At 50.0% G+C, this 63,022-nt stretch overlaps 2 protein-coding genes and 1 long non-coding RNA gene across 6 annotated transcripts; 1 reads left to right on the forward strand and 2 right to left on the reverse strand.

The window, feature by feature from the left end:
* Window positions 1-1,336: 1,336 nt before the first annotated feature.
* On the reverse strand, window positions 1,337-24,516 carry GLTP (glycolipid transfer protein). The gene is made up of 5 exons (XM_082640284.1): window positions 24,288-24,516; window positions 8,296-8,354; window positions 7,169-7,302; window positions 4,241-4,391; window positions 1,337-2,501 (listed from the first exon to the last, which is right to left on the reverse strand). The coding sequence occupies exons 1-5, from the start codon at window positions 24,388-24,390 to the stop codon at window positions 2,319-2,321; spliced, it is 630 nt and encodes a 209-aa protein (XP_082496410.1). The 5' UTR covers window positions 24,391-24,516; the 3' UTR covers window positions 1,337-2,318.
* Window positions 24,517-34,236: 9,720 nt separating this feature from the next.
* On the reverse strand, window positions 34,237-37,991 carry LOC309814813. The gene is made up of 4 exons (XR_014295745.1): window positions 37,864-37,991; window positions 36,980-37,037; window positions 35,350-35,437; window positions 34,237-34,549 (listed from the first exon to the last, which is right to left on the reverse strand). It is a non-coding gene; the product is annotated as an uncharacterized lncRNA (long non-coding RNA).
* A 76-nt stretch (window positions 37,992-38,067) lies between these two features.
* Window positions 38,068-52,011, forward strand: TCHP (trichoplein keratin filament binding). 4 transcript variants are annotated; one of them, XM_082640954.1, is made up of 14 exons: window positions 38,078-38,204; window positions 38,413-38,743; window positions 39,525-39,718; window positions 40,504-40,714; window positions 41,312-41,368; window positions 42,737-42,805; window positions 43,491-43,664; window positions 44,507-44,619; window positions 44,804-44,870; window positions 45,993-46,165; window positions 47,017-47,098; window positions 48,463-48,648; window positions 49,233-49,376; window positions 50,422-52,011. In XM_082640954.1, the coding sequence occupies exons 3-14, from the start codon at window positions 39,525-39,527 to the stop codon at window positions 50,452-50,454; spliced, it is 1,503 nt and encodes a 500-aa protein (XP_082497080.1). In that variant the 5' UTR covers window positions 38,078-38,204; window positions 38,413-38,743; the 3' UTR covers window positions 50,455-52,011. The 4 variants fall into 4 exon arrangements, with proteins under 4 accessions (XP_082497079.1, XP_082497080.1, XP_082497081.1 ...); XM_082640955.1 differs by having other exon boundaries at window positions 38,413-38,734; XM_082640953.1 differs by lacking the exon at window positions 38,413-38,743 and having other exon boundaries at window positions 38,068-38,204.
* The last annotated feature ends 11,011 nt before the right edge of the window (window positions 52,012-63,022 follow it).

A 63,022-nucleotide genomic window follows, 5' to 3' on the forward strand; every position in this document is an offset into this window, starting at 1 on the left:
GATCACCCTAGCCGAGTCCTCTTGAACCCCTGGGGGGTTCAGTTTCTTCATCTGATAAATGGTGCTCCTGATGCCCACATGTCAGGGCGCTTGTGAAATGATGCATATGAAGCAGTTGTGCAGGGCCTGGTATACAGCTGGTGCTCAATGTGTTCCTTCCTCACTGCCCCAGGCAGAACTCAGTCCCACTTTGACAAGGATGAAATGAGAAGGCATAGATGCACTGCTGGCTTTGTCTCTGGGGTCAAAAACCCAAAGGGCTCCTGGGGCCAGGCAGGTACCAGGATTGAAGGAGGCTCTCCTGGGAATATTCTGACCTTCCACAAAGAAACTGCCTTCCCAGTCTCACTGCGGTATGTTGAAAACACGAAGAAAAGCTCTTTTTTTAAAAGGAATACACAGAATTTTACAATTTTGTTGGCAGAATTTTATATCCAAAGGGAAAAATCCTAAAAAGCAGTTAGAGTTTAGAAAGATCAGTGGTATTCCTACTATCAGCAACCTTAGAAAATATAATAAAATCAGAGACAGCAAAAAACTTAGTTCAGGCATCCAACCCTTGGCCACATCAGAGGGAGCCCTCCAAACTGGATATCCAACTGACTGTGCACAAGACCCTTGAAGGCGTTCCATAATTTTCAGGGTCAAATTCAAATCCCTCAGTGGCATGATGTCTCATATACACACAGCCTGCTCTGGGCCAAGCCACCAGGACATTGCCGATGATTTGCAGTGTCCCCTCCTTCTCCTCCTCTACCGGGATCCTCCCAACCCCAACCCTTCCATCGAGGTTCAGTGTCATCCCAGGATGTGCCCCCCCAACCTGTAGCCCCAGGCTCCCTCTGGGCACTGACCACTCTATATCATCACTGGTGATTTACTGGTCCATCTTGCCCACTAGACTATCAGTTCTGTAGGAGCAGGAATGAAGTAAAATATTTCCTTCTACATTTAACCCTAGTAACAGAAAAAGCATCAGCCCACGATAAAGCTCAAATAACCAATGGTCACAGGGTTGGCGAGGCAACAGGGATTGGTGGGGACTGAGGCAAAGTGGAAAATATATCCACCCACTCTCCCCATCTAGCCAAGGGGGCAGTCATCTCTCAGCTCCTGACAGGCAGTCTGATTTTTCAAAAGAAGCTAGAAATCAAGATTTTTCTGTGACATGTCCCCAGTTTCTCAATGTGGCAACCAGTTCTATTTTTTTAAACCAGAAATAGGACCTGGAGGCCAGAAAACAGGTCCTTGGCTTATCCCTAGTTGTAACCTCTGATCCAGAAAGAACGGAAAAAAAAAAAAAAAAAGAATCAAGAACCAAAACAGCACACCAATGTGATTCCAAAATAGAGATTTATTTATTAAGGATTATTTAGTTTCCACATAAAAATCACCAATTGTTCCTCACTGGGTTTTTAACACATATCAGTTCTTTGGGGATTGCTCTGTTCGCCCCAACACTTTCAAAAATACAGCTCTTTTTAGCGCCAGGAAGGACAGTTAAGGCAGCAAGGCGTGTTCTTGGGTTCATCCTCTCCCCCTTGAAAGAATACACATGGTAGGTAGTTTCTTAGGTTGGAAAAGCTGTCCCTGAAGAAGATAATTATGGAGAAGAATGCAAATACAGTCATCTATGGTCAATTATTTGTGCCTGATAGCTTTAAAATAACCCTCCCCTTGGTCATCAAAGGCTTGCTGGTTGGTTTCAGCTATAAAAACACTGTCTAGCAAAAGACAGTAAGAAAGAGCAGGCTCTAATGACAGTGCTGTGAAGTTGGGCTGTGCAAACCACTGAGAACACACACCAGTTTGCTTTAAAAAAAATCCCACAACAGGGGCCCTGTATAATTTCAGATCAAACCCCCTCATGGTCCTTAAAATACCCCAAACATCATTCAGCCAGATCCTCAGAAGGACACATGCCTATTTTTAAAGTGAGGAGTCTGACACCAGTTCCCCCAGAGTCATGCTCCACATGGGGTGGTGGTGGGAAACCAAAAAAACCCTAGGACTTGATTTATTAGAAACATTAATCAATTTTTATCACACTGAAATGAAGGCATAAAGTCAGTCTGTGCTGTCATGAGATTCGGAAGCGACATCGTTATTTATTGCTCCACGAGGATAGACCCCAGAAGTGACTTTTAAAAGAGGAGGGCCGGCCCCCTGCAGACCCTGGTCCGTCTCTGGGCTGCTCTGGGGCGCGCCTCAGGCTGGGGGTGGCCGGCAGGCTGGATTCACAGTGATTCAGGTTTGCCTGTTCCTGCGGCGGGCTGTGGTCGGGGCATGCGGCCCGGGGTGCCCGCTGAGGGTCTGGCCTACACCTTGTAGTTGAGCTCGGCGTTCATCTTGGTGTACATCTCGTAGATGACATCGATGGTGGCCGTGTAGTTGACCAGGAAGAGGCGGATCTTCTCCAGGCATTCCTCTTCCGTTACGTTCTGGCCCTTGGAGAGTGCTTTGAGGAGGTCGGACTTATAGGGGGCCGCGTACAGTGCTGCCTTGAGACGGGTGAGAGGGGGGTGCGCAGTGTTAGCGGAGGGGGAGACCCTGAGTCACCGGGCCAGGCCCGTCGGGGTTCTGGGAGGGGACTCCCCAGAGGTCCGTGCTGGGCAGGGGTCTGTGCTATTCGTGCTGCTGGACGGGAAAGGCCAAGGGGGATGTGTGTCCCCTTCTACCCCGGTGAGAGACAGCAGGAAGCTTTGGGGACAGACAGACCTGGGTTCAAATTCCAGCTTGTGCCGCTGACTAGCGGTGAGCCTCGAGCAAGTTACTTAGCCTCTCTGAGCCTCAGTTTCCTTATCTGTAAAATGTAATGACACCCACCCAATCAGGCTGCTTCCCCCGGGGCTCCCTGCCCTGGAGAAAGTGAACAGCTTCCTCCTGAGACCCCACCTTTCTGAGCCGGGCAGAGGACGGCTGATCTGTGCTGTTCCTCTTTTGTCCTTCAGGGGGTGATACTTCCCTAAATGTCAGGGCTTCCCTGACAACTTGAAAAATCCAGAGAACCGGACATACACAGCATTTCAGAGCCAGAAGGAAAAGGATGCAACCGGATAAAAAGCTTAGGCTACAAGCCTTTTGAGAAGGTGAGGAAATTACAAATAATAACGTTATCATCAGGAATCAAAATAGAAATAGCTTCAATTTGCTGAGTGAAAACCACATGCCAAGCATTTTATACAGAGTAACACGGTGACTCTTCACAATGAGACTGTGAGGCAGGGACTATGTTATACCCATCTGCAAGATGAGGCTACTGAGGCTCAGGAGGTAGAATCCCACCTGCCCATTTTTCTTACTGTGTGACCTCTAGCAAGATCCTAAACGTCTCTGGGCGTCAGTTTCCTCATCTGTGAAATGGAGGCAAGGACAGTACCTCTCGGTGCATTTGTGACGATCACCCTCCACCGGCGGCCCGCCAGGCCAGGCATCCAGGACACATAGTTATTACTGAGGTGGTGGTCGTGAGGTCTTCACGGGGGAGGGGGAGGGGGGGCAACGGTCTGCTGGGGATGGTGGGGGACGGGGCTCTTGCAGCGCCCACCCAGGACGAGCACTGTCCCCAGCCCTGCCAGGGCAGATGGCCCAGATGTGGCCCTATTTCCTGCCTGGATCCAGCAGACTCCCGACCCAGCCTACCCTCGACCTGTGCCACATGGGACAGAGACCAGCCCTCAGATGCCAGTTCTCACAGGAGTGAGGAAGAGCGGGTGGTGGGAGCTTCAGGAGGAAGGTCAGCCACGACAGTGTACAGGGCACCCCGAGGGCTCGCCACACGTCCCCAGTGGCGCTCTCCCAAAGCTGGGCTGCTGCTGAAGGCCAGTGGTCATCGTCACCCCAACACAAGTCACCAAGAGCCTCGTGGGCCAGTGTTCTTTCAGCAGACGCCTCCGTGGGCACAGGGGCCCTTCCTCCCCTCCCCACCCCAGTGCGAGGGTCCCAGCTGAATCCGAGGGGCCAGGGAGGCCAGCCCACCATCAACCTGACGGCCTCAGTCTCTGCCCTGCTTCCTCCCACGGCCTCCCAACCAGGCCCCTCATCAGAACCACCATGGAGCATCTAGGAAAATGCCCGCCACGCGGCAGGGGTCCCTCGGAGCACCAGCCTCACCCCAGATGGACAGGGGAGCCCTTCCTGAGCCGGGGTGGGAGGGGGGCGGGGCCCGCAGCCACAGGGCGTGGGGCAGAGGGCGGGCCCCGCGAGCCAGTGGTCCTTCCGGGCCTGCGGGGCGGCTCACCTGGAAGATCTTCTGCACGATCCAGCCGTGGTACTTCTTGAGGGCCATCTCGTAGGCCTTGGTGGCGTTGACGCGGACGAGGCTGGGGTGGTTCTCATCGCGCTCGCCGTCGCAGATGCTCTGGAGGAACACCTGGATGAAGCGCAGGCCTCTGCAGCCGGAAGGGAGACTGCGCTTCAGGGCCCTGCATGCCCTCCTCGGCACCACCCACCAGCGCCGCACGCGGAGACTCAGATGCGCTCTGTATTAACCTCCTACAGTGAGCTGGGGGCATGGACACCCCAAAGGGGGTGATGATTCCTCTGCTGTCATGTGTCTACAACAGCTTCCGTGTAACGTGACTCCCCGGCTCACGTCACATGTCCCAAGTACCTTGTCTATACCAGGCCTGGGGCCAGTCCCTGTTGGGCTGTAAGGTCTATGAGGGCAGGGTCTGGGCCTGTCTTGCCTATTTGCCACATGGCCATCAGTGCTTGAGGAATGAAGCCAGTCAGTGCAGGGCTGAAGCTACAGCTCTGGTCCTCAAAGGGCTCAGGGACCATAGACCAGGGACATACTGAGAACACAGGCGAGTTTGACCCTGTGGGTTCCCCACCTCCATCACTGCCTGATCCACGGTCTGCATCCTCCAGTGGCCACTTGAGCCCTTCCTCTGGGGTAGGATGATGCTTCAAGAGCCAGAAGAAGGGTGTGGGTCACGGCAGGGTGACCAAGCTGAAAATCAGATCAGTACTAGCCCTTTAATCCACATCATTTCATCTGCTCCCCTCAGCCCTGTGAGACTAAGTTCAGCATGATCTGTCCCCTTCACAGAAGGGAACACAGAGGTACCCCAAAAGCTCAATCAAAGGCCGGGATGTGAACCCAGCCTGTCTCACTCCCCAGCTGGGGTTCTCTGCTCCCTCCCTGCAGGGCGGTAGGATTCAGGTTGGGGGGTTCTTAGGGGCAAGAGTTCTGGGCCCGAGGACTAAAGGAATAAAAGTTAAGCTTTATCACCTATGAGGTGAAGGGAAATCCTCCATGCTTGGATCACAACCCTCAACCACTGGGGATCAGCCTGGGGTGTGGAAGCGAGCTCAGGGTCCAGTCCCAGCCCTGCCCTGGCTGACCACCTCTCCTGAGCCCCTGCCTCTCCCAGCCCAAATGATCCCCCTCTAACCAGCAGCTGGGACGATTCCTTCTCAAGCCCCATCTTACCCTGTTGCCAATGGGCTTCATGCCCCTCAGTGGCTCCCTAGCACCTCTGAGGCGGCTGGAACTCATCCTTGTCCGATCCCATCTCATCTTTCCCTGCTCCTGCCTTGCATCCCGGGCCCTGGCTAGACCAGATCTTCCTGGAGGGGCAGATATGCTGTGCCTCTCCTGCCCTCCCAAGGCCTCTGCAAGGCCTCTTCCTCTTGGAACCCTCCTGTTCAGTCTTGGAGACCCTGCTTAGCGATCCTCCTCCGGGAAGCCCTCTCTGATTTCTCTCTGCTCCAGGGTCTGATATCCAGCTGTCAGAATCTTCCCACCAGCCTGACCCCTTGCCCAGGCTGTGATACCCTAAGAAGGACCACGCCTCTCCAAGCATCATCCCATGCACCCGGCACCATGCACAGCACACAGCAGGTGCTTATTATGTGCTCGATTTGTTGACATCCACCGGCATGTGCTCTCCCAGTCACCTGGCTCTGCCCACGTCTGATCTGGACACAAACAATCTAACTGATCTGAATGTCACTCTCTGGCTTGCTCTTCCTGAGAAACCTACGGAACCTGCCAATGGATAGACCCAGGGGCATTCCTTATTCCAGGTCTGTGAGTCTCTTGTTGACAGACAAGAGTAGGTAGCTCAGTGGGGACGAGTCACAAAATAGGCCATAAGGTTGTTAATTATAGCCCACTTACCCCCTGATGCCCACACAGGCCACACCCTCCAGGGAGCAGATTCTTCCTGCTCTGTTTCACCAAAGAAGTGCATGGGGGTGAGGGTGGGGTAGCTTCAGGGAATGGAGAGAGAGACAGGGGAAGAGCCCCTTTCCTGGCTTCTGACTCCAGGCCCCAGAGAAAGGGCAACATTGGGAGCATCCGTGGGGCAGAGAATGGGTCCCTGGCTTCACAGCTGTTGCCAGGGACTGTGGAGTTTGCACAGCTAAAGGAGAATTCTGGAGCTGGTAGAGAGCAGCGTGATCTCAGCAAGCAAGCTGCCTCGGCTCTCTGAGCCTCAATGGCTTCATCTGTAAGATGGAACAATTGTATGCGGCTCCAAATATGTGCTATGAGGACAATATGTATCATGGTTACAAGCACCGTCAACCCTGGGGTAAGACTGTCTGAGTTCATATCCCATATCGGGGTACCCTGCCCCCAGGCCACAGGACGAATTTGTGCAAATTAGAGTTCTTTGTCCTCAAGATGCTGTATTTCTGTCAAGAAGCTCTCATAATATACAAATCTACCATGTGTGTGATGTGACCAGCCCTAGACAGAACATCTTTGTGCAGTGTACAACCTGAACAACTGTGCTCAGCCACTCAGTCCCAGCACTGCCCCTGTGCCCTGGGCATGTGATTTGGCCTCCAGAAACCCCAGCGGCCTCCTCTGGGAGATGGGGATAACCACACCTAACTCACAGCACATGAAATGCGATTGGGTGTCTAAACAGCTTAGCACAACGGCCAGAGTACTCGCCGGCTTGCTATGCCTCTGGTGGGGCTGGAACAAGCAAGGACGAGTCACCATCAGGCTGGCCTTGGCCCCCCAGCGTGCTTTTTCTCTGTCACTAACTAGCTTTGCACAAGAAGAGCGCCTATGTGAAAGATAGGAAGTGCCCGTCCTGCCCCATCAGAGCAGACACCGTGGGGCAGTGGCGGGGTTGGCCGTCCCTCCTCTGCAGAGCAGGCCTCCGGGCCCACCAGCCACACACACCCAGCCACCCGAGCCCATCACCTCTTCAGCCACATCAGCGCCAGCGTGGCCCCCACTTTGGGCCACTCCGCTCCATACATTTCCTTCTCCACCTCCAGGATGTTCTGCAGGGTCCGGAATTTGGCCGGGTTGGTGTCATACACAGCTTTGATTTTCTGAAATGGAGCACACAGGGTTTCCCCCTTAGGAAGGCTGCCTCCATAGACGGCTGCCCGCGTGCTGGGTAGAGGAGCACCCCGCCAGAGCCTCGCTCTCCTGCCCCCCAGCGCCAGGACCTGCAGTGGGGCTTGTCAGCGGGGCTTGTCGTAACAATAACCATGACCGTTCGCATTTACAGGACTTGCGAAGAACTTTCTGGGCACAGCCTCATTTGATCCTCACGGCAACCCTGATGCTGCTGTCAGAATTCCAATTTGCAGATGAGGAAACTGAGGCTCAGAGAGGGGAAATGACGTGCTCAAGGTCACACAGCTGGTGCAGGTGCGAGCGGGTTCCAGCACTGGCCAGGCCCCAGAGTCCACATTCTCCAACCACTACTGACAGCGCCTCAAACCCCAAGCATGTGAAGTTTCGCTTTGGTGGACAAATGGAAATAGGTTCTTAGGATTCTGAGATGTCCAGGAAGAAGGCTCCTGAGTTGGAGCCAGGCAGTTTGGATGTGAATTCCACCTCTGCCACTTCCGTGCTATGAGCCCCTCGACAGCTCTGAGCCTCAGCTTCCTCGTCTGTAAAATGGGGATAATGACACAGAACCAGCCTCAGAGTGGATCCTCATGGGGGGAGGGTCAGTGGCTAGGGGATGCCATCTGGAACTCTCAGGACTGGGGAAGGGAAGGGCAGGGTCAGTGCACCTGTGGACCTTGGAGTTTATTTTTTGTTTGGTAGAGTGACTACAAGAACCAGTAGGTTCCTTCTCAGGTCAACCCTCCAGACTGTGGTCCTAGCTTGGCTATGACTGGATGGCATGACCGCAAAGAGAACCAAGAACCTGGAGCTCCAAGTCAGAGAAGCTGGGGCCCAGGCCCATTTCCGTATCTCCTTCCTGTTCCTCGGCCTGGGGAACTTGCGGCAGGGAGCAGGGCACTGGTGACGGGACGGGATTATAGACTCCTGATCTGGGTACCAGGGCTGCAGGGCCAAGTACGTACTGTGATGTTGCCACTTATGTCCACCTTGATGGGAGTAAACACTGCGGAGCCGAGGCAATCTGGGGACAAAACAAGAAGAGAGATTTAGATTCCCAACGAGGGTGATATTCAGGACCTCCATGGGCCATGGGGACCGGAGGGGAGGTCACTTGGTGTGTTTAAGGAAAGGCAGAGCTGTTTGTTAAGTGTTAAAATGGTTCATGGGCAATTTGGAGTTCTGGACTCTGAGTGAGAGCAGTTTCTTACTGCAGGACTTGTCAGAGCCTTTAAAATACACCTGGACTAGGACTTCCCTGGTGGTCCAGTGGTTAAGACTCCACAGTCCCAATGCAGGGGGCCCGGGTTTGATCCCTGGTCGGGGAACTAGATCCCGTATGCTGCAACTAAGAACCCACATGCCGCAACTAAAAGAGGCCGCATGCCGCAACTAAGACCTGGTGCAGCCAAATAAATAAATAAATACTAAAAAAAAAAATACAACTGGACTATCTAGGGGGCAAACCGTTTTGTCCACAGCACCCTCTCTTCCTAAGACAAAATGTTCTATATTTGCACCGTCTAACGTAGGCCACATGTGGCTATTGAGCACTTGAAATGTGGTGAGTGTGATCGAGGAACTGAATTTGTAATTTGATTTAACTTTCATTCATTTAAATTTAAATAGCCACATGTGGCCAGTGGCTACCAAATTGGACAGCACAGTGTAGAGTATCTTGCAGAACTAATACTCTAAGAAACCATCTTGGCTGACAAGGCGGAGGCCACTAATGAACCAGCTGGCCAGGAGGCAGCTTGAGGAATCTTACAAGCTGGAAGAAGAGCTTGTTCACCAGCTTCTTTTTTTTTTTTATTTTTTTATTTTTATTGGAGTATAGCTGCTTTACAATGTTGTGTTAGTTTCTACTGTACACCAAAGTGAATCAGTTATATGTATACACATATCCCCTCTTTTTTGGATTTCCTTCCCATTTAGGTCACCACAGAGCACTGAGTAGAGTTCCCTGTGCTATACAGTAGGTTCTCATTAGTTATCTATTTTATACATAGTACCCACAGTGTATATATGTCAATTCCAATCTCCCAATTCATCCTACCCGCCTCATTCACCAGCTTCTAAGGAGGAAGTGAGCTGGCGACCCAGAGGCCCCACCGTTCTGAGATTCTGCGTAAGAGCCCAGGAGAACCCACCAGGAGTGGGACTCTGGTCACTTAACAGAGCTCGATGAACTGGGGCTCCATACCTGCTCTGCACACACTGGCAGTGTGGGCTTAGTCATGTCCCTTCTGCTCTCTGAGCCTCAGCTTTCCCATCTAGCAAATGGGCCAACAGAACCGATCAGAGCTGCTGTGAGAATGATGTGAAGCAACCCACTTCCAAGACACATATTTTGTTCACCTCTGGAATCGGAATGTTCTTAATCGGAGGCGTTTTTCCTGTCTTGGTGGTTCATAAAACAACAGAGCATTTTAAAATAGGTGGCACCTTTGAGTTGATGAAATGTGGACCTAGAAACTGGCAGTGCCTGGAACTCAGGACTCCATGGGAAATGTGAGCTGACTGTGGACTGTCTCTCCTCCTTTCCCTCCTCTGTGATCCCCCAGCAGGCTGGCACAGGGACCAGAGACAGCCCAGAGGTCAGAGCTCCCTGCTAAGGGCTGGGCACGGAGGAAACACATGGGGAAGGGCCGGTTCTCTCCTGAGCAGACTCAACAAGGACTTCACCTCAGAGCCTGAAGACAGCCGTGCTTCCCCAACACCTCTCACCATCCTCGATACAGAGCCCAGGGGGCAAAGATGCCCAAGCAGGCCACAAGTGGGTACCAAACCCACGGCGGGGAAACACTGGCGCCAGCTTCCCCTTGTCCGCTGGCCAGGCTGGGGCCTCGGTGCGCGTGCCAACTGACCGCATAGGGGCGGAGGACTGGGGGAGGGACACCTGTGGGCTGAATTCCACCCAAGGTGACCCAGCACACCTGGCCGGCCATCTGGAACATTCTAATCGCAGCTGTTACAAAAAAGGTGCATTGGGGAAACAGCATTGGACGTTATAAATGAAATACCCCAAAACCCAATGGAAAGAAGGTCAGGTAGATATCCAGACACCCTGGGTTTGAATCCAGTTGAGCAAGTCTCCTGTGCCTCAGTTTCCTCACATGTCAAATGGGGCAGCAGTGGTACTTGTTTCATAGGGTTGACGTGGGGATTAAAATGCACGCACTGAACGCATTTAGCAGAGTGGCCAGCACAGGAACCCTCAGTACATGAACTGTGACCATCTTTATGACTTTGTAGCATGACCAGGGCCAGGCTCCACGGTCCAGCAAATGTCACCCAGGCTCGGAAGGCACCAGGTCCTTCAGGACCTCCGCTGAGTGGGAACACTAGGCCTGTGCCCCCTGCCACCTCTACTCTCCTATGTCCCGACTGAGGCCCTCATGGGGCCCGGGGTGGCTGCCTTGCCCTGCTGCAGGCTCCCGGGCACAGAATCCTCGGGCCGAGATGTGAGCCCACTGCTCTTAGTTACCGGCCTCTCTCTCACGCCTGTGGGAGCACATCTCCCACCACAGGGCTAGGCTGGACCTCCCCCGTGGTGGCCACAGGAGCTGCTCCGAGGTGCTGGGTGGGGGGATGCAGGCTGCCTGTCCCACCTGATCCTGGGCGCTCTGGACTCCCAGGTGGACCAGCCAAGGGCATTAATAAGGTAATGATTCCACCCACCCTTTCATCTTCCCTGATGTATCGCTGACCTCATCCTGCAAGGCCAATCTGGGAGGCTGTGCAATTTGCTAGCCCTGCAACGTGTTCTCTCCTGGGACATTTACCACCAACTCCCCCAAAGGACAAGGCATTCCAGACTTAAAGTAAGAGTGCAGGGAATTCCTGGCGGTCCAGTGGTTAGGGCTCAGCGCTTTCCCTGCTCAGGGTAAGGGTTCAATCCCTGGTCGGGGAACAAAGATCCCGCAAGCCAAGCAGCGTGGCCAAAAAACAAATAAATAAAAAGAAACCTCCTTTAAAAAAAAAAATAATGCAAGACAGCCAGGACTCTCCACCACTGGAGACTCTTCCCCTCCTGACTGTGCAACCAAGGGTCACCAATTCCGAGCCTCACAGGAGCTGGGCAGGTGCCACGGATGGGCAGCATAGGGACTGGAGAAACTCTTCCAAAGGGGGACTTCCCTGATGGTGCAGTGGTTAAGAATCCACCTGCCAATGCAGGGGACACGGGTTCGAACCCTGGCCTGGGAAGATCCCAGATGCTGCAGAGCAGCTAAGTCCGTGCACCACAACTACTGAGGCTGCACTCTAGAGCCCACACGCCACAACTACTAAAGCCCACGCGCCTAGAGCCCGTGCTGTGCAACAAGAGAAGCCACCACAATGAGAAGCCCACGCACCGCAATGAAGAGTAGCCCCCGCTCGCCGCAACTAGAGAAAGCCTGCGGGCAGCAACGAAGACCTAGCGCAGTCAAAAAAAAACACAAACAAACACAATTCCAAAGGGATGGCCAATGGCTTCACCTCCACATCTTTCAAAATGTATGTTGTCCAAAGACATGAGGTGGATTGATGGATGGATGGAGAGGTGGATAGACAAGTATGGTCAGGTATTAATGGTAGGCTCTAGGTGGCAGATTCACGAATATTCACCATAAAATTCTTTCAATTTTGCTGTACATTTTATTATTTATTTATTTATTTATTTTATGGGTATACTATTTTATTAACATTTACATTTCACCAAGAGTTCGCTAGCCATTTGTTCAGAGTTTTAAAGACAAAACGGGCAAACAGCTTTAAGGCTGTGATGTATTTAACACTGCACCATATATTCACCAACTAGACAATCGAAGGGGTATGACTATACCCTTAGGAGCACCAAGTATAGGAACAAGCCCTGGAACTGGAAGACAAACCTGCCAAGCCATTCAGGACTGAACAGAGGTCTTTGGTTGCTGAAAGAATCTCCCCTTGACTTCAGACTTGAGACAAACCGAGGGAGTCTGTCAGTATACACAAACCACTGCCTTCAGTAACAGGGTGGACTGGCCAGAACCAATTCAGATCGTGGGGGCCAGTCTGAAGTGAGCAGGGTTGGCTGGAGGCGGGAAATGTCGCAGCTGAAGGCCAGCACCGGCAGATGACAGCAGCCATCTTCTAAAAAGCGCTGATTTCTACACAAAGCTCCTAAGATGCTTTTCCCAAACAGGGTTGCTGTATGTTTTAAATTTTTCATATATAAAGTTGGAAAAGAATGTCAGACTTGGGACTTCCCTGGTGGTCCAGCAGTTAAGACTCTGCGCTTCCACTGCAGGGGCACGGGTTCAATCCCTGGTGGGGGAACTAAAATCCCACATGCCGTGCAGCACAGCCAAAAAAAAAAAAAAAAAAGAACAAGAATGTCAGACACTTTTTTCTGCTCATAAAAGTCATACTTCTTCCTTCCACTTTTTCTCCAAGTCCACTGCACTGCTACCGTTGATTGTGGTTCCACGTGTAACTCTGTTTTCCACCCATCCCTGCCATGGACTTGAGCTCAGAGAGGGCAGAGACCAGGGGGCCTCAGTCCGCCTCTGTGCCCCCAGCCCCTGGCACGGAGCTGGACCCCAGCATGAACGAGGGGGCAGATAATAGGAAACGTGAATCTAGAGGCACATTTCCTGCCAGGTTCTTTTTCTAGCCACTTTCTTATAGTGAAGATTGACCCAATGCACCGGGTCTAAGGACCCACGCGACTAACATGGCAGAGGCTATGGGAAGGGGCTTTGGCCTCAGTTTCCCCGCCTGGAAAGGGACCACCCCTGTAGAGTTGCTGTGATGGGGCAGGCGCCATATGTGCCAAGTGAGGGCCCTGAGCCTGGCCGTGATTTGATTCCCACCACCGGCTGATGTTCGAGTAAAGCCATCCCATGTTGGAGATGCGGAAGCAGGGCTTGGTGACAGATCATCATCAACCACGCGTGGGTGGCTTCCTAGCTTTTCCCAGTGACTCAGGTCACTGGGCATGCATTTTAGACATGCACAGAATGTTATTCAGCTGCCCTGGCTCTAGAAACGGCTCTTGTGTGGTTCTGAGTGCCCGCCCCACCCCGCGATGGCGGGGAGAAAGGCTTTTTGTTTCGCCTTCTCCCGACAGCATGTCACTCGGGTCATGAGGCTGCCGTGGTCGGCAGGAGCCGGGCCCCAAGGCAGCTGTTCTTGTGCGTCGTGGCTACCACGCAGGGACAGAGCTTCTGCTCTACTGTAGGGTAGGATGTGGGGTCTGGATGGACTCCTGGAGCCAATTGTAGAGCAGAAGCAAGAGAGGGGAGAGTCGAGGGCTGGGAGATGGACCCCAGCAGAGGGAGGTGGTGAGGCCAACCGACCTCAGAATCCACTTCCCCGCTGCATGGGGCCGGGGCGAGGGGGCGATTGCCGGCAGGAAAGGCATCACTGTGTACACGTAGATGGGCACACAGGAGTCGGGCTGGCAGCATCTGGGGGTGGGCCGCCTGTGATTAGGGCAGGAGCACAGTTGTGCTCCAGAGCTCCAGTCCTGGGTTTGGCTCTCAGCTCTGGTGTCTGGACAAGTGCCTGAACCACGCTGGGCTCAGGCCCCTCCCTTTCCAGAGCCCTGAAGTGCTGGGCAAACAGGAGGCGCTCCAGGTAAGCTGAAGCCAGCTTCAACAAGCCTCATGGAAGGCCCTGGGCTTATGTTTGCTTTGGCGCAGCCCGAGGCCGCCAGGCCCAGAAGAGCCAAGTGACTGGCCCAGGGTCACAGAGCGAGAGTCAGGCACACAGACACAATTAGCCAAGGCTGGTGCCACCACTCCCTCTAGCCTTTCTTTCTAGGACATTTCTACCTGTGTGTGTGAACTCAACAAAAGCGAAAGGACTCTGACGGGAAAACCCTGAAATGATTTTAACCCCCAAGCACACCGTGGCCTAAGCCTTGAAACTCAAACTGGCCGCTGCTCTGGATACGATGCGACATGCTTCTGGAGGGTTATCCAGCTTTACCTTTCCTACAGAATGCAGGCCTGCCTCAAAATTATTACCCTTCTTGTTTTACCTGTTTTGCAGTTAACCCGAACTTGTTTTTCATTGTTGTCAGCCAACAGGCTCTTTAGAATGACACCCAGAACCTGCCAGAAGGGAAGGGCAGGGGGTGGGGGGTGGGGGGCGCGGGTGGTCAGGTGCTTTTCTCATTCATCAAAGGAAGTTGTCTCAAAAACAAAAGAAAAATCAGATACAATTTCACCATCTCACTTCATGGAACCAACTCTAATGGGCACGGATTCCAAACACAGTCAAGCCTTGGTTACCCGGAACATGTTGGCAAATGGCCCCTTCTATTTAGAAGACTTTTCTAACCATGCTACTCAACCCAAAAGGCATAAGGAAAAGACCAATAAGTCTGATTACAAAACCCAGAAACCTTCTATATGGGATGGGATTGGGGTGGGGGGAAATCCCATCACCAATCCAAGCCAAAGAGCAAACTGATTGGGGGAGGGGATGACTTGTGTAACAAATATCATAGACCAAAGACCATCATCCCTAATATGTAAAGAGCTCGAACAAATCAGTAAGAAAAGAACAACAACCACCTTACAGAAAAATGGATAATTAAAAGAAGAAAGGAAAAGACATTTAATCTCAATAATAAAAAGAAAATAAAGCAGTGATATATTTTCCATCTACCAAATTTTATGAATGTACCAACTTTCACATTCAGCCATTCTGGATGGAACTTCTCAAAATGTAACTCAAACGTCCCTGCTTTTGTACAGCAAGCCATTTGCAGTTTTCTAAACAGCGCCATCATCAAAAACAGGAATTACGATAAAGGTGTGACCCAGTGACGTCACAGGCCCCCTCAACTCTTCTCTAAATGGCTCTACATGGCATGTTTTCAGGGATTTAGGACAGCTTTGTGTAGTTTTTTTAAAAACTCCTCTTGTTTTCTCTGCAGTGCTTTGATTCTGCTAGATACTTGGAAAACAAATAGCCAACTTTGTCACCATTGCCTGCAAAATAAGAGGAAACAGGCACCAAGCAAGCATTCTGTGCATGACCTCTGTGACAGTTCTGCCTGGGTCTCTGTCATAGTTCAGATGGTTGAGATTGCCCAGACAGCAGAATTCCCCGTAAGCCAGCAGTCACCATATGCCACACAGAATCACATTCACTTCCTCTTTTTCTGGCCTCAGTGTAGTTGGAAAGCACCTGCCATCATGCTCTGAGCAAGCCTCCAGCACATATCTGGAAATTTCCATCCAAGCTGCCCCTCAATGCCTACCTCTTCAGACAACCATATCTTCCAACAGGTGATGTTCCCAACATCAGGCAAGAGGGTGAGAGAATCGCCCCCGCCCTGGCCCCGCCCTCTCATTTCATCTCAGGAATAATTTTCCTTCAAGAACAAAAAGCATTCCATTTTTAAGACGCACAGCTTCACTTTCAGCCTGTGTGATTCAGTGTGGGAATACCAGACCCAACCCATAAATATTTATTTGAAAAAGGAAGAAGAGGGTACCTGTGTCATGACTCTAGGAGCCTGGTTTGGGGAGGTTCTATTTCAAATTCAATTTTTTTTTCAATAGCTAGATAATAAGGTTTCGTTGTTAAACACATGGGGCAGATTAACTTCACAGATCCTGGGTTACAAGGATCATAATGGGAGGCACTCAAATTACAGCGCGCGCGCGTGTGTGTGTGTGTGTGTGTGTGTGTGTGTCAGTCTGCAATCAGGCCTATTTTGAAGCATAAGAGCCCTGAGAATGCCCACCTTCCTAAAACTAGTTCCCATTCTAAATTCTACTATCCTAATATCTAAGAGAAAAGAATGTTTACAAAATGATGCTTTTAAAAATCCCCCCCATGGGGGCTTCCCTGGTGGCACAGTGGTTGAGAGTCCGCCTGCCGATGCAAGGGACACAGGTTCGTGTCCCGGTCCGGGAAGATCCCACATGCCGCAGAGCGGCTGGGCCTGAGCCATGGCCGCTGAGCCTGCGTGTCCGGAGCCTGTGCTCTGCGGCGGGAGAGGCCACAACAGTGAGAGGTCTGCGTACCGCAAAAAAAAAAAAAAAAAAAAAAATCACCCCCATGACATGCCAACTCTCTTTATCCAAAATTGACCCCTTTGGCAAAAACCAGGCTTCAATCGGGAATGCAGATGGGAAAATGATTTCTCTTACTTGCTGTGTGGCCTGGGAGAATTTAGTTAAACTCTCTGAGCCGCAGTTTCTGCATTTGTAAAATGAGGCTAATAACAGGCCTCACCTCATAGTTTCTGGCTAAATTTTTTAAAAAGTATTCTTTATGATTATAACTATTATTATACATCATATCATCATTCTTTAGAGAAGAAATCCAGAAAAGAGTGATTCCAATGATTAAGAAATCAAAAGAGAAAGAGAGGAAGGGAGGGAGGAGAGAGAGGTAGGGAAAGAAGGTGTTATCAGTTAATGGATACGGGTAAAATTAACAGGAGCCCTTCAGTTATAAATAAGGACCATGTATTCCTGACCATTAATGTCTGAGATCTCAGAAGGGAGTGGAGAAAGGAACTCGGGGGAACAGCAATGCAGAAAAGGAATCATTTCTGAGCCAGGGGAAGTGTGAGCTGACTGCGGAACTGCGGGGACAGAAAGCAGAGGTCTTACAGGACCCTGGAGAGGGCCGATCCGTTGTAATGACTTTTTTTTTAAAATTTATTTATTTATTCATTTAATTTTTGGTTGCATTGGGTCTTCGCTGCTGCACGTGGGCTTTCTCTAGTTGCAGTGAGCAGGGGCTACTCTTTGTTGCAGGGCGCAGGCTTCTCATTGTGGTGGCTTCTCTTGTTGCAGAGCACAGGCTCTAGGCGCGCGGGCTTCAGTAGTTGTGGCTCACGGGCTCTAGAGCGCAGGCTCAGTAGTTGTGGTGCACAGGCTTAGCTGCTCCGCGGCATGTGGGAATCTTCCCGGACCAGGGCTCGAACCCATGTCCCCTGCGTTGGCAGGCGGATTCTTAACCACTGTGCCACCAGGGAAGCCCCCGTTTTAATGACTTCTAAAAGCTCAGATACACTTAACACTGTAACAATTTTTTTAAAAAACCCTGTTACAAGTAACTCTGTAAGAATGTAACACAAGGAGTTAACATCCATCCAGGCCATTTTAAAACTGAAACAATGCAACCTACATTTCCATTCTAATAAGCTCATTGAAATAAGCACACTGCCAGATGGGAACTTACTTCCTATCATTTCCCCTCCCCAACAAACAGCTCAAAAAGGCCCTTGCTGCTCTGGAAGACCTGTGGCAGGGCTGGCCCCCTACAAAGCCCTTACTAGCTGTGTGACCTGGTTAAATCCCTCCACCACTCTGAACCTTGGTCTCCTCTTATGTAAAATGACACCAATTCCTCCTAATTCATAAGGTCATGATAAGGGCTGGAAATGAGATATCGGCTAGTTCGATGCTTGGCACATGGGAGTCACTCAAAACAGGGGTTATGCTAGCTATGATGGGGTCACGCATTATACTTTACAAAGCCCTTTGGCACGCATTCTTTTCATTCCCTTTCAAGTCCCATGTTGGCTGGGCACCTACGCTCTGCCAGGCACATTGCTGGGTCCTGGGAGGCGATTCACAATGGGGCACTGTTCCTCCAAGAAGCCCTATGTGACAGACACCCCACAGATGAGGAATGAAACGGGGGCTGGATGAGCCAGCAGGTGACAGAGTGGACGTTCGGGTCTTTTCCCTCTTTCTTCTCCATCCTCTTCCCTCCAGGAGCAGAGGCCAGACCTCAGTCCCTGACCTCAGGGCCGGACTTTTCTGAACCCAGAGGATCAAGAGGATTTCAACCTTATCACTGGGGGAACAGAGCAGGTGGGCACCTTTTGTCCATGCTCTGCACTGGCCTTTGGATGTTATAAGTGAGAATTGCTTCAGTAGCCAGGCAGCTCAGCTGGCCCCAAGCCCTGGCAGCTGGTCACCAAGAGCCAGAGGCAGCTTGTTTTTGCAAGAACCTTGTTTCCCAAGGGCTGTGTGGCAAGAAGTGCAGATTCTAAAGGTCTGAGGATGTCTGTCCCACCTGTGCAAAAAGATGGAGTGATTCTGGGCATTGGGTGCCAACATCATCTGGGGGAGGCCGCCTCCATCGGCCCTCCTGGGAGGCCCGCCTTCCCCCTTGTACAGTTGGGGCTGCAGGCTCAGAGAGGGGAAGCACTAGGGCATGGACACACAGCTGGGGCACCATGGAAGCAGCACTCAAGCTCAGGCTGGCTGCTTGATGCCAATATCCATCTATCTAGAGACTTCGATTCATGGACTTCAGTGGACAATAGACCCAGGTTCAAAGCAACTTCTTCCCTCTAAGCCTCTAAAGCAGCCAGCTCATGGGCTGTTACACAGACAGACGGGATAAGACAACAGGGCCAGCGGCAGCCCTCTATACAGGTGTTAACTTGGCTCTAACTTGGGCCAGGTGAGCTCATGAGTATGCCTCACCAGCACGCAGTAGGTACTCCTCAAGGCTAATGAATCCTCATTCACTACTTGCAAACACACTTCCAATGGATGAGAGGAGTCTGCAGGCCGGTTCACACTTGCAAAACCCATTGCTGAAAGTGACTTATCCACTGCCCTCCGCAAAGTACATTGTTTCCTCCTCCTAGAAGCAGTCTACTTCCGGTTCCTACAGCATCCAGCTCTCAACAGACACTCAACCAAAATGATAACTAACCTGCTATTGGACGAGGGTTAACACAGTTTCTTGTTTCTCTTTCTTGGGATATTCTATACAAAACCAAAAATAAACATATATTTGTATCAACTTAAAAAACAAAAACCAAAAAAATTGTGGTCCCAAGTCCTGAAAGGTGCTTGTTGCAATGGTAGGAACAACTACTTAGAGGCCAAGGGGCTGTGGGTGGGGCTGGTCCCCAGGCGGTTAACTCAATGTCCCAATTAAAGGAAAAACTGAGCTGTCTGGGGCCTCCCCACTGGATGACTTCCATGCCCCAGCTATCAAATCTGCATTCAAATAGGCAAGAGATATGGTCCCAGCTTGGCAAGATGACTATGAGGCACCCGGCTCCAAGGAAACCTGCATAGCTGGTCTGGGGTTCCCAGCGTCTTGGATAAGCCACAGTGGAGCCAGCAGAGCTCCTGGACTTCGGTGGCCAAACAGGCTGGCTCCACTGACCAGATAGGAAGCCAGGAAAGCAGGCAGGCACAATAGCAAAAGCACTGCATAAGGAGTCCAGAGGCCTGAGTTCTAGTCTGGCTCTGTGGTCAATTGCTGGCTGTGTGACCTTGGGCAAGTCACCTAACCTTTCTGGCCTTTGTTTCTTTGGCTGTAAAACAAGATAATTCTGTGCCTCTGGGCCTGCCATTCCCCCACCCCCACCCCCCGCCAAATAGAACTAGCATTGAACGAAAGTGATGCAAAACCACTCTTTCTGGGGCTACTCTAGGACTGTTTCATGAGTGTCAGATATCTGTAAGGCTCAATTCTTTGGACATCCATTTAATTAAGCTAAGAAGCCTGAAAGAAGTAAAATCACCCCCGGAATCTGGATCTCAAGAACCAAGAGGTAGAAATCATTACTTTCAGCTCCTGCATCTTTGGTTGCTCCCTAAACAGTGAGAGCAAACAGGTGTCACCTCATGCATCAATTCTAATGGACCTCGGAGTGGCTGAGGCTGTGTTTAGACTTAAAAGGGAAAAAACCAGTATCATGAATGATTATTAATGTCTGCCATGGGTACAGGATATGAGTTATGTATCTTAATTGGATTCTACATTTTAACTTAGAAAGAGAGAAGAAAGCAAAACACTTTTAGAAGAACCCAGAAAAATGGGAATGGAACCAAAAGCATTCACTCGACAAACATCACTAGCTCACCAAGTGCACTGAAATAACTCAAAGTGTCAGAATGGGGTAGATTCCATGGGAGTCAGGAAAGATTTTCCAGACGAGGTGACCCCTAAGCTGATTCCTTAAGGATAAGTGGAACCCAGCCAGGTGAAAGGAAGGTGGTGGGCCAGAGAGGAGTGGTACCCCAGGCAGAGAAACTGACGCGGGTAAAGTGCCAGAGGCAGATGATGGCATGGTACCCTCTGTGGGGCTGCAAGCCATTCAGAAAGGTTACAGCACAGATATCAAGGCAGGGTAACAGGGAGCCACTGAGGCTTCTAGGCAGGGAGTGACAAGACTAAATGATTAAGCCTCTCCCTCCCCCTCCCTCCACTCCCCCCCATCCTCCAATTGCAAATGCTCTAGAACAGCTGCATAATTGACCATAAAAGATTAGAGAGCAGGGCCTCACAGTCAGCTGCAAACTGATCAGTCAGAGGTGAGATCCAATTACTGGGTCAAGGTAGAGAAAGAAGATGCACAAAGGGCTGACCTCTAAGTGGACATAGCATAGACCTATACAGCTCAGGAGACTCAGGCTGGAGATATGGAAGAGTTAGTCCAGGATGCATATGTTCTGAGCTACATCTGACCTGCAGCCCGAAGAATCAACATTCGTCAAGCCCAACCAATTCTGTCCCAAACCACCACCGATGATGGTTTAAGAAATGGAGTTGTGCTAACAGGTTAAAAGCCTTCACACCCTTCGACCCAGCAATTTCCCTTCTAAAAATTAGAAATAACCAAAGAAGTATGCAAAGAAATATATACAAGAATGTTCACTGTAGCACAGTTTACGAGAGCAAAAAAACAAAAAGGAAGCAATGTAAATGTCCAACAGCAGGGGATTGGTTAAATAAATCATGTCCACATTCAAACAATGAAGTTCTAGGCAGCTCTGAAAAATGCTGATTGATGGGTAAAGGTGGTTATGCTATACTGTTGGGTGTAAAAAAGCAGCTTATACATTTCCCCTTAAACATAGATAAAGATATAAATGGGTCTGGAATGAAAATACTCTGAAATGTCAGCATTGATTCTCTCTCAATTAACAATAACAACAACAACAAACTCTGCCTCAGAAGGTTGTGAGGATTAAGTGAGTTAGTCTACACAGAATGCTTAGCACACAGTAAATGCTCAATAAATGGCAGGGAGATTTTTAATTTATCATTTCTTCTTGCTCAATTTTCCTTGGAGAAACAGATCTTCCTTGCAGAATTAAAATACTTTTTAAAAACACAGCTTTCAGCCCTCTGCCCTATTTATACCAAGAGCGGTAGCTCTCAACCAAGGGTAACTCGGTCTCCCTGCAGATATTTTTGGTTGTTACAACTTGGGGAGATGGGGTGCTACTGGCATCTGGTAGAGAGAGGCCAGAGATGCTACTAAATGTCTTACAAAGCACAGGACAGACCCCCCACCCCAAAGAATGGCCCAGCCCCAAATGTCAGCAGTGTCACGGTGGAGAAACCCTGATTTGGAGGAAACCGGCACCGAATGCCTTTCAGACTTCTTGTGTCCATAATCCCAGGCCTGCTCCATTCCAGAAACACACCACCCAGATCATCCAGGGGACCAGACGTTCCCAAGACCTAGACAAAGCCCGTGTGTCAGAGCTGACGGCGGATCTCCATCGACCCTTGAGTGCCAGAGAAAAGCCACTGGTGGGGGCATCCTCCTAAACCTTAAACCCTCAGGAGGAACTCTCCCCCAGGAAGAGCCTCATGCTTCAAAATGGATCATCACGTTTTTTTGAATAGTGCTAAGAATTATCCTCTGTGGGCCAACCCACTGAGGCCTCTGTATAAATGGTGCTTCTGTCAACAGATGTGACGGCCCACAGCAGCCGGCTCGCAGCAAAGACAAGGGTCTTTTGAAATCAGGGAAAGGAGGAGGGGGTGCTCTCCAGCAGGGGCACCACATCACCGCCAGCTCCAGCCGCCACCACCCCCCTTTCCTCTAAAACCGGCACGATAATCGCATCAAAGGAAGGAGCCCCCAAATGCAGAACTGATGGGCAACCTTGCTGAAGATGAGGGAGGAAAGGGCCACAGAGCTTAACTCGGGGTCTCTCCACCTTGAGATCCAGCTAACATTTGGGGTTGCATCAGTTCTTTGTGGTGAGGGCTGTGTGTGCACTGGAGGATGTTTTGCCCACTAGGTGCCAGTAGCATCTCCCCGTGCCCCTCACCATCCCGCCCGCCCACGCCCAGGTTGTGACAACCAAAAATGTCTCTAGATATTGCCAGATGTCCCCTGAGGAGGCGAAACCACCCTCAGTTGAGAACGACTAGCTTAAACAGATTCTGAATCCTTGTTCAGGGCAAATGCTCATAGAACCAAGGAGGGGAGAAAAACCTGTCACAAAAATCAACAACTCCTCAATGCTCAAACCAGATAGCTCCCAAGCTCCTGCCTGGAGAGTCAGTGTTATCTCAACACTGAGATACAGAAAATAAGAATGTTTTATACATTTAACAAGTTCTGACTGAGCACCTACTGTGTGCCAGGCACTGTTCTGGGTACCAGGGATGTAACAGTGGATGTAAAAGAGCCAGGTCTGAGAATCGTACAAACCAGCCAATGGCACTCACTCAAATACTACTCATTAATCAATCATCCACTCTATGAAGGAACCAAAACTGAATCCAGGAACTTGTATAACAACCACACACCTCCCCCTGCCAACAGCTAAGATCTATTTGGCACTTAAGGCCTCAGAACTTTACACACACCACCTCATTTACTCTTTGCCGCTAGCCTAGGAGATCAGCATGCCCATTTCACAGACGGGGATGCTGAGGCTCAAGAGGTGGAGGAGGAGAGTGGGCACACGACTCCACGTAGTCACAACCACCCCAGAGCCCACGGCACTTCAGGGACTACTGCCCACACCGTGAGCTCTGGTCACCCACTTGGGGGAAAGGGAGTGACTGCCCCGGGTGCCACTTCCCTTCAGTCCAAGTCAGTGTCAAGGTTCTGTCAGTTTGCGGGTTTCAGCTAGACTCTGCCTGCCGGACTGGTCTCTTCCTGCAAGGCCACCAAATGAAACAGCAGGGCGGGGCGCTGGGCAAGCCCACACAGAAGAGGAAAAAGCAGAGCTCAGGTTGCACCCTTTACTCAGGACCAGCAAAGCAAAGGGCAGGGGCCGATGGTACTGTCTTCTGTTTCCCATTTTCCATCCAGGGTGTGGGCTGGGCTGAGGGGTGGGAGAAAGGAAGGTCTGCAACCAGCTCAGTGCTCCTATGACCTCCCAGGGCATGACATATGGAGGAGGGGTCTTTTCCTTTTGGACCCCATCCCAAGCACTCCATGTCTGATGTCACCCCACATAGCAGCCCCCCTGTCCTGACCCCTGTTCTAAATGGAGGGAAAGCTTTAGGTGGTTCTCCCTAGGAAGGGGCCCCAGAGTTTTGCGACTCCCTCCAAAAGGCCCCTCCTCACCCTGCCAGGCTTCCTGCCCTTGGAGTGGGGGTGGTGGGTGGTGTCTCTGATCTGGAATGAGGGAATTCTAAGGAAAGAAGTGTTCACAAGGTCCCATGAGGGAGAGGCTGGGAGAATTTACAGAAAAGGGGGTTTATGAAATGGGGGGGGATTCATTTTAAGGGGAGGGAGTTGAGAGCCACTCTGAAAGGGAAGAGGGGGATGACAGGGTGAGAGATGTTTTCGGGGAGATGGAGGATTGGGGATTTGGAAGAGTAGGGGTGTTTGTGGGGAGATGGCAGACTGGGGTGCACAAGGGGGCGGGAACTGCGAGCATCTGAAGGACATGTTGGCATGTGAGGCGTCTGGGGAGACAGAGGGTTGGGAGAGTCTGAGGGAGATGGAGGATTTGGGGATGTCTGGGAAGAGATGAAGGATGTGGGGATGTCTGGGAAGAGATGAAGGATGTGACATGTTCGGGGGAAAGAGGATTTGGGAGCGGGCCGAGATAGGGAAAATTTGGGGTGCTTGGAGAAAAAGGGGATCTCGGGTGCGTGGGGAATTAGGATTTGGGGTGTCTAGTTGAGGGATGGTTGGGGGTGCTCGGGAGAAGGAGGATGCGGGTGCGCTCTGGGTCAGGGCTGCGGGCCATCTCCCCTCTTCACCCCGGCTCACCGAAGAAGGGCGGCAGGTGGGACACCGCCTCCAGGAAGGGCCCCGTCTCGATCTGCTTGTCCGCGGGCAGCGGCTTCAGCAGGTGCTCCGCCAGCAGCGCCATTTCGGGGTCGAGGCCCTTGGTGATGCCCCAGCCGGCGCCGCGGGCGTCCACGCCGCCCCCCGGGCCGCCGCCGTCAGCTCCGGGGCCGTCACTGCCGCCCGCCGCAGGCTCAAGGGACGCCAGCGTCGCCACTTCCGCCCGCGCCGCGCCCGCGTACACGAGCGCTCAGCGCCGCCCGCCGGCAGAGCGCCTAAGCTGCCGGACGCCCCGCCCCGCCCGTCCGCCCGTCCGCCCGCGCCCAATCGTCGCCCACGGCCGCGGGCCTGCGCGTCACCATTGGCCGAGGGGCGGGGCTAGCGCGCCCGGCGCGAAAGCGCGCCGACTCGTGGATCTAGGTACGCCCAGGTGAGCCGCTCCCAGGTGACCCGTCCTCAGGTGTGTTACCTGCCGCCCCCGGCATGGCACCCCCCACAACCAGGCGGGCTGGTTCGGGCCGGGTCCTCGCCTCATGGGCGAGGTCACAACTCACAACCCATCCACCAGCCCAGGTTACAGCCCAATCCAGCCAGCGTCCCTGAGAACATCTGTTTCCCCGCAAACAGCCCCCAGTGACCAACAGCCCCCAGTGACTTTTTGGACACTGCTGTGGTAACAGTTCTCTTTGGCTACACCCACTGGGGACACATGATTCTTCTCTGTGAGTAATCCTATGCCTGTTGGACACTCACTGCTCAAGTTAACTCAGCCATGCCTAACTAGGACTCCTGTTACCTGAAATCTGGGGTCGAGTCTGACTTCAACAGTCTGATATTACCTGATGGATTCAGCCCAGTTTACAATCCAACTCAATCAACACCTGACTGGTGCTTGTTTCTTCAAACCTGACCTCAGCCCAATAGCTCAGAGTACATGCCTGTCACAACGTGGAGCACAGTTCACCTCAGCCACAACCCACCTAGATGCTTGTGTCCTAAAATCTAGCACACAGTTGTTGAGAGCTTCTCATTCATTCCAGAATAAATAATTAACTGTGCCCCCACTATGTGCCATGCACGGTGCTAGGCATTGAGGATAAAGTGATGAAAAGTACAGCAAAATCCCTGCTCCTGTGAGGCTGACATTCTAGTTGGGGAGACAATACAACCCAACACAATACAATACATTATAACACAATACACAAATAAGACAACTTCAAATACTAAGTGTAAATGAAGAAAATAAAACAAGGTGGAGTGCCAGGGGATGACTGAGGACATGACTGGGATAGGATGTAGGGAGTTAGGGGCAGTAAGTACCTATGAAGTGGTGACATTTGATCCAAGACCTGAGGGAGAAGTAGGAGACAGCCAGAGTGGCTGGGACATGTGCAAAAGCCTTAAGGTGGCAAAAAGCTTGGTGTGTGCAAGCAGCCAGGGGGAACGGGGGAGGGAATGGGAGGGGAGCAAGTGAGAGGAAGAGGGAGAGGAGTGGAGGGATAGGAATTGAACTCAGGGAGGTGAGCAGGGGCTTGTTGGGTTAGGTAGAGGGTGGTATAGTTTGGATTTTATCCTAAGGGCAATGAGAAATCACCGGTGTCAGAAAAATAATTGCCAGACCTTATTCAATATTTTCAGTTTAATCTTTCAGAGGGCAAATGGGAGGAGAGGCTGTTCCAAACCAAGGACACGACCCACGTACAGTCAGGAAATGAGAGGTTCTGGGGGAGACAAGGCTATCATCACTTTTCACCCATGACCCAAACCCTGACATGTCCCATGAAGCCAGCTCACCCACTAATAGGAAGCCCAAGCCATCAACTTGGGCTTGTTCCCACCCCACCCAACCTCACCCCCTCAGGCATCCTAAGATACCATCTCCTTGAAGTCTTCCTCACCAGCCCTCCCAGCACTTTGACCCAGTGCCAGAACCCCACCTACATTTCAGACACTGCCATTAATTCCACAGAAAGATCACAACCCACATGGGGACCTCCAGCCTCAGACAATGCCCTGATTTCTCAACTTGCTCCATCGCAGGCAAACCACCAGAGATTATGGCTGATATAAAAAATTCAAGCCTGGAAGAATTGTCTTGCCATGGAACATGGGTTTAAGGTGCTGCGATAGGTTGTTGCTCTGGGTTAATGCGATGTCTTGAAAGTTCGTCCATCCACCCGTCTACCCACCCATCCATCCAACAAATGTTTTAAGTACCTGCTCTATGGATCCCCATAGCTTATGACAGGGGTTGGGCTGGTCCTAGGGGCCAGGCTGGAAGCATAGATGGATGCTGTGGGCTGAGGGTTACACAATAAGGAGTGGAGGGGACTGTGGAGAACTGGGGATCACACAGACCATCTAAACGGCACTGTGGCACAACTCATTCCCGGAGTTGCTAGCTTTTCAGATTTCTCAAGGGAAGTCAGAAACCTAGAGTTGAGGGCAAAATCTCTTGATTTTTAGATGTTGGCAACTAATTTTAGAACACTTTTTTAATGCTATGTATTAGCATTAAAAACACAAAACATTTTTTTTCTTTTGACACGATCTCAAACTTACATAGAAGTTAGGTGTACAATTCAAATAGCTTTTTGTTCCTGAATCATTTGGGCCTAAGTTGCTGACACAATGCCCCATCACCCTAAATACTTTAACGTGTACTTCCTCCAAAAAAGGATATTCTCCTACAGAATCGCAATACATCCATCAATGCAGAAAACTAACACTGATACATTTTTAATGTGTCTAATACTCAGAGCTCATCAACTTTTGCCACTTGTCCAAAGGATGTCCTTTGTAGCAAAAGGGTCCAGTTCAGGATCTCATGTTGCATGTAATGGTCCTGTCTCTTGAGTCTCCTTCAGTCTGGAACATTCCCCAGTCTTTGTTTGGCTCTCGTGACCTGGACTGTTTTGAAGAGTCAGGACAGGTGCTTTGGGGAATGTCCCTCAGTTTAGGTTTGTCCGATGTTTCCTCTCAATTAGGTTCAGACCATGCATCATAGATTAGATGCAAGTTGTGGATTCTGTATATCATGAAATATCACAGAAGTGATGCTGTGTCCTTATTGCATCATAACAGACGATAGGTGACTTCAATTTGTCCAATTATGGATGATGTTAATTGTAATCACTTGAATAAGATGGTGTCTTCCAGGCTTCCCACTCTGAATTTCTTCTTTTCCTCTTTGAAATTAATAAATATTTCATAGGGAGGTACTCTGAGCCTAGGTAAATATTCCATCTCTCTTCAAACTTTCCATTTATTTATTTCCATCAGTACAGACTCTCGATTCCATGGGTTACAATCCATTACTGTCATTATTTATTTGGGTGCCCAGTGTATCCTAGATTTGGCCCATGATAGCCCCTTTAATCTGGCTTCTGTGTCCTTCTGACATGTCTCCATCATTCTTTAAACACTTCCTTACTGTTTGACACAAGATATTCCAGGCTCATCTTGTACTTTCTCTGCCCTAGCTCTGAAATCAGCCATTTCTCCGTAGAACCCAGGTTCCTTTTAGTAGAGAATGGTATTTAGAAACCAAGATCTAGATGTGCTTATGGTTTGGGGGGTGTCACTGCCCCTAGATCCTATCAGTGGACTGAGTTATACACACACGTGTGCACACACATTTATATCTATATTGATCTATATTTATTTCTATAGTCTTTTATCGATACTGAAAACCATGAGTTCTCCCTAATAGATTCAGTTCCAGGCTAACTCCACAGGGTTAATTCTAGTCTTTCCATACTGGTAACTCCCTGCTCAGACAGTGAGAAACCTAGTATCCGCACTGTTTTCAGTGTGTCCACTTATTGGACCAACTCCCCTTGTGTAACAATTTCTTATTGTTGATGCTGCCCTCCCCCCAACAAGGATACCCTCCACACCCCACTCAAGTTCTGACACCACATACCAAGCTGCCTTTCCAGGAGGATGACCTTCTCACTCACGCAAGCTCTGGCCCCCTGTGCTGGGCCACCCTCACCCCATGCAGACACTCTTCTTATCCCTTTTGGGCTATGACACCCCTCTTTGGACCGACATGTACCCTCTCCCCCTCCCCCCATTGCTGATGTTTACCTTGCTGGGACCCACCTAATGGATCAAATTGTTAAAGAACAGAAGGGAAGGGAAGGGAAGGAAAGGGAAGGGGAGGGGAGGGGAGGGGAGGAAAAGGGGAGGAACCACATAGACCTTTAGTCAGCTGGCTTTAGCTATAGGCCATCAATCCCTACGTTTAGCTTACTGTAATGGGGCAGACTTCACACTCAATACATATGTGTTGAGTGTTTACTCTGAACCAAAGAGGACAGAGGTTGTAATCAACAACAAATAAAGTGTCCTGGGGGAAATACTGCCAGACACAGAGGAGCCACCTCTGTGGGCCATCACACTTGCTCCATTGGCTGCACACCTGCTCTCAAATCGATTTGTGGGACCAGCTTGGCCAGTGGAGTTAATCCTAGTGCTTGGCATTGACTCAGTGGACGTGAGGTGTTCATGCTACAAAGTTGCATCATTTTCCTGAACCCGCTCCACCCAGTGTTAATAGCTTCTTCCCAAACTGAATCATCAAATCTGGGTTACTCAGACTGTTCCTTCCCAACAGAGTCTGTTGGGATGGATAAAGTAGACCATGTTCATGGTCTTTTGGACATTTCATCCTATAAATCAGCCTCCCCACGTGCACCTGGTCATAATAATAATAACAGGTAACATTTATTGAGCACTTACTATGTTTCAAGCCCAACACCTCCACTTTATAGCTATTTGGCCGTGGACAGGTCATTTTCTGTATGAGTTTCCTGTGGCTGCTGTAACAAATGATCACAAACCTGGTGGTTTAAAACAACCTAAATTTATGCTCCCACAGTCTGGAGGCTGAAACCTGTATCACTGGGGCAAAATCAAGGTGTCAGTAGCACTGCACCCCCTCGGAGGGCTCTAGAGGAGAATCTGTCTCAGGCCTCTTCCAGCTTCTGGTGCCTCCAGGTTCCCTTGGCTTGTGGCTGCAACACTCCAGTCTCTGCCTCTAGCTTCACATGGCCTTCTCCTCTGTGTGAAGTCTCTCTCTCTCTCTCTCTCTTTTTTTCCTTTTCTTTCTTTTTTTTTCTTTTGGCCGTGCCACAAGGCTTGCGGGATCTTAGTTCCCTGACCAGGGATTGAACCCACGCCCCCTGCAGTGGAAGCGCAGAGTCTTAACCTCTGGACCGCCAGGGAAGTCCCCCGTCTCTCTCTTATGACACCTGTGATGGCATTTAGGGCCCACTCAGATAATCCAGGATGATCTCTCCATCTCAATGTCCTTAATCACATCTGCAAAGACCCCTCTTCCAAATCAGGCCACACTGAGGGCCTCCAGGGATTAGCGCCTGATCTCTTTGAGAGCCATTACTGAGCCTACCACACTTCCCCTCTCTGAGCCTCAGTTATCCCACCTGTAAAACGAGGATAGTAATAATGGAAACTACCTCTCAGGGCTGATGTGGGGTTTAACGGGTTAATGTAAATCAGGCAGTTGGTGACTTGGCAGGCAGGCAGCCCTCGATGAATGGCGGGGTTATTACGAATCGGTTTCTTGAGTTATTTCTACCCAGGACTGGCAATTGTGGGGGTAATTGATTCCAGTGATGTCACCTCCCCAACTGCCAGGTTTTCAGCAGGATTAAGTGTGCCAAATTGGCTTTGTTGAGCCAACTCCCCTGGGTGTGAAGAGCTGCCATGCCAACCCGCCTTGCTGTTTCGCGGGGCCCGTCTGCCGCTTCTCCCTAATTAACGCAAAGGCGACACACACCAGCAGGCGTACTCCCTGCCATCCCAGGAAAACAGCACCGCATACTACAGCTAAATATTTGAACTTTTTTTTTCAGTTGCTGCATGAACATAGTATTTGGGGCATGTAAACAGCACAGAGTAAAGGGAGAAATGCCACCTCATCTTCTACCTATAGAGGCAGCCTCAGGGGAAAAAATGCTATAAGGAAACCCAACCATGTCACTGACCAAAGACAGTGTCACAACAAAGTACCATTGCTATTAGTAGCTCTACCACATCCAGCTGTGTGACCGTGGGCAAAGAACATAATCTCTCTGAACCTCAGTTTCCTCATCTGTAAAATGGGTACCTAATAGCCCCTCCTTCAAAGTACTGAGAATATTCAAGGAGATGGCACCTAAGAATTTAAGGATCCACCTGGGACACAGGTTGGCACTCGGTATATGTCACATGGGGATGCTGAAGGTGAGGATGTTGATGGTTCTAGAAATGCCCTCCCCAGCTCTCAGTAATTCTGGGTGGAAGTAGAGTGAAATCACCCATGCCCACCTCTCAGGGTACCCAGGATCTGGCCCTGAATCTTGTTGACTGGTTTCCAGACTCTACTTCCCTTTGTAAGCCTCAGTTTCCCCATGTGTTGAGTGAATGGGTCCAGCATGATGATTTCAAAAGCCCCCTCTGGTGGGGGGGAGGGATAAATTGGAAGATTGGGATTGACATACACACACTGCTATATATAAAATAGATAACTATAAGAACCTGCTGTAGAGCACAGGGAACTCTACTCAGTACTCTGTAATGGCCTATATGGGAATAGAATCTAAAAAAGAGTGGATATATCTATATGTATAACTGATTCATTTTGCTGTACACCTGAAACTAACACAATGTTGTAAATCAACTATACTCCAATAAAAAATTTAAAAAAAAATAAGCTAAGCTGAGGCCATAAAAACAAAGTCCCTTCTACCTTCTAATTCCACTAGTGGTTCTCGGGGTGTGTCCCTCACTCCTTCTGCCCCCTGGCAGCTGGCTTTGCTGCAGGACCCAGGCCAGTAACTTTACTGTCCCAATGAGTGTGGAGTGGAGGCACACCTCAGTGGACAGGACGAGTGGCAAAGCTTTTCTCGGGGACAAAGACTCCTGAAACTCAATAGAGGAGTCTGGAAACATCCCAGGTGCCTGCTCAACAGAGGTCGCACTGAATTTTTAGGAACCAGTCATGCACACTGTCCAGGTTCTGTGGCAAACCTCTCCAGCAGAGGTGTGGCCCTCTAGCCCATGTCCCCACTCCCCCCCAACTATGAGGACATAGTGCCCCACTTGCCATAGTTTCATTCACCCACTCTCTAGGTATTTATTAAGCACCCACTGTGTACCAAGCAGTAGAGCAGAGGCTGGGACACACAGCAGGAACCAGATAGCCAGGTCCCTGGCTTTCATGAAGTTCACAGTCTAGTGTGGGCAGGATGTTAATTTTTAAAATTATTTCTTTAACACTGCAGTGAACACTATGGAGGAAAAATCCAGTGTGTTCTGAGGCCAGGCAACCTGACCCAGTCAGAGGGGCTGGGGGAGGGCTTCTCATAGGAAGGGGCATTTACACCAAGACCTGAAGGATGAGGAGGAGTTAGAAGGGGAAACAGCCTTCTGGCAGAGGGAACAGCACAGCAGAAACACTGGCCATGAGACTTAAAGAAAAGGCTAGTGTGCTTGGTGCAATTGGCCAGGGCCCAGACCGTGCCAGGTCCAGTGGCTTGTTCACAGTGTGGCTTCATGTGGAAGGAGGGGGGGAGCCGAGGAAGGCCCAAGGTTAAGCAGAGAAGGGAGTTGCCCGACACCACCCACCAGTCACCTTGAACTTAGGAAGTGGAGGCTCTCTGCCATCCAGGCATGGCCAGTGGATGCCCATGTTTGGGAAAGGCATGGAAAACACAGGACTGGCTTGAGGCCCCATCTCGGTGGACTGTGCCCAGATCTGACAGTCCAGCAGAATGGAACCGGCATGGGCTCTGGGGTGGTGAGATCTGACTTACACCATACAGGCCAACCACGCTAAGCCTCAGTTTCCCCATCTGAAAAGTGGAGTTGCGATAACCCGTAATTCCTAGAGACACTGAGGACAAGGGGAAGTCACACAGGACAGTAGATGTTCAGTAAGCGCTAAGCAGGTGCTGGCCAAGTCTTCTCTTCTTTGCAGCTTCTGTTTCCACCTCCACATGCTGAGGCCACCAGCTGCTCTCACTAGAGACACTGGCTCTGCCACTTACCTCATTTGGGCGTGACCTCTCCATCTCTGGGCCTCAGCCCTCCATATAAACGGAGGAATTTGGATGGGGTGAGCTCCAGCACACTGGCCCAGGTGGTTTTCCAGCTGTGGTGACGTCAGATCCAGCAGGGGGAACTTGTCACAGAGATGTGTTTTTGGGCCTCACCCCCCAGAGGGAGCTAGGGAAGAACCTCTGACATCCCTTCCCCAGCTGTTGTCATGGTCCAAGAATTACATTTTGATCCTAAAAGCAAGGGTCTCATACACCACCTGTTTTCTAGAAAGTGTGCCATTTGCACGTGGTGAGACCTGTCTTCAGAAGTTCAGCCGTGGGAAAGGAAACCAGCCCGAGTGCTGAAAGATCAGAGTTAAAACAACCACATTAATCCATGCCCCTGCCGTACCGCCCGGAACAGCATTCTTTTGGAATTCTCTTGTGAATGTGGGCCACAGCTGACTGCCAACCTGCCTGGGGAAAGGAGTGTTTGAATAGTTATTTTGTTTTCTTGTGGTTTCTCTTGCCAATAATACATGGAAATATCCATACCCACAGTGTAATGTGCGCTGCAGAATGATGATGATGATGGTTTATATTTCCATGACCTGAGTTTTTACATTAAAAAGTTGAAACAGAAAAAAAAATCACACTTTGAGATGGTTGTACAATATTATGAATATACTTGATGCCACTGAATTGTACACTTAAAAATGGTTAAAATGTTGATTTTTATGTGTATTTTATCCCCCAAAAAGTCATGTATTAAAACAAGAAGAATTGTACTTTGAGCAATGCTGCTCTAGAAAAGTCTGTGTATGGGAGTACTTCCTGCTGACTGAAAAATTATTTAAGCGACAAGACTCTATTTTACCTTCTAAAAAGGAATCCCATTGTATGTATAGATCACGTTTTCTGTATCTATTAACAACTCTGTACTGTACACATAAAGATTTTTTAAGAGGGTAGATCTCAGGTTGTATGCTGCTTTACCATAAAAAATAGTAAAAAGAAAAATCTTAAAAGAAAAAAAAAGGAATCCCAAGCTATGGGGTGGGCACCCCTTGGTGGGTTAATTCCGTATTTGACATCACCATCAAGGACCAGATTCTTCTGTTCCTGCCCTGCGAAGGTCACGGTCAGCTGTGTCAGGGGCTTCCTCCCGGAGAGGAGGGCCGCAGCAGTACCACAGGCCTCCCACAGACCCAGCAAAACCATCCCTACCCCCAGGAGATGTGCCCTTAAATGTAACTGGGCAGGACTGGGCCCCAAGCCCACCGCCAGCCCAGTCAAGGGCATGGCTCCAGCATAGCTGACTTAGACAAATCAGGATTTACTCCTGAACCACACGCAGAGAGGAGTAGACATCCCACCCCAATCAGTGTGCAGCTCAAGCAGGGAAACTGGGAGAATGGCTATGTGTTTATCAACTGGTGGTGAGCAAATTAGTACAGGCAGATCTCGCTCTATTGTGCTTCACAGATACTGTGTTCTTTACAAATGGAAGGTTTGTGGCAACCCTGCGTCAAGCGAGCCTGTCGGTGTCATTTTTCCAACAGACTTTGCTCACTTCATGTCTCTGTGTCACCAAGACACTGGTAATTCTCACAATATTTCAAACTTTTCCATTATTATTATATTTGATATGGTCATCTGTGATCGGTGATCTGTTTTTTGTTTCTCGGGGTTTCATTTTTTGGCTGCACTTCGGCGAAGCATGTGGGATCTTAGTTCCCAACTAGGGATCGAACCTGCGCCCCCTGCATTGGAAGTGCAATCTTAACCACTGGACTGCCAGGGAAGTCCTCGATCGGTGATCTTTGATGTGAGTATTGCAAAAAGATCATGACATGCTGAGGCTCAGATGATGGTTGGCATTTTTTATCAATAAAGTTTTTATTTTATTTTATTTTATTTATTTTTTGGCTGTGTTGGGTTTCTTTGCTGCACGCCAGCTTTAGTTACGGCGAGCAGGGGCTACACTTCGTCGCAGTGCGTGGGCTCCTCATGGCGGTGGCTTCTCTTGTTGCGGAGCACGGGCTCTAGGCGCGTGGGCTTCAGTAGTTGTGGCTCGCGGGCTCAGCAGTTGTGGCTCTCGGGCTCTAGAGCGCAGGCTCAGTAGTTGTGGCACAAGGGCTTACTTTCTCCATGGCACATGGGATCTTCCCAGACCAGGGCTCGAACCTGTGTCCCCTGCGTTGGCAGGCGGATTCTTAACCACTGCGCCACCACGGAAGTCGCAATAAAGTTTTTTTGTTTGTTTGTTTGTTTGTTTTGCGGTACGCGGGTCTCTCACTGTTGTGGCCTCTCCCATTGCGGAGCACAGGCTCCGGACAAGCAGGCTCAGCAGCCATGGCTCATGGGCCCAGCCGCTCCGCGGCATGTGGGATCTTCCCGGACAGGGGCACGAACCCGTGTCCCCTGCACCGGCAGGCGGACTCTCAACCACTGCGCCACCAGGGAAGCCCAATAAAGTATTTTTTAATTAAAGTGTGTGTATTGTTTGTTTAGACATAATGCTGTTGCACAATTAATAAACTACTGTATAGTGTAAATGTAACTTACATATGCATGGAAACTAAGAAATCTGTGTGACTCATTTTATTGTGGTATTTGCTTTATTGTGGGGGTCTGGAACTGAACCTGCAATATCTCCAAGGTCTGCCTGTAACAGTTTCTCAGCTCCTTCCCTTAGGAGAAAGGGAACTAAACCCAGCACTTGAGCAGGCGCTATGCAGAAAACTGTAGGCATTAGGGCAATTATAACACGAACAGGTATCACTTATCAAGTGCTAATCATGTGCCCAGCACTGGGTTGAGGCAGCTGTTAAACAAACCATCACTACTATCCCCATTTTACAGGTGAGAAAACTGAAGCTCAGAGATATGAAATAATTCAGTGCTAGTCAAACAGTCAAACAATTCAGTGCTAATAAAACACAAAGCTGGGGCTCTGAGAGGCAGCCCCATAGCCCCAGGGTCTTTGAGCTCACCTGTCTGCTTCTGCATCCTTGTCTTAGGGAGGGTGGGGAGCCAAGCTCAGGTATGAAGAGAGAAACCAGGATGGTTGATGTTGAAACGCTGTGAAAACCCAGTGTAGGTAAATGTGCCTTGGCATCACCACCTGCTGATTAAGTGAGGGCATTGCATGGCCTCCAGCACTGTCACGTTTCAGCTAATAGGGAGCTGCTCCCATGTCATCATGCCACCTCCCCATTCCTGTTTTCTCCTCCCATGCCAGGACACCCAAAGACAAGTCCAAGAACAGCCCCAAGGAATGGTGCACTGGCCCAGGGCCCAGTGTGTGCAGCGTCCATCTCGATGGTTGCCTGCCAAGGCTTTCCCTCCTAGTCCCCTGTGGGCCGTAGTCATCAAACTGTCACTAAATATTTAACATTGCTGAACTCTTTATATGGCCCAGCTGGCCCATATCTGCTGGTCTCTTTTAAGAGCTACATCTGCAAGTCACAAGCTGCTGGAAAAGCAGACTGAAAAGAGATTTACAAGCTCTGGAGTTTGGGTGTAAATCCTGACTCTTGTCGCCCTTGCCATGTGACCTCAAGAGAGTTGCTTGAGATCTCAGAGTCTCAGTTTCCTCATCTGCAAAATGCAGGCAGGAACCTCACATGTTAGAGGGAAGCTTAAACAAGAAACTACATCTAAAAGCAACTGACACATGGTAGGTATTCAAACAGTGTTAGTCCCTTTATATCTTTCTTTTTGTTGTCTTTCAATACCATCTTTCCCTTTTTCTTTCGGAGAAAAAGAAGGGACTCAAGTTGGGGGGAATCTACTCATTCATTCTAGACGAATATTTAAGTGCCTACACTGTGCCAGGCACTGGAGCCACAGCAGGGAAGGTAATGATCCCTACCCTCTTGGTGCTTCAGAGAGTGTTCAGGACCTGGAATCAGACAGAGCTGGGTTCAAGTCCTGGCTCTACCACCTACAAGCTGTGGTTCCTTGGGCAAGTGCCATGCCAGAAGAAGAGGCCCAGAGGCTATGGCCTGGGGCCTCAGGCTTCCAAGACCAGGCCAGTCAAGCCCTAGGCCCTAGATCCCAGTAGTGGAGCTTGTTTGGTCCTTTAAGGCCATTATACACATGAGGCAACTGAGGCCCAGAGAGTGGAAGGCCCTTGCCCAAGAGGCACAAAATCAGGACCTGAAGGCAAGTCTCCCATAACACAATTCACATGTTTCTAAAGTTCCTACCACACTCAAGGAGGCCCATCAACAAGTATTTATTTATTGGGCTCTTTTGTTGTGTGGGCAGCCCTGGCTGGGTTGATCAGAGTGGCTGGCTGCTTCCCTTCTCCACTGGGGACACAATATGGAAGAGTGGCCATGACCTTGGCCAAAAGGGTTGGGACCAATCGGAGGCTAACCCTGGGGAATCTCATGCATGAGGCAGGGCAGATGCTGAGTAAACATGTGTCAAGTAAAGGGGGATGTGAGAGACAGTGCTCACCTAAGATGCTCACCTGAGCTCACCTGAGGTGCTCTGCTGCTGGGCCCTCTCCATTTAAACCTTCATTTCCTCTCACAAGGGCAACCCTAGAAAGCAGCCCTGATGGTATTCTTTTCAAAAGCTAAACTGAGGCACAGTAAAATTTTCAAGACTTACTGATTTGAATCAGGCAGCACCGAAGAAAAGGTGGTCAGGAGCGCTCTACCGGCAGAATCTAGGAGAGAGGTTTTTAGAAAGAAGATGTGAAAGCAAGGAAATCACTTGATTGGCTATCGCTTAAGGGGTTGCCTTGTTTGGGAATGCCTAGCTGGCTGTTGGTGATTGGTAAGTTTCATTTTCTCGGATTCGAGTGCATTGGCTCTGGCCTCGGTTTAGGTTGGCTTGCATAGGCTATGGAGGCATCAGAGCCTCCCCAGTCTCACGGCCTCCTTTTTCAATTACTTTAACATTCTCATTTCGCAGACGAAGACACTGAGGCACAGAGTGATGAAGTGACCTGTCCAAGACCACATGACTAGCGTGGTGGAGGTTGCAACAGAGGCCACACTGTTCAACCGGACATTATGCTGCATCCGGGAAAACAGAGAACGGAATAAAGGGAGAAAGGAATGAAGGAGGGAGTAAATGAAGACAAGAATGGGAAAATGAAAAGAGCATGAGTCAAAGAGCGGATGTTTTTATTTTTTTAACGGAATAGTTGATACATAAGATAATACACATAACATCTGCGAGTTATAAAACACACTAAGAGAATGAACAGACTTGAACCCACCACTATCCTAAGACAATAGAAAGTTACCAATAACTCGTCCCTACCGACGCCAGCGGTTCTGCGAGCTGGCTGCACGTCGAAAGCACCTGGGGGGCTTAGACAACCACTGATACCCTCAGGGAGCTTGATGGGATTTGTCTGGAGTTTGGTTTGGACATCTGGATTTTTAAGAGCTCCCAAGATGATTCTCACGCGCAGCCAGGTTTGAGAACCACTGGCTTATAATCACCTCCCCTATCATATCCCTCTGATTTCCCCCCATCCTCACCTTCATCCTGAATTTGGTGTAGTGAATGGATTCTTTTCCTCTTTCCTTGCCTGTTTCCAGGACTAGCGACGTTTGCGATTGAGCTCCCGCCCATCACGCGGGGGCACCAGAGAAAAACACAGCCTTCTTCTTCCGCTCCGCGCTTCTAGTAATCGCGCTGCAGGAGGCTTGGCCCTCGCGGCGCTCCGTCGCCGACCCGTTGCCCCGGCAACGAGCGGGGAAACGGCCGGCGTAGGGGCAGCTCTGCCCGGGAGGGTCGCCGCGGGCCGGGCCGGGCTCTTTTGGGACATCCTGCAGCTGGGGCCGGGACAGCCTTCGAAAATCCCGGGGCGCAGAGAAACGTAAGTCGGGGGTTTGGGCTCGGCCGGGGGCCGGCTTTGGGGCCCGAACCCTTAGAGCCCCGCTGCAGTCAGCCCCGCGCTGGCGGGAAGTGCGCCCGCCGTCGCGGGACGCGATCGCGGGGAGCCCGGGGGTTCGGCTTCCCGTTCTCACTCTGCTCCCCGCGCGCTCTGGGTCCGACACTTTCCTCTGTAACCGCTTTTGTTACAGGGATGCGACTTTTTCAGGGAGCAGCCCAGCTTGTTGGTGGCAGACCCGGGACCGGAATCTTAAGTTTTCTGACTCCTGGTGCAAAGATTTATCCGCGGGCGGCTCACAGGGCAAGGAAAAAAGTTTGTCAAGCCTGCCACAGTCTGAAGACAGATCATAAACTGGCAGCCTCAGGCTAAACTCGGCCCATACACGCAGATCATTTTCCTTCGGGATCGGAGGACTCTGAGTTTGCTTATTCAACAGAAGCTCCTTAAGCATTGTCACAGCCAAGCACTGTGTAGACCCTGCACATAGGGCAGCTTTTGGACCAGGGGAAAAGGTGTCCGGAGTGAGACTGGTTCTGCTTTCAAGTCTCCAGCTGTGTCCCCAGATTGCTCCTTGACCCATGCAAATTGATTCCTCTCTCTGGGTGGTGGTTTCTCCATCCGTAAGATGAGGGATCTCCCTCCATGCTAATCCAGAACACTTCCAGGTGTGACACCTGGATTGGGCCACTCTCTGCGGGTTGCCGAAGCCAGGGCATGTTGGTCCCAACAGGCAGCCTCTTGCAGTCTACAGAGCCCGGGCCCTCATCTCAGACTAACATGAATTAGGATCCCAGCTCTTTTATAAATTTTCTCCACTTCCGGGTTTTGTGATCTTGAGCAAGTCATTGTACCTCTTTGAACTTAAGTTTTCTCACCTGCCAAAAAATGGGGCCATAGTAGCAATGAAAAAGATCGTATATGTCAAGGGCTTGGCACACACAAGTATTCCTTAAATTATTATCTATGTTACCTTAGGCAGAGCATAGAAGTCCCCAGTGTGCTTGTCCAGCGTTGCCAGGACTGGTTCTCTGTCTCTGTCTGCAGTGCCCTTCATGATGTCTGGCTCACAGCCCGGTGCAGTCCACGCTTATTTAAGTAGATGATTTGCAGCCCTGATGACAAGTCATTTTTAAAATGCTGGTGCCTGGGGGCCTACACTAAGACTTTTTGATTTAACTGGTCTGGAGTGGGGCCCAGGCTCTACCAGGCGATTCCAGTGTTCAGCCAAGGGGTGAGGATCACGCATTAAAGGGATGAGGGGTTGCAGCAGGCTCATATTCTTACCACTGCTGTTCTCCTCAGATGGCACTCCCCACGCTGTCCTCCTCCTGGTGCAGCCGGAGGCTCCCGGATCAGCAGGCTGCACGACAGCGACACCAGGAGCAGGAGGCCCAGCTCCGGCAGCAGTGGGATCAGAACAGCCGCTACTTCAAGGTGTCTGACATCTGCAGCTCCAAACAGGCAGAATGGAGCTCCAAGGCCTCCTACCAGAGGAGGTAATTGTGTGGTGACCACCATCGGTTAGGGTTGAGGGCCACTTGCTGTCAGGAGATGTGACCTTAAGGACCTGGGGGAGTGTGGCTGGACAGCATGGATTACCTGCACAGTGATGTCTTCCCAACTGTAAATTGAAAAAAAATCATCAGTGAAGTGACACATTTGCACTGAAAAAGATAAAATGATGAGAAATGTATGTAGAATGTGGAAGTCTCCTTTGTAACCCCATACCCCCAGGAGAGAACCACAATGAACTGTCTGGTGCATATCCTCCCATACTCTTTTCCATTTGTGTTTGTGTGTAAATATATATACACACATACACCCATTTTCTGTAGAAATACATGTAAAAACATTGAAGTTAAAAGCATAGGTTTTGGAGTCAGACAGACCTAGATAGAAACCCTGTGTCACCTGCTGTATGAATGAGCTCAGTTTCCTCATCAGTGATGTGGGGCTAAAACAGAACCTACTTTATAGGATTTATGTGATGATTAAAATAAAACCGTCCAGGTATGTAGTACCTGGTACACGGTAACTGCTCAAATAATATTAGCTGGTACTGTTAACACGTGCATATATAAGCCCATTATACATTTTCTTCTTGCAAAAACAAGATTCTATTATGCGTAGTGGTTCTGTCACCTCTGTTCACTTTGGCTGGAAGAAACCTTCCCGGGTCACCACATTCTGTCTGCCTCAGCCTCTGTCACCCACACAACCAGCCACGTGTTCCCTGTGCGGCTGTAGCACATCTGGTTGATGGTGGCTCCTTCTTACCCAGCATGCACGCCTACCAGCGGGAGAAGATGAAGGAGGAGGGGAGGAAGTGTCTGGAGGCCCGACGGCAGAGACTCAGGCAGCTTCTGGTGGAGGAGCAGGACCTGCTGGCCAGAGAACTGGAGGAGCTGAGGCTGAGCATGAACTTGAGGGAAAGAAGAATCCGGGAGCAGCACGGCAATCTGAAGTCAGCCCGAGAGGAGCAAAGGAAACTGGTAAGTAGCTTTTTAGGAGGCTGCAGAGCGGGAGTCCCCAGCCTGTCAGTGATGCCACATGGGGTCCCCTCGGGGGCTCTGACCTGTTGAGACGGCAGTTCACTCCAGAGCCAGTCGGGAAAAGTGCTTACTGTGAGTTGTTCTTTATGTGTGTTTTCTATGAGTCATCTCTATTCTCTTTGGCCCCTTAATCATTACATCTGAGTCCTTTTTCTTTATTCTAGTTCTCTGGTCCCACAAAAGGCTGGGAGTGGTATATTTTATCTTCCAAAGTAGTTGTGTGCAATGGTGATCCCCAAAACTCTGTTTTAAAGCCTGTTGTATATTTTGAAACAGATCTTTAATATCTAGGACCCATCTGTAGGGCCCCCTTTTGTCACCATTATAAGAGTCATTTGTCAGCACTGCGTGTTTCCAGTCAGGTGTCTGGCTCCCAGCGCCGTGGGTGTGAGGCATGTGGGAGGTCTGAAGGGCAGGCACGGGGCTGGCGTGCCAGTGGAGGAGCTCTTAGCCTGAGCTGACTTCTATTGTGGGTTATCCAAAATGTGGAGATTGGAAAAGTGACGTCAGGCTTCCCTCTTTGTGTTTTCTTGACAGCTTGCTGAACAGCTTTTGTATGAACACTGGAAAAAGAACAACCCCAAACTTCGAGAGGTGAAAACCAAGGAGATCCTTCTGTTGGTTTGCCTAAGTAGATGAAGTCATGTTTCCCGTCTTGTTTTTAAGCTTGCATCTTGTGCTGGGGTGAAACAGAGATCACTCCAGCCACCTTGAAAAGAAGCCCCACACAGAAGACCTGGTTCATTTGGTTAACAGCTACAAGTGGCTGTGAGGTTGGGACGTCTGATAGGGAGGGGGGACCCCAAGGGCAGAGGCTGGGTAGGCAGAAGGGGCCACCTTGGACGGCCTCATACGGTCTTCCCCTGGAAGTGCTGGGGAGCGCCTGCGTGACTTTAAGCAGGGGTGCAACAGGGTCCCAGCTGCATTTTGGGGAGCAGCAGCTTTGGCAGTAATGTCGAGGTGGGCGGGAAGGGGTGATGTCAATTGAGGGCTGCCGCAGCCCAGGCAAGTGATGGTGAAGGTCAGAACTGGGGTGGCAGGAGAAAGGGGGACAAATCCACAGGCTTCGGGGCAAGGAGAGAGCGGGGCGTCTTGGCTGGGGTGACATTATTCAGCAGAGATTGGGCTAGAGGGAGAGAATCCCATGAAGGATATAATTAATTAATTTCAGTTTATAGTTTGTGTATACACTTGGTGTGTTAATTTGTGTACTCATAACTTCATGTAGAAATCGCCAGTCACAAGTAACAGAGCATCTGGCTGCTCTGGAGTGTTGTGCGGCTAGCTCTAAACCTGGGAGGACTCCTCTCCCCAGCCATTTGTAGATTTCAGTGGCTCCTCCAAAGTCATGTACTCAGATGTTTATTCAGAACATTCAAGTTAGTTGCAAATGTTTACATGTGTGAGTTGAGGAAGAAATTAAAAACTTTTATAAACAATTTCCCAAACAAAAGCTTTTGGACAGTGGTACAATTCATTTTCTGATCCAAAAGATTGCTTAAACCCAAATCTCTTATTAATTACCCCAATTTGTTGCATCTATTGATACAGGTAGTGCATGTTTTTACAGCTGCTCTTTCACAGAAGGAGTACTGGGGAGCCAGGCCAAAGGTTGAGTCTGTTCCTCATCCAGCTTCTGCCCTGGGGCCTGGCAGGCTTTAGACCTACCAGGGTGGCCTTTGAGATTAGATTTCCATTTCAGTGTCTGCTGACCTGTTCCCGCTCAGCCCCAAGGGTACTGGAAGAAAAGTTTGTTACTTTTTTCCAATTCTTGACATGGTTTAGAACTGATTGGCCCTTTGGTTTTCTAATTGACTTGCATTCAGACTGTATATGTTGGGGTCACCATGCACTTCCTTATAAGACACCTGGCCACATTCCAGGCCATGACACTGTACTCGGCAGTGAATGTGTGTCCAACGAATCAGTGAGGAAGTTTATTCTCTGCCTTCTCGTCCTCAGATTGAATTGGAACTTCACAAGAAACATGTGATAAACTCTTGGGAAACACAGAAAGAGGAAAAAAAACAGGTGTGGTATGTGTTGGGAGACTGTCTCCATGTCTTTAAATTTGTTTCTTGTTTTCAACGTTAATGACTCCAATACAGGAATAGACTTTTTCTCGGTTTACTTAACACATGTTAAAACTGAATGTTTGCTGCTCTTATGCAGACAAGAATCCTACGTGATCACTCCCAGGGGCAGAATAAGACAAGGCGTCCAGGGCTGGTTGATGGTAGATGCAACATGCATCCTTAAAGGTTGTTTCTGTTGCAGCACCCTCTTTTGATCTAATTTACGTGATAAACTCTCAACCTTGGTTTATAGCAGCAACTCTGGGGATAAAAGTCCACACCTCCGTGGACCCATTGCTTCACCTCTGGGTTCATTTTGGAAAGTGTTTTGTTGACTTGTGGAAGGGAAGGAACCCTGGTGTTCTTGAGCCCCTCCTCTGTACCAGGCACTGTGCTGAGAGCCTCCCCAGCTTCGTCTCTGAGGGCAGCACCACTCCCATGGTTCCCACAGTGAGAATCGAGCCCAGGAAGATGCACCTTTGCCTGGGCCACACAGCTGATAAGTGCGTGGCCTCCTCGGGTACAGATATGTTGGAATGAGGAACGGGGCTCTGAGGCCTGCTGACCGGTGGTGGGGAGCTGGGTCTTTGCCAGCTCCATGCTACAGACACTGACCCCCGGGTCCCTTTGGCTCCATGCAGCAAGAAGCCGCCGAAGAGGAAAAGGAAAAACGGTATGAAAATGAATATGAAACAGCCCGACGGGAAGCGCTGGGACGGATGAAAGCAGAAGAGGAGAGGAGGCAACTGGAGGGTAAACTGCAGGCAGACGCCCTGCGCCAGCAGATGGAGGAGCTGAAGGTGAAGGAGATGGAGGTGAGGGCGAGCCCTGGCTCCAGGGCCTCCTCGCTTGCAGCTCCTTGTTGTTAGGAAACGGGCGTTTAAAAAGCTGCACTAAACAGAGACCATATCCGGGGGTGGGGGGGCGATTCTAAGAAGGGAAACAATGCTGGGCTCTCCTTCTGACACGTGCTCCCACCTGTGGTTCTTTCTGTGCCCAGATTCTAGAGTGTCAACCGTCAGGAGATAACACGCGTCCCCTCCGACGTGTGTAGAGAGGCCTGCTGTCCGAGAGCCTCCCGAGAACTTGGATTTCAAGTGCTCTTAGTAGACGTGACTTAGTCTGATGATCCAGCACACAGCTCTCGCGGGAGACTAGCAGTTTGGGGGTCTCAAGGCACAAACCATGAGGATCTTTGGTCCAGGAAGCTGTTTTGAGAATACTGTGCACTGTCGCTCTGAGGGGCTGGATCTTCTCATTCAGGCGAGGGGAGCACTCCCCCCCTTCCCCAGGCCAGAATGATTCAAGAACTAGATCCTTTGTGCCCACTATGTATTCTAAGTGCCGAGCACTGGGCTGGCTGCTAGGGATACAGCTGGGAGCTGTGTCAGGTCAGGGAGACAGATGTTTAGTTACAATAGGCTTGGACAGTGCAGGGCCCTGTGGGAGCACGGGGCAGGGGTTCATCCTTGTTGGCAGGGTTGGGTAGGCCCAGAAGATGAATGAGTGAGCTGGGCCAAGGGGCTCAGAGCCCCGGAGGTGGAAGGGGATCCTGGCACCAGGTGGCCAGGCCACCCTTGTTGCGTCCTGTCTGCTGAGGGATGAAGGAACTCTGATTCTCACACGCTTACCTGGGTTTACCGTCTTGTACCCATAGGCCACCAAACTAAAGAAGGAGCAGGAGAATCTGCTGAAGCAGCGCTGGGAGCTGGAGAGGCTGGAGGAAGAGCGGAAGCAGATGGCAGCCTTGTGGCAGAAGGCAGAGCTGGGGTGCGTGTGAGAAGGACCCCCAACCCCTCGCCTGCCTTCCCCAAGCGGGCGAGCCTCTCACTTTCTCAGACGTGCACTGGTAACCCTGAAACCGAACGGGATACAATCTGCAGAAAGCAGCTGTCTAACCTCTGCTTAATTCTTTAGGAAACACTGAAGGCAACCCATATTTTCTCATTTCTAGACGCTTTTTGAGACATCAGTATAACGTGCAGCTCAACAGACGTACACAGCAGATCCAAGAGGAACTGGTAAATCTGAAGGGACAGCCTGGCGTTTCTTTCACTTTCTTTTGAAAAGCATGTTTTCCATTGCTTAGTAATGGGTGCGTTCTCATAAGAAAACACCAAGTGAGATCCCCCCCTTGACCAGCAGCCCCTGCAATCCCTGCCCCTCCCAGAGGTGTCTGTTTGGGTGTACATCTTTCTAGATATGCAGTTGACCCCTGAACCACGTGGGGGTTGGGGTGCTGACCCCCACGGAGTTGAAAACCCGTGTACTGCTCTCTCTGCCTCAAAAACAAAGGAATTGATAAATGACCCACTGAAGGGCAGGAAGCTAAAACAGTTTGGTTAGAATCAGGACTCAAACCCTAGTTCCTTTCAGTCTATGTACTGTACTCTCTAGTCAAACACTTTTCCCACACTTAGTTAATTTAAAGATCTGTAAAATAAAAATACAAGTAGTATATTTATTGAAAAAAATCTGTGTGTAAGTGGACTCACACAGTTCAAACCCATGTTGTTCAGGAATCAACTGTATTTACATACACACACATACAGGGAAGTGGTGAGTTTGGGGGGCTTTCAGTTTCATTTTAAAATGTACTTGAAGTGGCATTGCACAGCACAGTACTTAAGAGTACACCTCAGGCTTCCAGACCAGTGTTCTTAGACTGAGCCTGTTCTTTCTGACTAGCTGCTCGGTATTCCTGGCAAGTATTTTGATGGGCTCCCTCACTGAGACCGGACAGGAGAGTTGCTCTCCCACCCCAGTCGGCTTTCCTCTTACGGAACAGCTGCAGTGAGCACTTTGTGCATATATCTCTGCGCATTTGTGTCTCTGTAGCTTATATCCCGTGAAGTGGAATTGCTGGCGAATTGTGTTTTAAAAAGCTGTGCTACCAGATGTGTCCGAGGGCAGAGATGTGGATGTGGTGGCAGAGGGTCTCTCCCTGTGGGCAGAGAAAAGCTCCTGGGCCTCTGTGGCGTCTAAACCATCCCTACGTGATCACACCCTGCCTGCTCTGGAAACAGCCCACGTCTTCCCAGAACGCCTGCTTTCAGTGCTGAGGGGCTGGCTGGCGGAGCTGAGGCTGTTGCTACTGCAGGGCTGGGCACCGCGCCCACTGCGCTTCCTCGTCCTTCCTCTAGGAGGCAGACAGGCGCATCCTGCAGGCGCTGCTGGAGGAGGAGGACGAGAACCAGCGCGTGCACCTGGCCCGGAGGGAGCAGGCCCAGGCCGACGTGGCCTGGATGAAGCAGGTCATCGAGGAGCAGCTGCAAGTGGAGAGGGCGCGGGAGGCGGAGCTGCAGATGCTGTTGAGGTGAGAGGTGGCATCCCGGCCTCTACCTGGGCCTCGATCCCCACAGGTCAGCAGGTCACCGTGAGGGTTGTCTGCTGCTGCTGAAACTCCCATCCTTGTCCCTCTGTCCATCGTTCATGAGGAGCACATCTTTGCTAACGGACCTGCTTGTGGGGTGCTTCCCTCGGGTTATTTAAGGTGGAAGCCGTTAGGGTTTAGAGTAAGGATCTGTTCAGCTGAGATCTTAGAAACTTGAAAGGAAATGGTTATAAGTTATGGAGACGTTGAATGCTTCTTAGGTCTATATGAATGGGTCTGGATCCTAAAACTTAATCTGGTAGATTGAAGAACTGGAGTAACAGGTAACACTCACTGAGCACTTACCGTGCGCCAGACACTGCGCTAAATGCTCTACGGTCCTCCTCCTGTTTAATCCTGACATCCAGCCCAGTGCTGGGGTCACAGAGTACTTGGGTCACGGGGAGTCGAGGCAGTCACTCACTTGCCCCAGGCCACAGGGCGAGCTAGAGTGACCGCAGGAACATGGTGACAGAGCTCAGGCACCGGCGTGCCCCTCCTCTTCTCCAGCCCCGATGGTTTCATTCACTTCAGTGCTTAAATGTCCTGGATGCATGTCTTCACCAGTGCTTTCTGTAAGGAGATGGAGTGTTAAAAAAGGGAACTTAAAGTACTTACGATAGTAATACTTTCTGTGGTTGTCCTTCCCTGTAATCTGCTGAAAGTTTATTTGGAGGTCGGCTGCACAGAAGGTGTGTGCTACCTGGTGCCTTGGAGCGCTGTTGGTTCTTTGGTTCTCTTCTACCACTGGTGGTGGTAAGGATCCAGCTGTCATCCTCTCTGTGTCTCCCTAGGGAGGAGGCTAAGGAAATGTGGGAAAAGAGAGAGGCAGAGTGGGCCCGCGAGAGGAGTGCTCGAGACCGGCTGATGAGCGAGGTAATCTGGGAATGGGCGCAGGTGGCCGGGCGGGTGTCTGGGGTTGGTGACCACGTGCTGACCCTGCCAAATGTTCTGGGAACAGTCCCCTCTGGGCATTTTCAGTGGACTTTCCATATCATTATAAAAGTAATATACACTTACTAGGAAAAAATTCAGTACAGAAAAGTAAACAAACAGTCACCATCTACATCATCTACACAGCCACTATTTATTTCCTTCTATGCTGCTGTTTCCATGGATAATGTTTTCTCTACATATTATACTGAGCTATTTGATTTCGATCATTTTATTATACTATTATATCTTCTTTGTAAATGTCATTTTGATGGCTGTGTAATGTATCTTGTGGGTATACAGTAGTTTGTTTTTCCGTTTCCTTTTGTGGATCCATTTTTTTTCTGAATTTGAGCTGTTATATATTACTGCAGTGAACATCTTGGTGCAGAAGCCTTTTCCACATTTAGGATTTTTTTCTTGGAGTGCAAAACCACAAGTAGACTAAGGAACATGACTGTTTTATTTGTCATATATAAGTAGTGCATTATAAGGCACACCCCAATTTAAGGAAATCTTTTGGGGGAAAAAAGGTCTTTATTATCCATGTATTGGAAGTTATCTTAAAGTGGTTTAAAATGGAAATTATATTCTGTGCATGCCAGCATGCTACATTTTAGAACCCATGGGAAATCCGGTCTCAACTGGTGCTTTTTCACTTTTGTGAACACCAGATATTCTCCAGCATCTTTTTATTTTTTTCCCCCACTTAAAATGTTCCTCCTCATTGTGACCACTTTACATGTCCCCCCCAGAGAGCATGACTGCTGGGTATGGCAGGTGGCTTCCTGCTGTTCCTGGTTCCCAAGTCCTGACCATCATCTGGACATAATCCTGCTCTGGCCAAGGATCAAACACAGCAGGTTTCTGCTGCTTTGAGCAGTAAATTTAAATCCACAAGGTTGGTGGGATGACCCAGACTCTGCCTCTGGCCGTCTATGTGGCTTGTGATTTCTTACTTTTTCTAGAACTCACTGATAGGGAGTGAGAGTCACCTTGTTGCTACGTGTCTGTGTCCTGGGGACGGAGCTCCATCCCTGCCTGCTTTATCTCTTTGGTGCTCAGCTGTCTCCATACGCACAGTTCACGTGCACTCTGTGTGCGATGGGGACGCGTGGGAAACATGGCCGATTGTTTGGACTGATCCCGTAGTCTGGGCTTGCCTTCATCCTGGTGTATTTGGGCCTGAGGCTGAGGATTAGGCTGGGTCTCCATGTAGCTGCAGCTGCAGACTGTCCATGGCTGATAGAACAGGCATCTGTTAAAGTCTAACCAAAATCTTCCCTCTTCCTTTCCACTGAGGTTAGGTTCTGACAGGGAGACAACAACAAATACAGGAAAAGATTGAACAAAACCGACGGGAGCAAGAGGAATCCCTGAGACACAGAGAGCAACTTATTCGAGATCTTGAGGAGGCAAGGGAGTCAGCCCATCGTGAGAAAGAGGAGAGCGAAGAACTGAAATCGGCCAGGAAGCAGGAGCTGGAAGCCCAGGTGGGGCTGAGCCCTGGGATGAACGCACGGGCAGCAGGCCCTGCTGAGGTTCCTGTGCCATCATGGCACAGGGTTCAGGGACCCTTGACTTATTTCCACAGCCTGGCCTGGACCTTGTCCAGGAAGCCCACCTTTGGGAGCTCAGAGCATCCCTTTTCATTTCCCGCTGGAACCCTGACCCTCCTGGTTGTAGCTCCAGCCCCGCTCTGGGTCCTCCGTCTCCTGTGGGAGCAAGGCTGCTGTTACCGTCCCTTGCTCCCTTCCCGGCTGCATCTGCAAGCACCTGGCTCACTGGCCACGAGTCTCCTTTTCTTCGATTCAGTACCTAGTAGTTAACACAGAAGGATCTTCCCAACGCGTGGCTACATCCAGAGCTTTCTACAAGGTGCATCTTACCACACACGTAACGTCTCCAGCAGCACCACGGTACCGTTCAGTACCGGGAACGTCCTTCCCACGAGGGCACTTGCATCACTGGTGCTGGGCGCCGATGCTCCAGCGGGGGGCCTGAGCCAGTCCCCCTGGGTCAGAGGCAGGGTTCTGCCCCGTGGCCCGTCCCGGGTGACTTGGCTCTTGGTGCCCAGGTTGCAGAGCGCCAGCGGCAGGCGTGGGAAGCGGACCAGCAGGAAGAGGAGGAGGAAGAAGAGGCGAGGCAGGCAGAGCAGCTCACAGATGCCCTGCTGCGGCAGGAGGCGAAGATGATGGCCGAGCAGGGCTACCGGCCCAAGGTAGGGAGCCGCAGGGGACGGCGCTACTGCTGTGCTGCTCAGCCTGGCCCTGCTCTCCCAGGCTTGCTCACAGCCCAGGGCGCAGGGCTGCTTCCCAGCAGCTCAGATTCTTCCCTGCTCCTCTTCTTGTGTCTCTTCCTTTCTCGACTGGTAGGGAACCTTGACACAGCGTCTGTTTCAGTCCTTCATTGGGCCTCAAACAGCCCTTGTGGCGACTTTGCTCTGGCTCCTGCCGCTGCAGCCCAAGGACCGAGGTCCTGACTACTAAGCTGCATGCCTGGCCACCCTGTTCGGGATAGAGTACAATCCAAGAAGAGCTTTGGCGTGGCTGGTGAGAGGTGAAGGCACAGTGGTGCTGGGTCCTAACTGTCCAGACAGCAGAGCCCAGCTGACCGGGGTGACCAGGGGCTTGTTTCCCTTCCTCTCCTGCCCTCGGCACCTGCGGTTGCCCCCTCCCTGTCATCTGATCCTCTCCTTCCTTCTTTCCCTGCCTCACGAACTACTTGAGTGACCCCCGATGCGGGGCATCGGGGGATCACAGAGAAGCAGAGGCCATCACCCCTGCTTCAAGGGAGCTGATGACTAAAGCACCCAGGAACTGACTGAGGGCTCAGCAGGCGTGTCGCCTCTGTCCCTCCTTTAGCAGGGCCACTCTGGCGCTCTAACAGAGAGGCCAGCTCCTCTGTGGTCAGAAACTCTGGGAAGCTGATGAAACAGAGCAGGTGCCACACCTGCTGCAGAATGTCAGTGTCCTAAGTGGCCGGGGATCTCAAGGTGCAGGGAATAGCATTTTCTAAACTTACTCCATCATGGATCAGTGAGTGTCTCAGATCGAGGTCTCAAAGAGCCATGTGAAACGTTACTTAGGGCTGGTACCTAAACGAAAAAGAGGGCCTCACTTAGGGCCTAGGGTCAAAGACTTCTCAGCTATAAATGAAAACAGCCAGTTATACGGTGCTTGTAACTCTTTCTTAAAGTGAGATTAATGTCCAGCGCCCCAGAGACTGCTGACCTACTCAGTCTTATGTTTTCTTTCTCTTCTCAGCCTTACGGACATCCCAGAATCGCTTGGAACTGACTCTGTTGGTACTGGAAGCACAGAGAGCAAGGCTGGTGAGGCCTCTGACATGCAGCCGCCAGACCGTTTTACGTGTTCTGTTCCAGTGATCGGGTCACTGTAAAATAGTTCAGTGGGCCTGTTCAGTTCCACAATTAAACAGAGAGAGGGTCTGGTCAGACGTTAAGCTGTGATGGATTTGCAGCGTGCAGCAGGAGGCCCTTTCCTGCCTTTCTTATCCTAGAAAGGGGCTTCATAGTTAACACGTTGACAGTGCTGTCACAGTCTTGTAATAAGTACGTTGATAAATAATGTAGATTCTAAACCAGTGCTAGGAGTTACACGTTGTGTTCCGTGACAGGATACACGGTTTCCTGTTGTCTCACCCCTAATTGTCAACCTCCAGTGAGGACTCCAACTAGAGATAGAGAAGTTTTTCAGTTTTTAAAATTGCCATTTAAATTTAACTATTCTATTGAAAACAAATTTGTGGGTCTTGGTACAGTTTATTAATTTCAGGATTTATTAATTTAGTTGTCCCCAAAGGATCACATCTTGTTTTATGGAAGAAAAGAACTATGAACCCTGAGACAGTCTGATGTCATCCATGGATGCTTTCTAAAAAGGTGGTGATAAATGAGTCTTTCCTCCTTGAAGAAGCATTTTGGTAGAATTTCCATAGAGAATTGCATGGGGGCAGGGGGCGATGATCCCGATGTGTATGTAACTGAGCCTCAAAAAGGGACCTCAGAGGGGCTTCCCTGGTGGCGCAGCGGTTGAGAGTCCGCCTGCCGATGCAGGGGACACGGGTTCATGCCCCGGTCTGGGAAGATCCCACATGCCGCGGAGCGGCTGGGCCCGTGAGCCATGGCCGCTGAGCCTGCGCGTCCGGAGCCTGTGCTCCGCAACGGGAGAGGCCACAACAGTGAGAGGCCCGCGTACCGCAAAAAAAAAAAAAAAAAAAAAAGGGGGACTTCAGAAGGTCACCTGGTTGGCTAACCTTTTGGCATGACACCTTGGACCTCTAGTGTCTTGGGAAGGGCTCAGCTATATGCAGCCTTCTCGGATTTATGTGCCCAGAGGAAGGGGCACTGAACCTGAAAAAACGATATCAGACTCAACCACAGATCGGCCAAAAATCTGTCTTCCCACTGTTCTATCAATGTGACATAGTCCTAGATTTATCTCTAAATAGCTGTAAGTTCCTTGCAGCAATAATCGTATCTTTATGACTTGTATTTTTTTCATGTTCCTCCTCTGAGGTTTCAGTTTTCATTATATTGTGTTCAAGATTCCATATCTCAGTAAATTACAGCTAATTACAGGGCTGAGTTCCAGGTTATTAAAACAGAGTTTATTAAAAAATCCCGAGTCTAAGGGCTGCTTTGCCTTTCACTTCCATTGTGCTGTAAAAACAAATTGAGCTGCGAACTGCGTCCTTAATCTGTTTTTCACTTCCTTGTCTTACATTTCTTTGGCTATGATCCCCTGAGCACCACTTTCATTATGTGTGCTCATATTTACTTCCCTTCTTTCAGATGTTCATTAATTGTGAAATAAAGTTCTGGTTTGACAGCATTGCTTCCAAGCTTTGTCATTGTTGCTTTTATTAATTGCTGCAAAGTGGGTTGTACAGAATGATAGGTTTTTACTGATTTAATCCACATCTCTTACAGGTTTGAGTATTTTCTATGGTCACATTTTCAAGGTTATATTCATTTTTCTTGTGAAAGTGGTATTGTCTCTCATTTCCATTGGAGCCTCTTCTAAGTAGACTACAGGGAATTATCAGCAGTCATACATTGTCCAAGCTCCAGGACAGAATCGATGTGGACAGAATTTTTTTTTTTTTCCGCCACACCACGCGGCTTGTGGGATCTTAGTTCCCCGACCAGGGATTGAACCCGGGCCCTCAGCAGTGAAAGCATAGACTCCTAATCACTGGACCACCAGGGAATTCCCCCAGATTATCTGTCTTTTTGTTTTTTTGGCCACGCTGCATGGCTTGCAGGTTTACCGAATATTTTTTATTTCTTTGAGTTTTTTGTTTTTGAAGCCTGGCAGGAATCTTATTAGCATTAAAAATTACATTATACTGGTTCTACACCTAATATATTTAAATGTTTCCTCTCTAAACTGGGCCTCAATCTTTGTTTCCAGATCTAGAGATTCCACTGTCTTACTGTTTCTGGCATAGCACATACTCTTCTTAGCTCTTATCTATTGATTGTGTTGTAGCTATATACATACACATATATTGGTTTTATTGTTTTAAGCACCTTTTTCTACTTACTGTAAAATTAATGATTTATAGATCATTCTATAGCAGATTCTTCTACAAGGTTCAATTCCTTTAGAACAACAGATGGTGTTGAAGCCATTCCTAACATGTTCTGTGTGTAAACGATTCTCACTCTTTTTGCTCCCTCAGCACATATCCTATTTAGGGTGGATGCTCTGCGAGGCCTGGGGAAGTTAAAAAGCTGAACAAGAACAGGCACAGGAATCAAACAAGTGCATGCATAAGCAGGAGTCACTGGCGGGCACAGAGCCAGTTGTAACTCGTGGGACTGAAGGAACCATGTGTGCCATAAATATATTCAGTATATCCACATTTCCTTATGAATATAATGAATATTTTTTCACAATCTGGGTTTTTAGGTAGTTTTCAGTCTTCATAAAATATAAAGCATCATTATAATGCTTTCAAAAGCATTAACGTTAGCAGTGCCTGCTGACCTTGCCAAACTTCAGCCGTGAAGCCACATGGAATTTTATTTTAGGGAGTTTGACATTGTCATGTCTTCATTTTAGAGGGTTATTTACTTTCTGACTTAATGTTATGATCACTCAGAAGTTCTAAAAGGTAGAAAAAAAAATCTACCTCAAAGGATATAAGCACGTGATTTTTTAATTTTTTTTTTTTTTTTTTGCAGTACGCAGGCCTCTCACTGCTGTGGCCTCTCCCGTTGTGGAGCACAGGCTCCGGACGCGCAGGCTCAGCAGCCATGGCTCACGGGCCCAGCCGCTCTGCAGCATGTGGGATCTTCCCGGACCGGGGCACGAACCCGTGTCGCCTGCATTGGCATCCGGACTCTCAACCACTGTGCCACCAGGGAAGCCCTAAGTTAATTTTTTATTAAGACTTTATACATAAGTATTTCATTTTTGGGGTGCTAATATAAATGGTATTAATGATGGTATTATTATTTATTCATTCTCATTTGGCTTCTAATTTTTTTCTTTTAAAAATGGTGTTTCTTGGACTTCCCTGGCAGTCCAGTGGTTAAGACTCCGTGCTTTCAATGCAGGGGGCACGGGTTCACTCCCTGGTCGGGGAACTAAGATCCCACGTGCCGTGTGGCGAGGCCAAAAAGTAAATAAATAAATAAAAATAAAAATAGTGTTTCTATAAACATATGGACACACAACTTATGTTGCACACATTCAAGATTATCTCTGGATAGACAGCTAGAAGAACTATTTCAGCCTTACAGTGACAATGATGGGAAAGCCTTGTTTTACGTTGTGACACTGTCCTTGTAGTGCTTTGGCACTCTTTTCCTCATTTTGGTCATTAGCTGACCTAAAAGACTTCGCTTTTGCTCATTTTTTCCCCCTAAACACCCAATCCTCCATTTCTATGCAGAAACATTTATGGTAGAGAACATTGCCGTGTTGAGAATTCCCCATGTGTGAGATTAACCAAGCTGTGTAGCACTGTCATTCATGCTGCCGACTTGTCACTCCTGAGACAAACTGAACAGCCTGGCTTACAGTTACCACACACATTCTTGACGATACAAGCAGGGTTCTTTGGGCACCTGTGCAGAGTTACTTAGGCCTCTGCCAGCCTTTCAGGCCCAGGCACCACACAGGCCCTTCCTACATGATGTGAGCCAGGTCCCTGGCATCCAGTGCCATGTACACATCGATAACTCCTGGATCTGTATCTCTGGTCCTGACTCCTATATCTGCTAGCGCTCTGTGACATCTCCACTATATGTCCCAAAGACGCCTCAAACTCAGCACAACAAGAATAATCAAAAGATCTCTCCTGAACTCCCATCATTAAATGAAACAACAGCAACAGCCATCTGGCCCTCCTGCAGCGTTCTCAGATGAGTGGCACCACAATCCACCTGCCCGCTGCAGGAGCCATACCCCAGGGCACTGAGTCCTGTTACTTTGACCTGAAATCTCTGAGTCCATCCACTTTGCTCCCTCTCACCACCATCTATCTTTCATCCCTACCACTGACTTCTGCCTGAAGTCACCCATCCACCTCACTTTTCTCTCCATCCTGCAGATCTTTTACAAACACACACCTGAAATGAAAATCTTCCACTGTCTTCAATGGTGTCCCTCTGCATTTAGGACCAAGACCCAAATCCTCCCCTGGCCTACCAGGCCCCATAGTGGCTAGCCCTCCAGGAGCCCTCCCTAAATGCACCAAGCTGCCTCCTGGCCCAGGAACATAAGTAACAATCAGACTGGAACAAAAATGTTCCTCACAGGGCCTCCCTGGTGGCGCAGTGGTTGAGAGTCCGCCTGCCGATGCAGGGGACACGGGTTCGTGCCCCGGTCTGGGAGGATCCCACGTGCCGCGGAGCGGCTGGGCCCGTGGGCCATGGCCGCTGGGCCTGCGCGTCCGGAGCCTGTGCTCCGCAACGGGAGAGGCCATGACAGTGAGAGGCCCGCGTACCGCAAAAAAAAAAAAAAAAAAAAAATGTTCCTCACAGCATTAGTTAGAGTAGCAAAAACTGATAACCTATATGTCCAACACGAGGAGGCTGTTTGAGTTTGAGTTATTATACAGGGAATTAAAATGAAATGGAATGCTTAAAATTTTCTGAAAATTCTGGAGAAATGTTCATGCTGTGTTAAAAAGCTGTTCAAAAGCAATAGCTACGTAACTTCATTTTTAAGGAAACATAATATTACTTTGTGGGTATTTCTCAAAGTTGGGATAATGGGTATTTCTCATTTTGGGTGCTTTTCTATATTTTCCACAGAGAACATTTATAACCTTTGAAATGAGGGGAAAATGTTATTAAAAAAAAACAAAGAGGGCTTCCCTGGTGGCGCAGTGGTTGAGAGTCCTCCTGCCGATGCAGGGGACACGGGTTCGTGCCCCGGTCCGGGAAGATCCCCCATGCCGCAGAGCGGCTGGGCCCGTGAGCCATGGCTGCTGAGCCTGCGCGTCCGGAGCCTGGGCTCCGCAAGGGGAGAGAGGCCACAACAGTGAGAGGCCCGCGTACCGCAAAAAAAAAAAAAAAAAAGAAAAAGGCAAATACTAGATAATTAACAAAACTACAAGATAAACCAAAACTAAATAACCCAGCCTCTATTCCTTAACGAGGTATTTCCTAACGTCTGGCAGGAAAAATTAAGGACCCATTTCCAAATATGGGTGTGGAAGGTTTCTGGTCAGGACACAGTCCTACGGTGGTTTCTGGGGCCCCTCCCCATGACCTCAGTCTCTGAACAACTTGGATGGGTATTACGCTGAGTGAAAAAGCCAATCTCAAAAGGTCACATGCTATATGGTTCCACATATGTAACATTTTTTTTTTTCTTTTGCGGTACATGGGCCTCTCACTGCTGTGGCCTCTCCCGTTGCGGAGCACAGGCTCCGGACGCGCAGGCTCAGCGGCCATGGCTCACGGGCCCAGCCGCTCCGCGGCATGTGGGATCTTCCCGGACCGGGGCACGAGCCCGTGTCTCCTGCATCGGCAGGCGGACTCTCAACCACTACGCCACCAGGGAAGCCCTATAACATTTTTGAAAGGAGAAAATGAGGGAGAACAGATTCATGGTTGCCAGGAGACAGGTATGACTCAAGGGGCAGTAGGAGGGAGGTGTCTGGTGATGCAGCAGGTCTGTATCTTCATGTGGTGACAGGAACCTACTTGCGTGGTAAAATGGCAAGAACTACACACACACGAATGTGTCTAAAATCTGTGACATCTGAATGAGGCCTGTGATTGCACCGAAAGCAGTGTCCTGATTTTGATACTGTACTAGAGTTATGTCAGATGTCACCACTGGGGGAAGCTGAGTGAAGGACACGGGGGACAGCTTTTGCAATTATTTTGTGGGTCTACGATTACATCAAAGTAAAACATAATAGTAATCTAGTGTAGGGGAGGTTTCTTAAGACCCAAGGCACACTAACCATAAGGAAAGGATTGATAAATCTGACTACATTAAAAAAGCTTATCTTCAAAAGACACCTGAGAGGGAGGCATGCCCACAGAATGGGCAAGGATGTTTGCAACACGGACAGCAACAAAATGTTCAGAATATTAAAAATAAAAGAAAACCCTCCTATGAATAATTAAAAAAGAAAAAAAAACAGCACCTAATGAAAAATAGGTAAACACTCAAACAGGAACTCCACCAAACAGGAAATCTAAATGGCTATGATAAAAACATGGAAAAGCACGTAGCTGAATTATAGATCAGGAAATGCGAATTAAAACTACTAGATACAAGCCCACTGGATTGGCAACATTAAAACTGCTTATTACACACCACTGTTGATGAAGATGTAGAACAAGGGGAAATCTCATCTTCTGCTGGTACAACCCTTTGGAAGACAGCATGGAAACAGTGTTACAGTTTGGAGATGCACATCTCTATGACCCAGGAGTCCCATGCCTAGGTATACACATACCCTACAGAAACATACAATACATGTACCAGAAGATATATTTTTCAAAGCAGTTTTTTTCATAAGAGCCAAAAACTAAACTCAAACGTCCATCCATAAAATACTAGATACATAAATCGTGGTGTATACGTTCAGTGAAGACTGCACAACATGGGGAATGCACTAAATAGAGCTACACACGCACGTTCACCTAGATGAATCTCAATGTGAAGGAAGAAAAGCATACATCAGTGGCTCCGGTTACAAGTTTGAAAACAGGCAAAAGAAACCTCTTACTTAAAAAGGGGTACACACAGGTGTTCAACCAAAAGCAAGGAAGCAATTAGCACTGAAGTCTGGGGAAGGAAGGACCCATGGTGCCTTCTAATGCAAAGGCAATGCTCTGTTTCTTGACCTGGTGGCGGAGACACAGGGGGCCACATTATAATTCTGCATGGATGCGTTAGACACGTTTCTGTACGAAAAGAGTCCAGGTTGGGGGAGGTAGGGTGAACAGAATGGAGGGGGAAGGGCAGAGGCTGTGGCCCAGGCTGGCCCGGGTTCCTGTCCTGATACCCCACCACTTAGGGGCCAGGTGACCCCTCTTTGGGCCAGTTCTTCATCCATGAAAAGTGGAGAATGGGGATGTGAGGATGGGTAAGATAGATACCGAAACCACCAAGCTCAAATGGACTTATTTTTCCTGCCAAGAGGATCCCCGCCTCCTCCCCTGCCCAGTAAACAACCTGCCAGTGGTGGAAGCATCCTTATCTCTGCTGCTGGACTCCGGCAGGATTTCCACCTTGCTTGAATAGGAAGAAGCAGGCCAGGAGCCAGCTTTCTCCCTCCCTCCCTGAGTGCGGGGAGTCCCATCCAGTCCCCTGGAGGGAGCCCCCCTGGCTTCCAGCAGCAGGCACAGGGCTGCTCCTTCCAGAAGGGCCAACCTGGGTGCCTCTACGTGCCCTGTGGGATCTGTGAGGCCCTGAACTGTTGAAACAGCTGAATTGGGCAACATCCTCCACTCATAGATCAGAGTCTGACTTTGAGTAGTGGTTACCAAATGTCTCAATTTGAAACAGACAGAAAAGACAAGAAATACTGTGGCAAACACGGAATTGGAAGACAAAACAAAAACTTGGTGTTCAACATTCCTTTAAACTCCCCTGGCACCCAGGGTGGGCAGAAGACCACACAGAGACCAGCATCCCGGCCTTCCTCTCTGATGCTCCCAGGCAAGAGGACTGCCTCTGAGCCTGCCCCACACCTCCCTCCCACCTTACCTCTATCCAGGCCGTGGCCATTCCTCACTCTCTTCGGCTTCCAGAAGGTCTGCTGTCTGCCACATTCCTGCAGCCCTCATCCTGGAGGGTCCACTGTGCCAGGAAGAGCCCCATGGTTGAGCTCAGGCCCTGTGCTCTGACTTGCTCCACCACCACTAACTGGGCCTCAGTTTCCTCATCTGCAAAATGGGGGGTTGTTTCAGTTGCTACCGTAGAAAATTGCACTTAGCCCAGTGACCGCACACAACGAGTGCCAGTATGAACTCAGCCCCTCTGGTCTGAAAGGAACGGGGTGGGGTAGGGTGGGGAAGTATTGAAAGAGGGAGAGGTCCTGAGAGGGGAGGGCTGGGAGAGGGAAGCAGATAGCAAGGTGTGGGGCGAGGGGGGCTAAGAGCCACTCTTAGGCCATCGTGTGGGTGGGGATGTGTTTGCAAATTGTAAGACCAGACTTCCTGTCCGTAATGTGTCCTGGGCTCCTGAGGAAAGTAGGACCTGGGAGAAAGACGGAGCTTACAGGACTAAAGCAAGAGAAGAGGCCAAGGCTGGGTGAGAGGTCATTACCTGGGGATCTGAAAGGGAAAGGAGGTGGAGAGAAGGCTGAGGTGCTACAAGGGCTGGAGAGGAAGGGAGAGGAGTGAGGGGCCTGAGAGGGAAGAGAGGGGAAGGGGTTGGGAAGGGGTGAGGGGTGAAAAGGGATTTGGGGGAGAAGATGCACTGGGGTGAGAAATGGGCTGGGAAGTTTGGGGAGCGAGGTCAGGGAAGCTGTGCTTGTGAACAAGGACCGGGGTGTGGGGGAGAGAGGATGGTATGTTTGTGGGGGCAGGGTGAAGCAGGGCTTCACTGTGCCTTTCCTTGTCCTCAGAGGCCCCTCCCCGGGGACCTGCTCTGTGGTGAGCTGCCACATGCCCCCGTAAAGCTATGAAGGAATCCGTCCCACCCGGTGTGGCTCTGGCTTCTGGTTTGGTGGCCACCTCTGCCTGGCGTCCGTGGGCCACGGGGACCGGCTCCTGGACATCCTCGCAGAGTGTCAACCTCAGATGGCCCCCGAGCTGTCCCTGTGGTGAGGCCGCCTCTGTGCAGCCCCACGGTTGGGAAAGCAATGCCCATGGTGCTTGGGAGACAGTGGACAGTCCTGCCAGTCGGTCACTCAACAAAAGCTGGAGGGGTCCTGGTGCCTGGGGCTCAAGGGTGAGACACGTTTTATGGGCACAAGAAGACTGTACCCTGGTTACTTACTAATGCCCTTTACTCACATAATCTCACATCACCTCTTACGCAGACCTTCAGGGATGCAGCCTCCCCGGGCTTCACCTCTGCACAGAGGCCATGTTCTCTGAGCTCCTTAGTCACAGACCCCTCTAGGGTCATGAAAACCCACCTTGGCTGATTACGAGGAAGACACACCGGACTGACAATAACTCACACGCTCTCCCTCATCCCTGGTTGCAGGACGTAACCTCAAGTGTAACTTCCTCATCTGTAAAATGGGAACAACTCCTCCTGCTTCATAGGGCTGCAGATAGGATTCAACAAGTTAATATACATAAGGAACCCAGCACAGTAAATAGTTGATAAATGTTAGCTTTAATTATAATTATTATAAAAACATGGCTAAAAGTGATACCGATCAGGGTTCTTGGCCTTCCCCAATCAAGAGAAACTGACTAGAGGCCAGACATGAAATTCAGGCAGGGCTTTATTGGGGCCCCTGCTGCAGCAGCGGGGAGCAAGAACAAACAACAGTTTCCCTGGCTTGCTCGCTAGCTGACAGGTGGGGCAAGCCTGTTCCTTATATGGGGTGAGGGTAGGGATGTGTCCAGAGGTCTAGCTGGAGGGCTGGCTTAGGTATTTTACCTCCCCCTTAGGTGGTGTTGAGTGCAGGGGGCATGCTCAGTACCCTACTTTTGCTCCCAACATGCTGTTTTTGCTCCTGGATCTTCAGAAATGGCAGGGTTTTTTTTTTGTTGTTGTTGTTGTTTTGTCTTTTTGTATCTTTTGGGTCCAGAATTTGCCCCAACTGCCCATGCACACAGTTATTTTTAGTCGAATATAGTTTCTCTGTATTTTGTAGCTTGAGGCGAGGTGGGTCCAGGTGCAAGCTTTGCAACACTGCAGTAAAGGGTCCCAGGTCCCAGGCATGTCTCGAAAGCAGAAGGCAAGGAGCTGTGTGGTGGTGGTGACGGGGCCTAAAAATGGCCTACAGCGGTGCTCCTCAGAGTGTGGTCCCTGGACCCCCAGCAGCAGCATCCCTGGGACCCTGTTAGAAATGCAGATTCTTGGGCCCCTGCCCCAGAGCTGCTGAATCAGAGATGAACAGGAGACTCTTTCACAAGCCCTGCAGGGGCTCTGATGCTGGCTCACTGGAGAACCCCTGCCCCAGGAGCTGCCTCTGGGAGGGAGCTGATGGGTCTGAACTGCAAGGTCCTCGGACGATCTGGATCACACAGAGAGGATGCTCCGTCTTCCCCGGACTTCTCGCTTAGAAAGGCACCCATGCTGCCCCGCCCCTTCTTCCGTTTGGGAGAAGTGCCCCAAGTCACCCGTCGGGAGGACAGTTGTCGGGGACTGTGGGTGTCCTCGTTGAACCCAGTGTGAATCTATCCCTCAGCTCTCCCATGTGAACTCGCACAACAGCCTGGCTCTGAAAGTAAAAGACTGAGGGCCGTGAGAGACCGAACTGACTTCGCCACCCGATCACCTGCTCAGAAGTGAGGGCGCCTGCGCTCGGCTGGCTTTCGCTGAATTTACAGAATTTAACGTGAGGAGTAAATGCATCATGATAAGATACATGGAACTGATTCCCTGATGCAGGGCTTCTTGTAAGAAAGCTATCTGCTGAGCACAGAGGAGGAAAAGGTCACCCTTTCTGAAAACGGACAGAGCACCCCCCCCAGGGTGGAGGCACATTTGATACCGTCTCTCATCAAAGATGGGGTTCTGTGGGAAGAACTTTCTAGGAACTTTGACCTAGTACCTGGAAACATCAACTTATTGATGGGAAGCACAGAATTACCACAAGGACACTTACAGAGCCTGTTTATTGCATAACTAGCAGGCACGAATTCCAAAACGATTTTACAACGCTTAAAGGGTTGAACAATAATTACAGGAATAGAATGTACAACAAACAGGAAAAATAAGTACAGAATATCCGTGGGTGACACGGATAAAACACATTGGAATAAAAGGCATTTCATTTTTCCTATGCAGCATTTTCTTTTGTAAAATCAAGGTGACCTTCAACCAGGACAAGGAAAGAAGGAAAACTCTCTGCTTGGGGAGCTCAGGGTGGCTGCGGAGGACACTCATGCTGGTCTCACTCTGGTTCTGCAGCTTAAACCACTGGAGGAATCAGAGGACAGCTCCTGAGTTGTGCGTTTATACTTCCAATTGATGAGATGCTGTATTTGGTCTTTGGGCCCGATTCATTGTTCTTTGGCAAGTAAGAACTATTTGCATGCCGAGGCAGAAGATGACTTCAGTTGAAGGAGCTCAGGGGTGGAGCCGTCTCCCCGCAGGAAGTGGCAAATGCCGGTTTCCTACCTCCGACCTCTCAGCTCCGAGGGGCATTTGAGGGGGCGGGGATTTGAGAATCAAGGGTAAGACAATGACATTACAGAACGCAGACACTAGTGCAAGCCTGTGGAACCCATGTGCAAAAGACGGTGAACGACCGTTCAGACAAGGTGCGAGTTGTCCGCAGGCCCCGGGGACCTCTAACCCCGGCCTCTAAGGGCCGAGGAAACGGGCAGGGCACTTTGATGAGACGGATGAGCTGTGGCCCTCCTGTCACTCCACCTGGGAACTTCCTTCCCGGGTTTTGGCACTGTGGGTTAACAGAGCAACCTCCTGTCGTGTTCTCACAACTGGAAATGCTTTGGTGGTCCCCACGTTCCTTGACTTTCTCCAGGGGCATGAAACAGTGTCTTCCACTGCAGGTCCTGAGTGTTGGAGTGAAGACACCACTTCACCCACCGCAGGTGACTCATTATCCAGAAGCCTGTCCTCCCCGGGAGGCCAAGGGCACTGACTCTGGACTGCCGCTGGGCCTTTCCCAAGGAGCCCATGTAGGCCTGGCAGGAGGACACGTGTTTGCAAGGAAGAGGAGGGACAGCCTGGTACATGCAGCATGCAGAAAAGGTACTCAGACAATGCTTGAACTTAAGGTAGAAGACATTCCTCAAGAAGGCGTCCCCTCAGCATCCAATAAGAGCATGGCACTTAGGCTTGTGCAGACAAGTCTTGGAGATGTGGACCCTTTCCCCACACTACTCAGTGCAGCAAAAGCCGGCGAAAGCACCCGCTCACAGTGACTTAGTAAACCAAACACCACTGCGGTGCTCCTCTCCGACAGCATTCGGTCACACTACAAAGGTGTTTGTGAATCAAACAGTTCTGTGAAAATACAGGCTTATTGAGGATGTTTTTAGGCAACTTTGATTATTTTGACTTTTTCACGTGTGTGAACGAGCACTATGGGACAGAAAAGATGGGTGAAACAAGGACTAACAGCAACTGATCACAGGGTACGGTGGCCACGCTACAGGTAAGGCTCAGAGGCTAAACCGGGGGAGACCAGGGAAGCCAGGCCCTCACACTACACAGCAGAGCTGTGAGCTGGCAGCCTAGAGGCCGAAGCTCACCCACACGTGTG

This window comes from Mesoplodon mirus (assembly GCF_964341445.2).
Source record: "Mesoplodon mirus genome assembly, chromosome: 13".
Taxonomy (NCBI): Eukaryota; Metazoa; Chordata; class Mammalia; order Artiodactyla; family Ziphiidae; genus Mesoplodon; species Mesoplodon mirus.

What these genes read in the sequence shown, in the direction of transcription:
- TCHP (XM_082640953.1), top strand. Translation starts at nt 39,525, where the DNA reads ATGGCACTCCCCACGCTGTCCTCCTCCTGGTGCAGCCGGAGGCTCCCG. An exon ending in GAGAGGAGCAAAGGAAACTG is followed by an intron (nt 40,715 to 41,311) that starts GTAAGTAGCTTT and finishes TTTTCTTGACAG; the next exon opens with CTTGCTGAACAGCTTTTGTA. An exon ending in AGCAGGAGCTGGAAGCCCAG is followed by an intron (nt 48,649 to 49,232) that starts GTGGGGCTGAGC and finishes CTTGGTGCCCAG; the next exon opens with GTTGCAGAGCGCCAGCGGCA.
- GLTP (XM_082640284.1), bottom strand. Translation starts at nt 24,390, where the DNA reads ATGGCGCTGCTGGCGGAGCACCTGCTGAAGCCGCTGCCCGCGGACAAG. An exon ending in GCGCTGATGTGGCTGAAGAG is followed by an intron (nt 4,392 to 7,168) that starts GTGATGGGCTCG and finishes TTCCGGCTGCAG; the next exon opens with AGGCCTGCGCTTCATCCAGG. An exon ending in TCGTGCAGAAGATCTTCCAG is followed by an intron (nt 2,502 to 4,240) that starts GTGAGCCGCCCC and finishes ACCCGTCTCAAG; the next exon opens with GCAGCACTGTACGCGGCCCC.